Genomic DNA, 72,089 nt, shown 5'->3' with positions numbered 1-72,089 from the left:
TTAATAATTCCAAAATATGTTTAATTTATAACTTTGAGACTATAAGGGTTTGCTATAGGAAAGGAAGATTTTTAAAATAATTTCTGTAGAAAGGGTATATGTTTAGAAAGGGTATAGTTTACGTCATTAAAGACGTAAACTATATTTGTCAGACATTGTCAGACATTATTCCTGACAATCAGGGCATTATGTGCTAGTCAACAAAATTGTTTAAAATAATTGTAAAGATTCTCTTAACATTCAGAACATAGATGAGACACTCATCCTTGTAAAGCCAATTTTACAATTAAAAAATAAAGTGATGGCAGTTTTTGAGGCTTAAAATACAATGCAGAATTTTCATTTACCTTAACAAAGCTTACCTCATTAATTCCAGCCTTTCTCCCTTTGGAATTTAGGCATCTAAGGCTATAAATATCCCTCCAAGACAATCTAGATGCATCCCTCAAGATTTGATATATAATATTTTCATTATAGTCATTCCATTAAATATTTTCTAATTTCTATGATGATATTATTACCGATTCATTATATATATATTCGTTATATATTTTACTTTATTTTATTATATATATATAATAAATATATATATTTGTTTTTTAAACATGAACTTTTCAAAGTTATTTTTGTTACTTTCTAACTTCACGGAATGGTGATTGGAAAACATGGTCTGTCTGATACCTATTCTTAAAGCTGAAGTTTACCTTATAACCTAGTGTGTAAGGAATTTGTTTATGTTCTATATGCACTTGAAATGAGCATGCAAGATTCTATATGCGCTCATTATACCAAGCTTATCGACTGTATTATTAAAATCATCTACTACTTTAATGTGTTTTTATTTGCTTGATCTATCAAGGACTGTGTATGTATGTTAAAATATCTCACAATAATTATGGCTTTATCAATTCTTCCCAGCAATTTTATAAATATTTGTTTTAGTATTTGTATACTATATTATAATACACCCAAACAAGTTCAGTATCCCTAAAATCATTATTTGCCTTAAAGATCATTTTGTCTGATATTAATTTGCCATACTGGCTTTAATAATTGCCTGGAGTATATTTTACAATTCTTTTACTGTTCAACCTTTCTGTATTCTTGGGTTTTCTGTCTCTTTTGTAAACATAATATAGCTAAAATTTTTTTACTGAATCTGAGAATGTATCAGTTAAATCATAGCTTCCTAGCACCTTCAGTCTTGCTTACCCTATTCTATTTTTCTTCTTTTTTCATAGTACTTTTTATATTTTAACATACTATACTATATAACATACTTATCCAGTATATTGTATTGTCTCTTTCCCTTAGCTAGAATGTTAGTTTCTGAGAATGGGAATCCTTGTCTGTTTTACTCACTGATGTCCCAAGTGTTTACAATAGGGCCTGGCATAAAGTATACACTTCATGAGTATTTGTTGAATAGTAAGTGACTATTTCTCTTTTAATTGCTAAGTTTAATGCATTTACATTTCTTGTGATTACTATTATATTCAGATTTATTTCTACAATGTTATTTTTAATGCATATTAAAAATAGTAGAGCATCTAAGGAACAAAAGGTAAATTTCTGAAAAATTACAGCTTTTTCTTGCTAGCCAACCAGTTCTATCTTGACCAGGAAATTCAAGAATTGATGGAATCCTTCATTGAAATGTTCTTTGGTCAATATATTTGCCTTGATGAAGTAAATGGGCTCTCTCATTCACCATAATTGGGGATCTTTTGTCTTATATGTAAAACTGAGTGAACTCACTTTTTAAAATAATAGCTTTATTGATATAAAATTTACATACCAGAAAATTAATGTTTAACATGTACGACTGAGTAGTTTTTAGAATAGTCACAGAATTGTACATTACCACTAATTGCAGAGCATTTTCATTTCCCCATAAAGAAACGCTATACTCATTAGAAGTCACTCCCCAATGTCCTTCCCCCACCCCCCCAGCCCTAGGCAACCCCTAATCTAACACCCGTATCTATGTATTTGCCTACTCTAAACATTTCATATAAATGGAATCATATAATATGTGGCTTTTTATGTCTGGTTGACTTCTCCAGGCAATCTTCCAGGATACCTATTCTTTCTTTAGCTGGCCTAATCTGCTATGAAACCACACAATTAAATCAAAGAGAACTCACTACAGGGAATGAAAAGACAGAAAAGGAACACTGAAATAACACAGTGATAGTAACTGCAGAAGCTGCTCCCATCCCTACAGCTAGGGGAACAAGGGAAGAGGCATAAGGAGGACCATGGTTTAAACCTAGGGACCCTGCAGAGCTATAACACAGATTTCTGAAGAGGATGATGCTGTCTGACTATTTCTAGAGTGCAGAGGGGGGCACCAAAGGTCTGAGACTCAAGCCTTTTAAGAAAGAGCACTGACTTCATGAAACTGCTATCTATGAACACAAAATAAGACTGCTTCTAGGAGACTGGGAAAAAACTGGGAACACCTTCCAATGCTGAAGTTTACGACTATTCATGGATTGACATTCACAGGAACAGCAAGCAAAAAGGAAGAGTACAGGTCATTTCTTCTTCTTACTGCATTTCATTCTACCTTTAGTGCCTTCCAGTTGGCAGAAACTGACAGGAAGCCAATTAATAAAGGAGAAATGTAGTTTGCCAAGTCCTAGCTCCAGGACCAAAGCAGAATATAGAAGGGTAAGGTTGGATACAAAATGTCTCTTGGATAGCTTAATAACCAGTACATGTCATTTAACCCATCCGGTGAGCTTTCAATTTCAAGAACTGCTTTTTACTTTTAGAATATATATTTGGGGACATCCTTGGTGGCACAGTGGGTAAGAATCCTCCTGCCAATGCAGAGGACACAGGTTCAAGCCCTGGTTCGGGAAGATCCCACGTGCTGCGGAGCAACTAAGCCCATGCCCCACAACTACCGAGCCTGCGCTCTAGAGCCTGTGAACCACTACTACTGAAGCCCACGCACCTAGAGCCTGAATTTGAGCACAACAAGAGAAGCCACTGCAATGAGAAGCCCACGCACCGCAACAGAGAGTAGTCCCCACTCGCTGCAACTAGAGAAAGCCCACGCACAGCAACGAACACCCAACGCAGCCAAAAATAAACAAATAAATTTATTTTTAAAAAAATAAATTATATTTGGTTCTTTTCAAATCTGTATGGCCTTCTGATGAATTTTGTTGCTTTCTAACGTTTTCTATTTCATTTTTTGTATGTTTAATTATTTTAAATATAGTTATCTTACAAGCCTCTATTATCTCAAAAGTTCTTGGGGGTCTAATTTTAATTTTGTTTTCTATTGTTTCTGCTGACACTTATAGTGAATGAGTTTTGGAATTTAAAATTGTGAACCCATGTTCAACAGGGCCTGTGTGACCTGGATTTAAAGTGGTGTGTCCCTTCAGAGAAGATTTCCATTTACTAGGAATGGCACACTAGAGGATCATATTCATGTAAATTTCTATGTCTGGAGAGTGAGAAAAGGGCAAGTAGAGTCCTGAGTGCAAGAAAAAAACCTTTGGGCTATGTGAGGTCCAGTCCCTTAATGGCCTCCAAAATGAAAAGTATTAATTTCTGGAAACTCCTTTCTCACTGTCCCCTAGTTATAACTAAAAACATGTGGTGAGACTTTTCCACCCTGATAGAGAACAAGTGGGCCACACCTGATGCTGGAAACTAAGAATCATTTGTGGAGAATACTATCTTGCCTGGCCCATACCAAGATGTGAAGATGTCAACCCATGTGCAGCCCAGAAAACCAAACAAGGCCATCACTAGCATGGAGGTTTGGAGCTTCTTGATTCCAGAGGTCAGCATCTGCAAGGCATTTAATAACATTCATGAGACCACTATGTTAAAAAAAGAGTGACTAATGTGAGGAGACTAATACAAATGCATGCACATGTGCAAATACACACAACACAAACCACAGTAACTGACTTACACTGTGAAAGCTAAAAGGAAACTATCTGATTATATGCTCTTCAGGAAACCAAGCACTAGAGGGAAGCAACCAGTTGGGAAGTAACTAAATGTAAGTCAAGGAGTTTTTAAATGCCAGGATGATCGATATAAGCTGGCTGCTGGGAACCATAAGTTAAGCATGCTATGATACTTGAAACTAAACAGTTCAGTCTAGAAATAAAATGATCAAAGCTGAGCACACAATTCATTAAAAAGCCAAGTCCAAACTATTAGCTGGTTAAAAGCCTATGGTCTTCAAAACTGGCAGAGCTCAACAAGAAAAATAAGCTCAAACAGACAAGGTATAATTCTAGATTCACAGATTACTCAGCTGTCTTTATTTAAATTTGGTCCTTAAGGTCAAAAGGAGAGGAGCATGTCCTGGAAAGTTTCAGATCCCACTGGGAGAATAAACAAGAACATAAGTGAGCACATAACAAAAAAGCTGAACATTTAGACTCAGGAAACACAGATCATTTATTCACTTTTCAAAGGACAAATTTCTTCATCAGTAAAATGGTATATCTGGATATCATGATCTTTAAGGCCACCTCTAGTTTCAAAGAGGGTCTATGATATTTATCAAATCCTGCCTCAAAGAAGAAATACAATATAGGTATATATTGTGGTAACTCTGGTGTATGATAGTTTATCCATTTACTAGCTGCGATGTCTTGGGCAAGTTTATTTATGTTTAAAGTTCTGATTTTACTCTGTATGTGGTTAGTGTAATGAGGATTAAATAATAGATTTAATGTGACTGGCACACAGCCATCATTCCATTAAAAATAACTACAGCCATCACTGTTTCATAAACATAAAACATAAAAAGTGTCTGCTTTTTTTATGTTGCTATGTTTGCCCAAACTCTGCCCTTAGTCTACTTCTCCCTCTCTATCTTTTTAATAATAATAGTAGCTAACATTTATTGAGTGGTTACCACTCTTCTACATATCATCATGTGTAAACTCATTTAACCCTCACAACAATTCTATGAGGGTAGGAACTCTTTTCACCATTTAATATTTGTGGAAATTGAGCATAGTGAGATTAAATAACCTGCCCAAGGTCACATAGCTAATAAAGTGTCAAAATCAAGCATTCAAGCTTTAAAGTTCATGTTTCTTTTTCTTTTATAGCTTTTTTTTTTGATGTGAACCATTTTTAAAGTCTTTATTGAATTTGTTGCAATAATGTTTCTGTTTTGTTTTGGTTTTTTGGCTGCGAGGCATGTGGGATCTTAGCTCCCTGACCAGGGATCAAACCCACACCCGCTGCATTGGAAGGCGAAGTCAACCACTGGACCACCATGGAAGTCCCTAAAGTTCATGTTCTCAACCACCATGCCATAGCTACCTCAAATAACACACCTAAGCAGACAATTTCCAAATCTAGTATCCCGTGCTTTGGATCAAAATTTTAAAACAAGGCTGAAGCCAGGAGGGTGTCAGAACCAGCCAATGGAATTTCTGTCCCTGTGGGTTGGGTCCTATGGGTTGGGTCCCTATGGTCAAATTTGTAAAGACAATTTACAACATAGCGTTTTTATAAAATCAGTTGAGAAATTGAGTTATTTGTAGTGAGGTGGATGGACCTAGAGTCTCTCATACAGAGTGAAGTAAGTCAGAAAGAGAAAAACAAATACCATATGCTAACACATATATATGGAGTCTAAAATAAAGGTTCTGAAGAACCTAGGGGCAGGACAGGAATAAAGATGCAGACATAGAGGATGTACTTGAGGACACGGGGAGGGGGAAGCGTAAGCTGGGACGAAGTGAGAGAGTGGCATGGACATATATACGCTACCATAGGTAAAGTAGCTAGTAGGAGGCAGCCACATAGCACAGGGAGATCAGCTCGGGGCTTTGTGACCACCTAGAGGGGTGGGATAGGGAGGGTGGGAGGGAGACGCAAGAGGGAGGGGATATGGGGATATACGTATGCATATAGCTGATTCACTTTGTTAAACAGTAGAAACTAACACACCATTGTAAAGCAATTATACTCCAATAAAGATGTTTAAAAAAAAAATCAGTCGATAGTAAAAAAAATAAATAAATAAATCAGTTGATAGTGATATAGTAAGGATCCAGCTAAGCAGCACTCAAAGGAGAATCCTACAACACACTGATGGCACAGCTCAAATACCAATGCTGTACATCCTTCCTATGGCAGAAGACTTCTTCTATAACTGCTTAGCCTTGTTCCCATTCTCTGATGGATAGCTAACATTTATTGAATCGTTACCACTGTTTGAAATTGAGTCTAGGAAAAGATAATTACCTCACCAAGGTAACAAAGCATTCAGAATATAGGGCACAGTCTAATGTTTTTAAAGTCTGCTTTTTACTGAGTACTTTGTACCTGGTATCAGAATATATGCTTTATAAATATTATTTCATTCACTCCCCATCTCAGTAATTGGCACATCACTCAACCCATTCAACCGAAAAGCCATGGAATCATCTTTGACTTCCTTTTTGCTTTCATAACAAACACGAGATGCATTACCGTACCCTGTCATCTCTACCTTCAAAATGTATATCAAATGCAATCATTTCTCATTACTTTCATCACAACCACTCTCATCCAAGCTACTATAACCTCTTTCCTGAATGAATGCAGTAGTCTCTTAGCAGGGCTTTCTTCTATCTTGCCACCTCTACAGCCTATTCTTCACAGAGCAACCAGAAGTGATTGATCCTCTATGGTCTCACTCACAGTAAAATCCTGACGTCCTTGCCCCAGCCTGCAAGGTCCTCCATGCTCTGGTATCTGCCTACTTCATCTGCTAAACCTCCCCACCCTTGCTTGTCCACTCCAGCCACAGTGGCCTGACCTTTACTGTTCCTCAAAAGCACCAATCATTCTCCATCTCCAGGTAATTTATATTTATTATTCCTTCTGACTTAAATGCTCTTCTTCTTTATTGCACTCAGGACTCTACTAAGAGAGGACTCGCCCTTATCTCCATAAATATCAGACTCCATTCCTCTCTATCCCCTTAGGCTGTTTTATTTTTCTTCATAAAAGAAGATAATCAGAAATAACCGTTGCTCCTGTCTTGTAAAAATCTAAGTGAGACCATGCTCAGAGCTTTTAACGAGAACAAGAGAAACTGAGCAACTTCTCAGAACAGAAAAAAAGGTCAGTAGAGAGTGGAAAAAGACAAAAGTCTAGTTAAGAGAACTGAATACTACATTCACATGCAGCATCTCTAAGAAAGAATTAGGCCTCAGAAATGATGGTTCTATGGTACACCAAAAGGAGTACCAGGATTCTCAGCCTCCACAGATTCCTGAACCCCAATGTGGCACACAAGCAGAAAACCTTAAAACTTCTTTTAAGGAAACACTGTGGATGTCAACAAACATCCATATACTATCAGCAATGACCAGGACAAAGTCAAAGTTGGAAGGCTTCCTTCTATTTTCTGTGGACCTTGTTAGGCTGCTACACTTTGATGGGAACTTTGCAAAGAACAGAACTCCCATAGTGACTGAGAGTAAATTTCTCACCAGCACAGGAAAGAGGCTGTAAATCATATTTAATTTGAATTAATGAAAATTTTCAGCATATGCTATTTCTTGCTTACCAGGCTTTAGATTCAGACTTACTACACATAATTTGGATCAAGTTTCTTCTCTTGTTCAAATATTTAAATATTTTGGATAAAATACAAATTCCTGATCATAGTCTTCAAGACTCTATATGAGCTTGCTCTTTTTTAGCACTCTAACCTCATCTGCCCCCACAGTCTTCTCTGGCTCCCTATGTACCAGCCTTCTTTTTCAGTTATTCAAAACGTCAAGCTCTCTTACAACTCAGAATCTGTTCCCTTTACCTACAATGCTATTTCCCCTCCTTTCTTTACACTCTGATTCCTTCCAATCTTTAGGTCTCAGTTTATATATCACCTTCACAAAGAGGTCTTCCCTGAACATCCTATCTGAAATCCTCCTGCCTGAAGATTCTCCATCACTTTTGATTTCCCTTAGCAAAAGACAGGGTTTTCCAGTTTGAGTAAATAAAACAAGATCTAAATACATACTACATACAAAAACACACTTTAAATTAAAATAATCTAAGAAAATTGGAAAGTAAAGGGAGGTAAAAGATATACCATGCAAACAGCAACCATATTGATAGAACAACTACACAAAAAATCAGTAGGAAGACTTGAATAATATTATTGGAGTGGCAGAATATGGCACCCTAATATGGCACCCTTATGTTATTTTGGCATAAGAATTATTTTGAGCTAAAGACACTAGAAAAACAGCAAGTGCAAGTAGGGCACTCTGACCTCCTCTTTTCTCCTGGAAAGCAGGAGATAAAACTTATGTGAAAGATGTCCTCTGAATACCAGGATGAAAGCAACATTCTAATCCCCAGAGATTGGGAGTAGAGGCCAAGAGAAATCTGTACAAACAGACCTTGTTAAAATAACTCAACTTCTTTTAGTATCCCCATGTATTTTAGTCAGTTTTCCACATTTGCTACTCTTTGTTCAACCTAGTATATAAGCACTTTGGCCTATCCATTTTGGGAATTTTCATTTTCCTATGGGGACTCTCATGTACATTTTAAATTCTACATGTTTTTCTCCTGTTAATCTGTCATATCAATTTTGTTATCAGGCCCGGACCTAGGCCCTAAGAGAGTAGATATAAAGTTTTGCTTCCCCTGCAATATCAACCAACTTGACCTGACATCTATAGAATACTCCACCAAATAACATCAGATACACCTACCTTTTAAGTTCACACAAAACATTCTCCGGGACACATCATATGCTAGGTCATAAAATAAGTTTCAATGAATTTTTAAAGATTTAAATCATACATTCTCCAATCACATGGAATAAAAATAAAAAAACTGCAAGAAATCCTAGACATCCTCAAATATTTGGAAATTGAACAACATACTTCTCAACCCATAGGTCAAAGAAAAATTTGCAGTGGAAATTAGAAAACATTTTGAACTGAGTAAAAACAAAACTACAATATGTAAAAATCTATGGGCGCAGCTTAAAGCAATATTTAGAAGGAAATGTATAGCTTTAAATGCCTATATCAGAAAACAAAGGTCTCAAATCAATAACCTAAGTTTCCACCTTAAGAAACTTGCTTTGATTAAACTAATCAAAGCAAGTAGAGGAATGAAATAATAAGGATAAGAACAGAAATGAATGAAATAAAAAACATAAAAACAATAGAGAAAATAAAGGAAGTCAAATACTGTTTATTTGAAAAGATGAACAAAATTAACAAACTTTTAGTTCAAGTGACAAGGAAAAAAGAGAAAATAAACAAATAAATAAAGGAATAAAGTAATGAAACAGAGAACAGCAGTATCAACCCTACAGAAACTTAAGAAATTATAAGGGAATATTATAAACATCTTTATGCTAACAAAGCAAACAACTTAGATGAAAGAGAAAAATTCCCAGAAAGGTACAATTACCAAGACAAACTCAAGAAGGTACAGAAAATCTAAATAGATCTATAGCAACTAAAGATATTGAATTAGTAATTTAAAATATTACAGGCTTCCCTGGTGGCGCGGTGGTTGAGAGTGCGCCTGCTGATGCAGGGAACACGGGTTCGTGCCCTGCTTGGGGAAGATCCCACATGCCGGGGAGCGGCTGGGCCTGTGAGCCATGGCCGCTGAGCCTGCGCGTCCGGAGCCTCTGCTCCGCAACAGGAGAGGCCACACCAGTGAGAGACCCACGTACCGAAAAAAAAAAAAAAAAAAAAAAATTACCACAGAGAAAATATCCAGGCCCAGATGGTGAATGCTGGTGAATTCTATCAAACACTTAACTAAAAAATAATACTAATCCTTCACAAGCCCTCTCAGAAAACAGAGAGCACTTCCCAGCTAAATATATAATGCCAATATTACCTAGATACCAAAGCCAAACAAAGACACCATATGAAAAGAAAACTACAGAAGCCTCATGGAAATCCTAAACCATTAGCAAACCAAATCCAGCAATATGTAGAAAGGATTTAAACACCATGATTAAGTGAGATTTATCTTACTTAATATAAGAATATAATATATAAGAATATAAGGTTGGTTTAACATTCAATTAATGTACGATACTATCGAAAATAAAGGACAAAAAACATGATCACCTCAACAGATGCAGAAAGAGCATTTGACATAATTTAACACTCATTCATGACTTAAAAAAAAAAACCCTCACCAAAACATAAATAGAAAAGAACTTCCTTAACCTGATAAAGACATGTGTGAAACTCTCATAGCTAACATCATATTTAATGGTGAAAGACCAAATGCTTTCCTGCTAAGAACAGGGACAAAGTAAGGTTGTCTACTCTTGCCACTTCTGTTCGACACTGTACTAGAAGTTCTAGCCAGAGCAATAAGATAATTTTTTAAAATTAGAAAAGAAGAAATGAAACCATCATTTACAGACTACAGGTAGAAAATCCAAGGAATTCACAAGAAAACTACTAGAACTAATGGAAAAATTCAGCAAGATGACAGGGTATAAAATCAACATATCAAAATCAATTACATTTATATATCTTAACAAGGAACATAAAAAAATGGAATTAAGAAAATTCCATTAACAACAGCTTCAAGAATAATATACTATATAGAATTACATTTGTTTGTAAATTTTGTCAAATTTAACAAAAAGTATGAGACTTATACATTGCAAACTACAAAACACTGCTGAGAGAAATTTTTAAAACTTTAAATATATGAAAAAAATTCCATGCTGGCGGACTGGAAGACTTAACATTCAGTTGGCAAAATACTCCCCAAATTGATTCAAAGAGTCAATACAATCCCTACTGAAATCTCAGCTGGCATTTTTGCAGAAATTGCCAAGCTGATTCTAAAATTCATATGGAAATGCAAGGCACCCAGTGTCAACCCAAACAAACCTAGGAGGCAATAATCAAGCAAAAAGCATTTATTTGGGATCAAAGAATTGAAATATGGGGCACACAGATTTGGGTAGCAACCCAGTGCCCCACTAGGGAGTAAAAGTCAGGGGCTTTTAAAGGCAGAGAAAGAAGGTTTGCATTACAAACAAATGTAATTGGAGTTGGAGGCAGAAGTTAGTCTTGGCTACATATGATTGAGTGCTAAGGCTATCACTAGAAGCAAGTAAAAGTTCGTTACTGTGACAAGCTGCAGGTGTTCTTGCAGAGTCCTTGGAATATTTGTGGTTTGGCCCAGTTCAAAAGTTCGGTTCCACCTGGTTTACCTCCTTAATGACCTCCTTTCTCCATTAAAAATTTCTTTGACATAAGTGACTCCAGTTTATTTCACATTTCACACCAGAATAACCAAAAATTAGAAAAATTTTGAGAAATCTTGAAAAAGAATGAAGTTGAAAGGCTTATATTACCTGAAGGACAAGGGACGTCTCCCCTAAAGGACATTTATGCTTAGCCCCCTGAAATAAATGCGAAGACCACTCATTTTCCTATTAGTAACTTGAGGTCAGGCTCATGACTGCATCCTCACCTGCCCCCATCCCCAAGAAATACTTCAGGAAGAACATCTAACCAGGGGGTAAGTGGCTGTCTCTTTGAGGTATGCTATAATTTCATCTAGAACCCTATAATCCTTATAACTCTCCCCCTTAAGCTGACCAATTAGGAAAACTAAATCATCTGTTTAGTCCTTTTGTTCATAAATTCTCTCAATTGTTCTACCTAAACAATAGACTACTTGCTGTAACAACAAAGTTATGGAATTGATATGTTATCCAACTTTCATAGCTAAGGAAATTAATGCACAGCATCATTAAGTTAACTTGCCTTAGGTCACGGAGTTAAGGGGTGGTGGACTCAGGTATCTTACTGTCTAACCAGGATATGAAGAGCTTAAAAAGTGAATAATCATGTTCTAAGTATTAGTTAGTACTGATATACCATCCCACAAACTCTATAAAGTAGATAAGACAAGATCTTTCCTACTGTTTGGAAGAACCCAATGCTCTAAACATTTAAATGGTATGTCCATGTATTGACACTTGTTGACGATTTACTGGTGGCTATCTCCAAACTTGGAACACAATATAAGAGAACAGAGAAGGTTTAACTAATTTTTACACTGACTATGATTTATAGAAATATTTTTCTTTTTTCTTTTTAGATTATATTACAGTGATTATAAACTGTAGAACTGAGGAACTAAACTCAAACTGAAAGCAGTTTCTCATTGTCATTTTACTGTTGCTGAATGATTTTAGGAAGAAACATTGGTATTTCTCTTCCAAAAAAACAAAAAGGTCACCATTGAGAGAGAGAGAAAAAGCAAGCCACTAAAGCCAAAGAATATTTTTGCAACATAGACTACCAATAAGAGCCTTGTATCCAGAATATATAAAGTATTCCTACAAATGAGTAAGAAAAACTACTTAATGTTAAGTCGGGCTAGAGACTCAAAAAGAACTCATAAAAGGAGATATCCATATGGCCAATAAAAATATGAAAAGTGTTCAGTACCATTCATAATCAGAGAAATGCAAAATAAAACTACACGATACAACTACACACCACCAGAAGGGCTGAAATTTAAGAGTCTTACAAATACAAAATATTGGTAAGGATTGCAGTGCAATCACATGGCTGGTGAAGTGAAAATACAACTGTTCTGAGAAAGTGGCATAATCTAACAAATTTCAATGACCCAGTAATTCCATTTCCATGAATAAATAGTAATTTCATTCCCATGAACTGAATAGGAATATGTGTACAAGAAACAAGTACAAGAATATTCACCAGAGTCAAAGCAATCCTGAGAAAGAAAAATGCAGCTGGAGGAATCAGGCTCCCTGACTTCAGACTATACTACAAAGCTACAGTCGTCAAAACAGTATGGTACTGGCACAGAGACAGAAATACAGATCAATGGAACAGGATAGAAAGCCCAGAAATAAACCCACACACATACGGTCACCTAATTTATGACAAAGGAGGCAAGACTATACAATGGAGAAAAGACAGTCTCTTCAATAAGTGGTGCTTGGAAAACCAAACAGCTACATGTAAAAGAATGAAATTAGAACATTCTCTAACACCATACACAAAAATAAACTCAAAACGGATCAAGGACCTAAATGTAAGGCCGGATACTATAAAACTCCTAGAGGAAAATATAGGCAGAACACTCGCTGACCTAAATCGCAGCAATATCTTTTCTGATCCACCTCCTAGAGTAATGAAAACAAAAACAAAAATAAACAAATGGGACCTAATTAAACTTAAAAGCTTTTACACAGCAAAGGAAACCATAAACAAAAGGGAAGACAACCTACAGAATGGGAGAAAATATTTGCAAATGAAGTGACTGACAAGGGATTAATCTCCAAAATATAGAGACAGCTCATACAGCTCAATATCAATAAAACAAACAACCCAATCAAAAAATGGGCAGAAGACCTAAAGAGACATTTCTCCAAAGAAGACATACAGGTGGCCAAAAAGCACATGAGAAGATGCTCAATATCGCTAATTATTAGAGAAATGCAAATCAAAACTACAATGAGGTATCACCTCACACTGGTTAGAATGGCCATCATTAAAAAGTCTATAAACAGCTACCAAATGTAAAATGGATGGCTAGTGGGAACCTGCTGCATAGCACAAGGAGATCAGTTTGATGCTTTGTGATGACCTAGAGGGATGGAACAGGGAGGTTGGGAGGGAGGCTCAACAGGGAGGGGATGTGGGGATATATGTATATATATAACTGATTTCACTTTGTTGTACACCAGAAACTAACACAACATTATAAAGCATTTATACTCCAATAAAGATGTGAAAAAAAAAACCTACAATCAATAAATGCTGGACAGGGTGTGGAGAAAAGGGAACCCTCCTACAATGTTGGTGGGAATATAAATTGGTACAGCCACTATGGAGAACAGCATGGAGGTTCCTTAAAAAACTAAAAATAGAGGGACTTCCCTGCGGTCCAGTGGTTAATACTCCACGCTTCCACTGCCGGGGGCACTGGTCCAATCCCTGGTCAGCGAACTAGGATTCTGCATGCCATGCAGTGCAGCCATAAATAAATAAATAATAAATAAATAAATAAAGTGTTCCCATATGATCCAGCAATCCCACTCCTGGGCATCTACCCAGGAAAAAAAATATAATTCAAAAAGATACATGCAGGACTTCCCAGGTGTCCCAGTGGATAAGACTCCACGCTCCCAATGCAGGGGGCGCAGGTTCAATCCCTGGTCAGGAAACTAGATCCTACATATATGCCGCGACTAACAGTTTGCATGCCACAACTAAGGAGCCCACATGCCACAACTAAGGAGCCCGCCTGCCTCAACTAAGACCTGGCGCAATCAAATAAATAAATTTAAGACAAAACAAAAAAAAACAGACACGCACCCCAATGTTCACTGCAGCACTATGTACAACAGCCAAGACATGGAAGCAACCTAAATGTCCATTGACAGAGAAATGGATAAAGAGGATGTGGCATATATATATGTAGAGAGAGACAGAGAGAGAATGGAATATTGCTCACCCATAAAAATAAACAATAAAATAATGCTATTTGCAACAACATGGACAGACCTAGAGACTATCATACTAAGTGAAGTCAGACAATGACAAATAACACATGATATCACTTATATGTGGAATCTGAAAAATGATATAAATGAACTTCTTTACAAAACAGAAACAGACTCACAGACGTCGAAAACAAACTTATGGTTACCAAAGGGGAAAGGTGGGGGGGGAGGGATAAATTAGGAGTTTGGGATTAACATATATGCGCTACTATATATAAAAGAGATAATCAACAAGGACATACTGTTTAGCAAAGGAAACTCTACTCAGTATTCTGTAATAACCTATATGGGAAATGAATCTGAGAAAGAATGGGTATATGTACAGAATCACTTTGCTGTACACCTGAAACTAACACAACACTGTAAATCAAATATACTCCAATATAAAGTAAAAATTAAATTAAAAATAAAAAAGAACTTCATTTTTAAAAAAAAGAACATTCATACCAGAGTTCATCATATCCCTAAAGTGGAAGAAACTCAAATGTCCATCAATAGTAGCACAGATAAAGAAAGTATGGTATACCACAGTTTCTATCCAATTGAATACCACAGAGTACTTAAAAGGAATGAACTACACATATTACACAAGATACACAAAAATAACATGGATATATCTTAAAAATATAACACTGAATAAAATAAACTAGACCTAACAGAACAGTGTATTAGTTCATGAACATAAACTTTTAAAAAGGTAAAATTATATTGCTAAATTATAAAATTGAATTATCTCACAAGACCATTACATTTAAATATTTAGTTGTATATACAAAGAACAGAAAAATCTTGGATTTCCCCGGTGGTGCAGTGGTTAAGAATCCGCCTGCCAATGCAGGGGACACGGGTTCGAGCCCTGGTCTGGGAAGATCCCACAAGCCGTGGAGCAACTAAGCCTGTGTGCCACAACTACTGAGCCTGTGCTCTAGAGCCCACGAGCCACAACTACTGAGCCCACGGGCCACAACTGCTGAAGTCCACACGCCTAGAGCCTATGCTCCGCAACAAGAGAAGCCACCGCAATGAGAAGCCCACACACCACAATGAAAAGTAGCCCCCACTTGCTGCAACTAGAAGAAGCCCATGCGCAGCAACAAAGACCCAACGCAGCCATCAATAAATAGATAAATAAAAACCTTCAAGACATATTACTAACAAAAGTAAACTGCAGAACAATATGTTTAATATGATTCTATTTATGTAAAACATAATTTATTCGCATGATATATACCTGAGGCATTGTTCAATAAAACTTACTGCAATAATGGAAATGTTCTATAATCTACTGTTCAATTCAGTAGCCACATGTGGCTGTTGAACACTTAAAATGTAGCTAATACAACTGAGGAACTGAATTTCTAATTTAATTTGAACTACTTTCAATTTAAACAGCCTCATGTGGCTAGTGTCTACAGTTTGGACAGTGTAGTTATAGATAAATATATAATGATTACCTCTAGAACAGTGTCTCTCAACCTTGGCACCATTGACATTTGGGTCCCAATAATTCTTTATTGTTGGGGTTACACACTGCAGATATTTAGAAGCATCCCTAGCTTTTATCCTCTAGATGCCGATAGTATCCTCTCAGTAATGATAATCAAAATTATCTTCAGACCTTGCCAAATGTTCCCTGTGGGGCAAATAGTGTCCAACTGAAAGAGAACCCTTTTGCATTGTTAGTGGGAACGTAAATTGATACAGCCACTATGGAGAACAGTATGGAGGTTCCTTAAAAAACTAAAAACAGAACTACCATATGACCCAGCAATCCCACTATTGGGCAAATACCCTGAGAAAACCATAATTCAAAATGACACATGTACCCCAATGTTCATTGCAGCACTATTTACAATAGCCAGGACATGGAAACAACCTAAATGTCCAACAGATGAATGGATAAAAAAGATGTGGTATATATATACAATGGAATATTACTCAACCATAAAAAGGAATGAAATTGGGTCATTTGTAGAGATGTGGATGGACCTAGAGTCTACCATACAGAATGAAGTAAGCCAGAAAGAGAAAAACAAATATCATATATTAATGCATATACGTGGAATCTAGAAAAATGGTACAGATGAACGTATTTGCAGGACAGGAATAGAGATGTAGATGTAGAGAAAGGATATGTGGACACAGGGGGGAAGGGGAGGGTAGGATGAATTGGGAGATTAGATTTGACATAAATACACTACCATGTGTAAAATAGAAAGCTACTGAGAACCTGCTTTATAGCACAGGGAGCTCAGCTCGGTGCTCTGTGCCAACCAAGATGGGTGGGATGGGGGTGGAGGTGGGACGGAGGTCCAAGTGGGAGGGGATATAGGTATACATATAGCTGATTCACTTCATTGTACAGCAGAAACTAACACAACATTGTAAGGCAATTACACTCCAATAAAATAAAAAAATAAAATAACTGTAAAAAAAAAAAAAGAAAAAGAAAAACAAGTTACTGTGGACCACAGTGTAAGAACCCTGGGAGAGACTTCAGAGTGATCAATAGAATAAGCCAATAAATACTAAAAAAGAAACCAAAAAAAAAGCCCACTGCATTAAAGATAGGAGGAAAATGGGGGGAGGAAACATTGTAACATTTTGCTCTATTTCTGTTTTGCCTAAATTGTTTAGCAGTAATATGTACATACATGTTCTTTATGTAATTAATAATCTAAAAACTAAGGCTATTTTCCCATAGGTAAAAATGGAAAGTACATACCTAAACTCCAAGGTTACTGTAAATACTAAAAACAAAATGGAAACAAATCACCAATTTCCTGGTGCAGTAAAAAAAAAAAAAAAAAAAAATGAAAGTTAGAAAGTTCACATGATTAGTTATGAAGGGCAGTGGAGAAAGAAGATGGAATCTGGGATCTCACAGGAGTCTGTAGCTAGAGAAGTGATCAGTTATTTTTGCCATTCACAGAGACAGGCAAAACAGAAATAGGAACCACTTAAGGGAAGTATAATGAATCTGGTTTGGGATATATTAACATGGAAGAACTTGTGGGCCCTTTAAGCAGAGCTATAGCTGCTAGCTGGAAAGCGATAAAAGCTAGAATTAAAGATTCAAGAGTTGTCAATACATAAGCAGTATCTGGATATCACGAGCCTTCAGGGGAAAGCAAAAGGGGCATAAAGAAAATCTGGGCCATAACTAAGGATTGACAAGGGCCAGGGGAGAGTCGAGTAGTTGTAGTCAAAGAGATAGAAGAAAAAGCAGAAGACAACTGGTTTGGCTTCCCATGGAAGCCAAGAGAACGTTTTTGTTTTTGTTTTAAAGTGGCTAATGTTTCCTTAGATCTCATCTCTATTAAAAAAAAAACATATTCAGTAGACTATTGGCACAAGAACAAAAGAGATGAAATAGATTTAATTCAGGAGAGTGGGGTCAGTCTCAAAGTAGCACTCACTGACCATCAAGGGAATAACTCTGGAACTGAGAAACCACTTACCACTGGCCCTATGAATCATCAAAGGAAGGTTCTGCTAAAACAACAACAACAAACCTGAACTCTCATGCACCTCTATCATTCTTGCCTCCTTACTCAGGGGCTTTTGCCAAGCACCAGGCCTCAGACCTGTACTCAGAGGAGAGGAGCAGGCTACACTCTCACTAGCAAGCACTTTCTGAAAGGTCTGCAGCAGACCCTGATCTCTGACCAGGCTAAGGTAGATCCCATTTGGACTGTGATACACAATATCTACATAATTAATCAGAAATGCTCTTCTTTGGGCTCCTGGCTTTTCATTCTTGATTCTACTTCTAAAGACCAAGTTTCTATAAATAAGTGTTGGGAGCCAAGAAGTTTTCGCCATTAGAAGATGGCCGACATCCTGCTTCTCTTCCTGCTTAATGAGATAAAAGGCCGCGCCTAAAAACGAAAGCCCGCGCTTCCAACGAAAGCCCGCGCACGCAGCACCAATGATAATTTGCCAAGTACTTCCCTTATTCTGGATCCCGCCCCCCTTTCTCTGTACTGTATAAATACAGCTACTGCAGCAATAAAGGTTTGAGGCTTGATCAGGATTTTGTCTTGCCTCCATTCTTTCGCGTCTCCTGCCCCTTCTTCTCTTTTCAACCCCTACAGGTTCCTCCTCGGACTCACAAGGATTTGTCCTGCTGGTCGGGACTCCCGGGGACGCCCGGGGCCGAGCACAAATAAGTCTGATGGATTAATTTGAGTTATTGGTCAATGGAGAATGGAATACAATGTATTCTCATGGAAAAGCTCTAAATCCGATGTATATCTATGAAAACACACTTTCTCATTTTATCATCACTTGAGGAAACCCTAACTCAAAATCTGAGTTCTGGAACTGTAGCAGGTCTGGCAAGTTCTGAAACCACAGGCAAAAATTAGTGTGCACCTTTTTAGGGAGAAAGTTCTCAATTTCATAATATTTGCAAGAGGGTCTGTCACCCCAAAAGTTAATAGTCACTATAACTGTATTTTTTTTCCACCTTAGGCCCTATTTATGATGATTCACTGCATAATTTGTGACATCCATTCCAGACTATGTGCGAGGTCCAGGTAGATATGTCCACTAGGAAGCTGGACATAAGGGTCTAGAACAGAATTCAAGAGAAAGATTTGAGAGCAGTTTAATAAATCATAAGCACATAAACGACTGTTACAGCACTGAGAGTAAATAAGATCCCTTCTCCTACAGAATAGTATTGCGAAAAGGAAACATGGACTGGGGAACATACACAGGAGAAATGTGGCCCAATGAAGAGAAGCGAGCAAGGGAGGCTGGGAGAGAAAGAAAAATCAAGAATCATGAAGCTATTTTTCCTTCACTTAAAAAAAGTCAAAAGTGTCTACTGAGTTTGGCCACTAGGAGGACCCTGAATACTTCAACAGACAATTTCAGGGAATTAGTTGTGGTAGATTTACTATGCCAAAAAATAAACAATGGGAGGTGAAAAGACAGTATAGTATATAGTTTTAAGTAGCTTGCCAATGAATCAAGAAGACAGACAAGAGGACATCTGTGATCCCATCAGAGGTTTTGGTTATGACTTCAGCGAGGCTCAGTAGCTGCAAATTCATGAAGCAAGGGAAAGAAAGAGGCTGACTTTTCAGAGAAGAGAGTATTGTCAGGGACAAGGGACCACCTGGGGGTTTGCTGATCCCCTATATTATAAAAGCACTTTCAGAAACACACCGAAAAGTTACTTTAAAACACGAAGCTTCGGGTTTGCCAAATACCCGTGGCCTTTTCCTTCCACTTATTCTCTTAACCCCCAAACACTTCACACACAAAAAAATTTCCCCGAGCTTAGAGGAATAAAAAAATCTTCACAAAAGTTTAAAAAACCTCTTCAAAGTGGCCTCAGCCTCGTAAATGATGTCTCATACAGCGCTGGGCACTCCCCAGACCTCCCTCAGGGCGCGTACTCCACGCCACCTGCACTGTGAGCGCCCCCTCACAGGGACACTGCCCCACAGGCCCACTCAGGACCAACCTGGCCCTGAGAGCCTGCTCCGACAGGACGGGCCTGAACAGACGGGCGGGTCAGAAGTCCTAAATCAGAGTGGCTACACAGGATACCTTACCCTCGAGGTCCGCAGAACCAGCTCGCACCGCCTCACCTCTGGGATCACGCGCCACACGCCCAAAGCCTCTCGGGAAACCCCTAGCCCCGCCCTTCCTGCAGACTGCCACAACAAGCCCCACCCCTTCCCAAGGCTGCTCACAGGCCCCTCCCCATCCAGGTACTTAGCCTCATCCGGGTACTTATTTCCCTCTGGGTGGCCGCGCTTTATCGACTCTTGAGGGAGGGCTGCAGGTAGTCAAGCGCCGTTTTGGGCGCTGGCGATAGAGAAGTGGGAAGACAAATCTCCTTCCCTTAGGGGGTTCCTATTCGAGTTGGGTTAAAACCTAATACACAAATAAGTTTGTCATTTAACGGTGGCGGTGTGTGCTATGAAGAAAGCAGAGCGGGGTAGGGAAATGACGCAGATCTTCACGGAAGTCTTGAAAGGCCTCTCTGATGAGATGCCTGAGAAGGTGGGACTTGGTCAGTCGAAAGGGAATGAGAACAGAAACTCTCTGACTACCTGCGGGAAGAACATTCCAGGCAGAGGGACCAGCAAGCACAAAGGCCTGAGGAGGCCAGTGTGCTGGAGCGCAGGAATAGGGGAGGGAGGGTGGTGGGAACAGAAGGTGCTCTCCGTCTTCGCCAGCCGCTCGCCCTCCGTGAGGGTGAGGGCGCGGGGGTCCCCCTACCTGGAAGGATTGGACGTGCCTACAGGCCGCTCAGCGTGACTCGAAGCCAGGCGACTGCCCCTACGAGCCCCAGTCACCTCTGCATAACCAGCGGTCAGGGTGAGGAGGCGTCCATGGTGGACCCAGAAACAGGCAGGCAGCTTTCTCGCCCATGTAAAATAATGATGTTTAGGGTGGGAAAATAATATACAGGATGCCCAATTAAATTTGAAGTCCGGATACACAACTAATAATTTTTTAATACCTCTCATGCAAAATTATTCGTTGTTTTTCTGAAATTAAAGTTTAACTGGGTGCCCTGTATTTTTGTTTGTTAAATCTGGCAATCCTAATGTTGGAGTTCAGATGCTAGGTTTGGAAACTTAAGCACGGTGCTATGCCAAGCCATATTAGAACCTGAGACAGAAGAAATCGCGTGCCCCTCATATACATGTTTTTGTGTAGTTTTGTTAGTGTTCCCAACGTAGTAAATTAGTTGAAAATATTGCAAAATTGAAAAGATTGGTATATTAAAATTCACATTATTTTTAAGTATTTTATTTATACCAAAAATAAAAATTACTATGTTCTATTTTCCTGGTTTTAGTGGAGGCAGACTCGTCAGTAAAAATTTCAAAATTTACCTCTCTTGACCAAATGCAATCTTAAATTAGCTTCAGTTTACTGAAACTTTTTTTTTAGAAACATATATCTTTTAATGCTTTTCTCTTTTTTCAATTTATTTAATTTTTTTTTTTTTTTTTTTTTTTTTGTGGCTGCATTGGGTCTTTGAAGCTGTGTGCGCGCTTTCTCCAGTTGGGGAGAGCAGGGGACCACTCCTCCCTGCGGTGCGTGGGCCTCCCACCACGGTGGCCTCTCTTTTTGCGGAGCACGGGCTCCAGAGCGCAGGCTCAGCAGCTGTGGCACACAGGCTCAGTCGCTCCGCGGCATGTGGGATCCCCCCGGAACGAGGCTCGAACCCACGTCCCCTGCACTGGCAGGCGGACTCCCAACCACTGCGCCTCCAGGGAAGCCCTGAAACTTCTTTTGTAGGATGCCACTGTGACTGGTATTTAGAACAAAATTCCCTAGACCACTTCCAAGTTTGTATAAGATTGCGCTAAGAAAAATTTGTGAATCAGTTTTAGAGGATCCAAACACAATGCTGATTTGATATTACAAATCATTAAAACTACTTCTGGTGAAATGTCCATAGTATTTAAATTATCAGACTATTTAACAGGCTGCTTTTTGTAAATCAGATGTATTCATAGAAAGTAACTTTTCTCCAGGTAAAAATTCAGAATATCTGAAGACACTTCACTTGGTAAGTCCACATCTAGGATATCTATAATCTCTTTAATTTCTATTTGATAAACACTTTTTAATAATAATTGATAGACTCATTCAATAATTTTTACATTCCTAATTTCTTTTCATTTTCAAATTCAGGAAGTATATTCATACCTCTTGCTAAAGTTTAACATTAATCAAACATACTTTCAGTTACTTGCTCTCATTTGTTATAAGCAAAGGGATAGGACTTCTATTAAGCATGCAGCTTTGTATATAGTCGTGATTTTTTAAAAACTTTTTTAGTTCAAAATATCATCCCCAACATATAAGTTGCATAAAAATTTATAATCTATTTGCACAATGATGCTTTATGTTTCAGCATGTTGTATTTTGTCATTTGATGTTATATCTTTTAACATTTGACAAACATCTTTAATTTGTGTGAAGTGCCTTGATTGCATTTGATCTTGATGCCCCTCAGGATTAGCATTTGTATTTTAATGTAGTTTTTAGAACAGTCATAATATTCTAACTGCTCAATGAATTTTATATACATCTATCTATATCTATCAGGATATCTATATCTTCTGTACAGTACTGAAAAGGTTATATTTGAAGTCACTGAAAGCAGTCTTTTTGCACATTAAATTATGAACTGAGCAAGGCACAAATTTGGCATAATCATTTTGGGGGGAAATAGTGGCTTGTATACCCTATATACACACCTGCAATATATGTTCCATTAACATAACTCTGGCCTCAAAGATATTTTATTAAAAGTTTCATTTCATAAGATAGCTCATATACCTTAATCTCTTCATCTCTTCAGTAAAATCAAAATTTCTTCTGTTATATTTTTATTAATATTTATTTATTTGGCTGCGTCGGGTCTTAATTGTGGCACGCAGGATCATCGTTGTGGCATGTGGCATCTTTCGTTGCGATATACGGGCTTCTCTCTAGTTGTGGCGCACGGGCTCCAGAGCACGTGCGGGCTTAGTAGTTGCAGCACACAGGCTTTCTAGTTGTGGTGCATGGGCTCTAGAGTGTGCGGGCTTGGTTGCCCTGGGGCATGTGGGATCTTAGTTCCCCGACCAGGGATCAAACCTGCATCCCCTGCATTGGAAGTCAGATTCCTAACCACTGGACCACCAGGGAAGTCCCTGTTATGATATTCTTAATGCAGACATACTGAAAAATCTGACACACTTGTTCATGATGGGCTACATCTGATATACAAAAAGTAAGGGAAAGTATTTTGCCTCTTTTATTCCCAATAATGTTGCAGATCTAATATGATTTCCTAGCAGCATTATGTACCTCCCCGAAATTCATACGTTCAAGTCCTGACACCTAGTACCTTGAAATGCAACTGTATATGGAATTAGGGCCTTAAAGAGGTAATTAAGGTAAGATGAGGTCATATGGGTGGGCCCTAATCCAATATAACTGGTGTCCTTATAAGAGGAGATTTGGACACAGACACATCGAGGGGTGACCATGTGAAGACACAGTGAGAAAGTGACTATCTGCAAGCCAAGGAGAAAAGCCTCAGAAGAAACCAAACTTCCTGACACCTTCATCTTGGACTTCTAGCCTCCAGAACTGTGAGAAAATAAATTTGTTTTAAACAACCCAGTCTGTGATATTTTGTTTCGACAGCCCTAGCAAACTAACACACATTGTAAATTTGTTTTGAATTTTATTAGACAAATAAGGCACAGATTCCTTTTTACGATAGCTACATCAACATCATAATGACTTAAACTAAGATACATACGTAGTTTTTGTTTTCCAACTTTTAAACTCAACTTATCCTGGATATTAAAAGTGTCCAAAGTATAACTGACACAAGTTGGGAGGTAAAAAGGCATGTGAAAGCTAATTTTATATGTTAACTTGGCTAGACTATGGTGACCAGTTGTTTGGTCAAACACTAGTCTAAATCTTCAGCTCACATACTAAAATGTCAGAGATGTTACCTTAGGCTTACAGAACAAAAAAGACGTTTGTGTTACCAGGCAAAGAAGAAAGGACTATAGCTATCAAAAAGTGACAAAGGGAGGGGAAAGATGTAATGTAGGATAGTGAATAAGGCTAGATGATCATCTCTCAAATTTCTAAAGTGGAAAAATCAAGAGACAGCACTTTGTAAATATATGCTTTAGAGTCAGAACAATTAAAGACAATTGAAAAAGTTCCTCTAAGAAGGGGGACCAGAGGAGGAGAGAGTAGGGTGGGAAAGCATTATTCATGGTAAGCTCTTCTGTTGCTTACTTATTAAGCCATGTGCATGTATTTCAAACTGGGATAGCAGAGGAAAAAAATTTCTATTTATACTTCAAGACCCAGATCTAATGTGGTGCCAACTCCCTCGTTAAATGAGACCTCACTCTCCTATGCTACTCAAGCATTAGGTTCTCTGTTATCAAACCTCTCAAACTTTACACATCTATTTATGAATCTGTTCCATTACCCAAAATTATTTAAAGGTAAAGGCAGTATTTATCTTTGCTACCACATCAAATCTTTAATAACTGTTGAATGAATAAAAATATAAATTACTTTTTTTAGGTCAAAGGCTTTGGGAAGCTGCCAGATCAGGGTCTGATTTCCAAGCCTTTCACTAACCAGCAATGAGACCTCATGTGACCTCAGATACATTATCTAACCTTTCTGACCTTCAGCTTCTTCTGTATCTGTTCTAAAGAGTTGTGAGTTTGAAATAACAGACTGCAACATTCCTAGCACACTACCTCACGCACACTGAAATGTTCAACTCTTTGGTGCCATAGTGAACATGTTAATACTTAGCTAAGTAGGTTAATAAAGATTACTGAAAACAATGCCATATCTCTAAGGTTATCTTCTGTTTGTTTCCAGGACCATACAGGGGTTGACAGGAAGGCAACAACACTTAACAGATTCCTTAATAGCTGATTCCATGCTTAATGCAGGAAATGTTTAAGATGAATGTGGAACATCTTATTATACCAGGTAACAAAGGAAGATATCAAAGGCAAATGATATCTGTATTTCATTTCACATGAATATTAATGTCAAAAACTCAAATGAATAAGAGAGTTCTACTCCTAGCTAAGATGGAATAGCTTGTGGTAGATCAACTTTCATGTCAAAAACCACCATGAAAGCTGGATAAATCTCTTAAAAATCTGAAGACATCAACAGACTGCTGAAGCAAAAATGGCTTAAGCATCAAGATCCTGGGGAAGGATCCAGATAAAGGACCCAAGCAATGGACAACTGCTAAGAGACAGAGAAACCAGCAGAGGTCTTGGTGGTCTCAAAGGGCACTGTAAGACAAAAATAAGACTAATTTTTTTAGCATATTGAATACGAGGGAGGGGTCTGGAACTTAGTAAACCACTCAGACTGTTTACCCATTAGGACATTTTCTGAAATCTGAAGCCATGCACAATGGAAGATTAAGAAGCTAAGCAGAAAACATCTGGGAAAAAAATGGATTTGGGGGGCAATGTCTAGATACTGAGGATACAAGGATTAGAAGTGTAGAACTGCCAGTGAGACAGATCCAGGGAACACTCTAGGCTGTCAACTAAAAAATCCCTGGTGGACTATATCCTGTAAGGGGGTATTGGGGCCCAGGGTAGGCCACCCCAAAATGTACCTCAATGGCATATTATTTTGAATCAAAGTTACTTAAGAAATAGACATCACAAGGGGGACACTCTGACCCTCCTTTCTGTCTCCCTGAAAGCAGGAAATAGATCTCTTGTTTGAAAGTTGCCCTCCTTGCATCTGGAGGTAGAAGGACACCCTTATCACCAGAGTTAAGTGATATCATTATCATTCAGACTGAGGAGCCTGCATAAATCTTGTTACTTATTTAATTTACCACCCTAAGTCCAAATTCTGTTTTGATTTTTTATTAATTGAGCACCCAAAACCTAAGTTTCTTTGTCCTGCCAATGCTTCACAACTTTATTGTTTCTTTGTCTAAAAGGTATAAAAGCTGCCTGCTTTGGCCACTTCTTAGATCCCATTTCTATGAGACCTCTGTATGCATGATTTAAAATGTTTTTTTCTCCTGTTAATCTGTCTTATATCAATTTTATTATTATACCAGCCACAAGAACTCAAGAGGAGAAGAAGGGGAAATTTTCTCCTCCCTGACAGGGGATAACAAGGGTAACCCAGAGGTAGTGTCTGAAGAAAACTGCAACCCAGCCTTAATTAAGTCAGCCCAGGCCCTGACTGGATTAAGGTGATCAGTCCTCACTCTGCCTAGTAGGAGAGTGGTGTAGGAGGTTATCACCATCCAGAGCCTCTATAATTTGTCATACACAGTGCCCAGCATTCAATCAAAAATTATCAGGCATACCAACAGAATGGACCAAATGACCAGAAACCACAGGAAAAAAAGACAATAGAAAGAGATACATAGAAAATCTAAATCATGGAGTTCAGACAAGAACTTTAAAATAACTGATTTATTAGTTAAAGAAAAACATGGAGAAAACAAAAGGTAAATTCCCCAGAGAATTAGAATCTATTAAAAAAACTGAAAAGACATTCTAGAACTGAAAAATAGATGAATGAATTAGAAGACAGATTAATAGAAAATATCTAGTCTGAAGTGCAAGGGGGAAAAAGAATGGAAGATACAGAAAAGGAGACATAATGAAACACAATGAAAATCCAGATTACTGGGACCCCAGAAAGAGAGGAGAGACAGAAAATGAGACAGAAACAATATTTGAATAATGTCTGAGAAACTTTCAAAACTGATCAAAGACATCAACCCACAAATTCCAGAAGCTCTGTAAATGCCAGGCCAGAAAATAAAAAGAGAAACTCACACTAGGTACATCATAGTAAAACTACTGAAAACCAAAACAAAGAAAAATTTTAAAATTCAGATAGTAGGGAGGGGATGGGGGGGAAATTACTTTCAAAAGAGCAACAAAATGACAAGATCGCTGAATTTTCAACAGAAATAGTATAGACAGAAAAGAATGGAATTACATCTTTAAAGTGGTTTAAAAAAACTCCTAGATATATTTAATAGAAATGAATTAGTATATAAGAAGACAGTTGTAAAAATTACCCCAAAACATAGCATAGATATTAAAAATATGAAAGACAGTTTAAGAGATAAGAATAGTACAATATACTCTAATTTACATTTAACCAGAGTTCCAGAAGGAATGCAGAAAACATTGAAAGAGAAAAGGATTGAATAATTATCCCAAACTGATTAAAGATACTACTGCACAGATTCAAAAAGCCCAAAGAATCTCAAACAGGACCAAAAACAAACAAACCCACCTAGCTTGCCAGTAATTTTTGTTGTTTCTCAGCTCTAAACTCATTTTTCTATACTCTGCTGTTATACTGGAGTTGCAACTCTCTATATTTCTCAGATTCCCTTACTAGCTGGCTTCCTGTTGGGTTCTGATGGTGGAAGGCACTAGAGGGAGATTGCATGGCAGAAGATAGGTAACAGTTGCCCTAGAGCCAGTGATTTTTTGCATGAGAGTTTTATACATTAAGCCACTGATATTTCGGGATTATTTTATTACTCTAGCATTAGCCTAGCCTAGCCTAATAAAATATGTAAAAAGAATCTTTTTAAGTAGACCCTTGCACCTCATATACAAAAATAAAACCTAGGTATATTAAAGATACAAATGTAAAAGATATGACTATAATGATTTTAGAAAAGAATATAAGAGGGCTTCCCTGGTGGCGCAGTGGTTGAGAGTCCGCCTGCCGATGCAGGGGACACGGGTTCATGCCCCAGTCCAGGAAGATCCCACATGCCGCGGAGCGGCTAGGTCTATGAGCCATGGCCGCTGAGCCTGCGCGTCCGGAGCCTGTGCTCCGCAACGGGAGAGGCCACAACAGTGAGAGGCCCGCGTACCGCGAAAAAAAAAAAAGAATATAAGAAATATCTTCATAATCTTGGGATACAGAAGAATTTCTTAAGACATAAAAACCATAAATCAAAAAGAAAAAGCTTGATAAATTTGACATAGAAATTAAGAACTTTTGTTCATCAAAAGACAGAACTAGGAGTGAAAAGACAAACTAGAAAAAAGATATTTGCAAAACATGTAACCAACAAAGAGCCTGTGTCCCTAATATATTAAAAATTCCTGTGAATTAGTAAGAAAAAGACTTTAATAGACAAAGATGAAACCTAAAGACTAATAAACATACAAAAAGGTGTTCAATGTCAATAATCATGTTAAAATAGATAACACTATGCACATAACAAGCTAGCTAAAATGCAAAAGTATGATAATACCAGATATTGGAGAAGGCTGGGATAACAAGAACTCTTATTTACTCCTGGTGACAATGTGCATAACCACTCTGGAATACATTATATGGTAAAGTTGAAGACACACCTACTTAGAATTTTCACTTCTAGAAATACATTCTACAGAAATGTGTTTATTTGTACCAGAAATCACATATAAAATGCAATGGCAGCCTTATTCATAATATAAAAGACTGAAACCAACTCAAATGTCTATCAACAGTATATCAGCTATAATATGGTGCTGTCCTACCAAATACACTAACAGAACTGAACTACACGAGTTAACATAAACTACAGCTGCACAGTAACATGAATGAATCCTAGAAACTGTAAAATAAACAAAGCCAAACACCCCCCAAAATATACTGATTCCATTACAGAAAGTTCAAAATAAGGGAAAACAAATTTTTTATTTATTTTTTATTACTATTTATTTAGTAATAAAATTTTTATTTTAAAATAAATTTTATCTAAAATAAAATTATTTTTTATTACTATTTATTTAGGGATATAGACACATATAGTAAAACTACAAAGAAAAGCAGAAGCATGACTACCACAAATCACTAGACAATGGTTACCACTGAGGTATGGGGGAGAAGGTCAGAAATGTGATCATGGAGGGACTCACAGCAGGTCCTGAGGTATAAATTTGAAAATAATCTCTTCTCTAACCCAGGTGATGGTGACACGGGTGCTCGTGCTCACCTGCATATTCTTTAAACTGTACGTCTATGTATCACAAACAATTGTGTGTATATCTCAAATTTTTAAAGTTAGAAATTTCAAATTATAACAGCATCACAATCATGGACATACATGATCTCTATGTTCTCTGAGATGCAAGGAGGGACTGTGTCCCTTACTTTGCAGAAAGGACACTGAAGCTTAGAGAAAGAATAAGTGTTGAAACCTGGTCTAGAACCTAACTTCAGGTTTGCCACTCAAGTATTCATTACCTAGATTCTGCCTGTACAGAGAAGATGCATAGGAAATGGTGAACTTGGTAAAAGCTCCCCGTCTTAAAAAAATACTCCAAATAAGGCTCTTTAAGGCTTCTAGCAGGGACATTTTATTTTTTGGTTAAAGCCACATTAATAGAAATTCCATAAAAACAAGCATGTAAACAAGGTATCAGAACTTTGGTTCACTGAAACATCTCACACCTAAAGCACCTGAGGTACAAAAACACCTTGCTAGGTACTAGACCACCTGACTCTGCTCCAACCCTACCCTTGCGGCCAGAGATAGCTGACAGGTGAGGCTGGGACCCAGGTCACCCAAATCACCCAGGACCTTCCCCAGGACCATCTCTGCTCCAGACAAACATTCACGCCTCCAAAGAGCCGCCTGACAAAGGCTGGAAAGTAGAGGGGGGTCTGTCACGTTGAACTTGAAGACAACATGGGCTGTGGGGCCAGGGAGGTGAAGGGCAGAAAAGGATGTCATTCAACTTCTGTTGATCCACATGGCCTCAAGAACTCCTGTCCTCGTTCATGGAACCACTTATTGGAGACTGTGAACAGATAGAAAGTATGTTACAATCCTGTTGGTTCAGCAGCCAAAATTAATGATTCCTTCTTGATGACTCCTACACTGGGCCTGGGAATCAGACATGAGTAAGACTTGGTTTCGGGCATCAAGTTACTTATGAGCTGGTGAGAGAGATAATCGTACAAAACTCTGTCAGTGACACACGATACATGTGTGTAGGTTGCTATGGAAACAGAGCCAAAGGGCATCTAACCATGTGGGGGAAGAGGAAACCCCAGGGCTGGGACTCCCTGAATAGGAGTTATCCAGGGAAGAAGATGGACAGAACAGGTGGTTCCTATACCAAGGGGGTCTAGGAAGTGGGAACAGGATGAGAAAGACATCAAGGCATGATCCACACTGGTATGTGTCGAAGACCCCAACAAGTTTGATATTACTGGGATGTGGTGGGTGGGAACTCAAAGGTAAGAGACGAGGAAGTCTGTCAGGATTGTGGAGGGCCTGGATGTCAACCTCAGGAGCTCTGGGCCGGCAGATCAATCTTGTGTTCTGTGGGTAGCAGAGAAGCAGAGCTGATGCTAGCACTATCACCTAAAGTTGTGTCTTACATGTTCACAAACCACAATTTCACTTCTCAATATAGACTCTTTCATAATGAATGAAAAAACAAATTGCTTTTAATGTACTAATGAAGTCATAGTACTTTTAAAATACAATTAATAATAACTAATTTTTGTAAGTAATACATGAACTTAGTTGAAAAAAATCAAATTGTTCTACAAGGCTTATAATGATAAATAGCAATCTCCTACCTACTCCTTCCCACCACCAATCCCCACTTCCTCTAACATTCAACTCTTGTTTCTTCTGATATTTATCCTCATTTTTCTAAAACATAATGTTATTTCTTGACTTCCAACTTTAGATCTTATATGTTGACAGTCTACCACAGAATATGGAGATTTGGAATTTTTTACACCACTCTTAAAATACATAGATGCCCCTCCCATCCCCCAATATAGTTAAATCACAAGTTCTAGTTAACTTAATATTCAGTATTTACATTATTATGTCATGTAAATATTACTCACACTTGAACTACCAAATAGATGATACAGCTCACCCTTGAACAACACGTTTGAACTGAGCAAGTCCACTTATATGCGGATTTTTTTCATTAGTAAATACTACAGTACTACATGATCCGCAATTGGCTGAATTTGAAAATGCAGAACCTTGGATATGGAGGAACCGTGCATATGGAGGGTCAACTATAAATGAGACACGGGGGCTTCCCTGGTGGCACAGTCGTTGAGAGTCCGCCTGCCGATGCAGGGGATATGGGCTCCGGCCCCGGTCCGGGAAGATCCCACATGCCGCGGAGCGGCTGGGCCCGTGAGCCATGGCCGCTGAGCCTGCGCGTCCAGAGTCTGTGCTCCGCAACGGGAGAGGCCACAACAGTGAGAGTACCGCGTACCGCCAAAAAAAAAAAAAAAAGAGACACGGAATTTCAGCTGTGCAGAGGATCAGCACCCCTAACCCCTGCTTTGTTTTTTGGAGGGTTTTTTCAACATCTTTATTGGAGTATAACTGCTTTACAATGGTGTGTTAGTTTCTGCTTTATACCAAAGTGAATCAGCTATACATATATGTATATCCCCATACCTCTTCCCTCTTGTGTCTCCCTCCCTATCCCACACCCTAGGTGGTCACAAAGCACCGAGCTGATCTCCCTGTGCAATGTGGCTGCTTCCTACCAGCTATCAGTTTTACATTTGGTAGTGTATGTATATCCATGCCACTCTCTCACTTTGTCCCAGCTTACCATTCCCCCTCGCCATGGTCTCAAGTCCATTCTCCAGTAAGTAGGTCTGCATCTTTATTCCCATCCTGCCCCTAGGTTCCTCATGACCTTTTTTTTTTTTTAATTCCATATATATGTGTTAGCATACATTACTTGTTTTTCTCTTTCTGATTTACTTCACTCTGTATGACAGACTCTAGGTCCATCCACCTCACTACAAATAACTCAATTTCGTTTCTTTTTCTGGCAGACTAATATTCCATTGTATATATGTGCCACATTTTCTTTATCCATTCATCAATGGACACTGAGGTTGCTTCCATGTCCTTGCTATTGTAAATAAAGCTGCAATGAACATTGTGTTACATGACTCTTTTTGAATTATGGCTTTCTCGGGTATATGCCCAGTAGTGGGATTGCTGTGTCGTATGGTAGTTCTATTTTTAGTTTTTTTTTTTTTTTTTTTTTTTTTGGGGTACGCGGGCCTCTCACTGTTGTGGCTTCTCCCGTTGCGGAGCACAGGCTCAGCGGCCATGGCTCACGGGCGCAACCGCTTCGCGGCACGTGGGATCTTCCTGGACCGGGGCACGAACCTGTGTCCCCTGCATCGGCAGGCGGGCTCTCAACCATTGCGCCACCAGGGAAGCCCTTATTTTTAGTTTTTTAAGGAACCTCCACACTGTTCTCCATAGTGGCTGTATCAATTTACATTCCCACTAACAGTGCAAGAGGGTTCCCTTTAGAGGGTTCCCTTTTCTCCAGCATTTATTGTTTGTAGATTTTCTGATGATGGCCATTCTGACTGTATGACGTGATATCTCATTGTAGTTTGGATTTCCATTTCTCTAATGATTAATGATGTTGAGCATTCTTTCATGTGTTTGTTGGCAATCTGTATATCTTCTTTGGAGAAATGTCTATTTAGGTCTTCTGCCCATTTTTGGATTGGGTTGTTCGTTTCTTTAGATATTGAGCTGCATGCACTGCTTGAAAATTTTGGAGATTAATCCTTTGTCAGTTGCTTCATTTGCAAATATTTTCTCCCATGCTGAAGGTTGTGTTTTCATCTTGTTTATGGTTTCCTTTGCTGTACAAAAGCTTTTAAGTTTCATTAGGTCTCATTTATTTTTGTTTTTATTTCCATTTCTCTAGGAGGTGGGTCAAAAAGGATCTTGCTGTGATTTATGTCATAGAGTGTTCTGCCTGTTTTCCTCTAAGAGTTTGATAGTTTCTGGCCTTACATTTAGGTCTTTAATCCATTTTGAGCTTATTTTTGTGTATGGTATTAGGGAGTGTTCTAATCTCATACATTTACATGTACCTGTCCAGATTTCCCAGCACCACTTATTGAAGAGGCTGTCTTTAATCTGTTGTATATTCTTGCCTCCTTTATCAAAAATAAGGTGACCATATGTGCGTGGGTTTATTTCGGGGCTTTCTATCCTGTTCCATTGATCTATATTTCTGTTTTTGTGCAAGTACCATAATGTCTTGATTACTGTAGCTTGGTAGTATAGTCTGAAGTCCAACAGCCTGATTCCTCCAGCTCCGTTTTTCTTTCTCAAGATTGCTTGGGCAATTTGGGGTCTTTTGTGTTTCCATACAAATTGTGAATTTTTTTGTTCTAGTTCTGTGAAAAATGCCAGTGGCAGTTTGACAGGGATTGCATTGGATCTGTAGATTGATTTGGGTAGTATAGTCATTTTCACAATGTTCATTCTTCCAATCCAAGAAGATGGTATATCTCTCCATCTGTTGGTATCATCTTTAACTTCTTTCATCAGTATCTTATAGTTTTCTGCATACAGGTCTTTTGTCTCCTTAGGTAGGTTTATTTCTAGGTATTTTATTCTTTTTGTTGCAATGGTAAATGGGAGTGTTTCCTTAATTTCACTTTCAGATTTTTCATCATTAGTGTATAGGAATGCAAGAGATTCTGTGCATTAATTTTGTATCCTGCTACTTTACCAAATTCATTGATTATCTCTAGTAGTTTTCTGGTAGCATCTTTAGGATTCTCTATGTATAGTATCAAGTCATCTGCAAACAGTGACAGCTTTACTTCTTCTTTTCTGATTTGGATTTCTTTTACTTCTTTTTTTTCTCTGATTGCCGTGGCTAAAACTCCACAACAATTTTGAATAATAGTGGTGAGTGTGGGCAGCGTTGTATTGTTCCTGATCTTAGTGGAAATGCTTTGTTTTTCAACACTGAGGACAATGTTGGCTGTGGGTTTGTCATATATGGCCTCTATTATTTGAGGTAAGCTCCCTCTATGCCTACTTTCTGGAGGGTTTTTATCATAAATGTGAGTTGAATTTTGTCAAAAGCTTTTTCTGCATCTATTGAGGTGTTCATATGGTTTTTATTCTTCAATTTGTTAATATGGTGTATCCCATTGATTGATTCATGTATACTGAAGAATCCTTACATTCTTGGGATAAACCCCACTTGATCATGGTGTATGATCCTTTTAATGTGCTGTTGGATTCTGTTTGGTAGTATTTTGTTGAGGATTTTTTCATCTATGTTCATCAGTGATATTAGCCTGTAGTTTTCTTTGTGACATCTTTGGTTTTGGTATCAGGGTGATGGTGGCCTCGCAGAATGAGTTTGGGAGTGTTCCTCCCTCTGCTATATCTTGGAAGAGTTTGAGAAGGATAGGTGTTAGTTCTTCTTTAAATGTTTGAGAGAATTCACCTTTGAAGCCATCTGGTCCTGGGCTTTTGTTTGTTGGAAGATTTTTAATCACAGTCTCAATTTCAGTGCTTGTGATCAGTCTGTTTATATTTCTTCCTGGTTCAGTCTTGGAAGGTTGTGCATTTCTAAGAATTTGTCCATTTCTTCAAGGTTGTCCATTTTATTGGCATAGAGTTGCTTGTAGTAATCTCTCATGACACTTTGTATTTCTGCAGTATCAGTTGTTACTTCTCCTTTTTAATTTCTATTGATTTGAATCTTCTCCCTTTTTTTCTGGATGAGTCTACCTAACAGTTTATCAATTTTGTTTATCTTCTCAAAGAATCAGCTTTTAGTTTTATTGATCTTTGCTATCGTTTCCTTCATTTCTTTTTCATTTATTTCTGATCTGATCTTTATGATTTCTTTCCTTATGCTAACTTTGGGGGGGTTTTGTTCTTCTTTCTCTACTTGCTTTAGGTGTAAGGTTAGGTTGTTTATTTGAGCTGTTTCCTATTTCTTAAGGTAGGATTGTATTGCTATAAACTTCCCTCTTAGAACTGCTTTTGCTGCATCCTACAGGATTTGGGTCGTCATGTTTTTATTGTCATTTGTTTCTAGGTAATTTTTGATTTCCCCTTTGATCTCTTCAGTGATCTCTTGGTTATTAAGTAGTGTACTGTTCAGCCTCCATGTGTTTGTAATTTTGACAGATTTTTTCCTGTAAATGATATCTAGTCTCAGAGTGTGGTGGTTGGAAAAGATACTTGATACGATTTCAATTTTCTTAAATTTACCAAAGCTTGATTTGTGACCCAAGATATGATCTATACTGTAGAATGTTCCATGAGCACTTGAGGAGAAAGTGTATTCTGTTGTTTTTGGATGGAAGGTCCTATAAATATCAATTAAGTCCATCTTGTTTAATGTATCATTTGAAGCTTGTGTTTCCTTATTTATTTTCATTTTGGATGATCTGTTCATTGGTGAAAGTGGGTTGTTAAAGTCCCCTATGATGACTGTGTTACTGTCGATTTCCCCTTTTATGGCTGTTAGTATTTGCCTTATTTATTGAGGTGCTCCTATGTTGAGTGCATAAATATTTACAATTGTTATATCTTCTTCTTGGATTGATCCCTTGATCATTATGTAGTGTCCTTCTTTGTCTCCTTGTTTTAAAGTCTATTTTGTCTGATATGAGTATTGCTACTCCAGCTTTCTTTTGATTTCCATTTGCATGGAATATCTTTTTCCATCCCCTCACTTTCAGTCTGTATGTGTCCCTAGGTCTGAAGTGGGTCTCTTGTAGACAGCAGATACATGGGTCTTGTCTTTGTATCTATTCAGCCAGTCTATGTCTTTTGGTTGGGGCATTTAACCCATTTACATTTATGGTAATTATTGATATGTATGTTCCTATTCCCATTTTTCTTAATTGTTTTGGGTTTGTTATTGTAGGTCTTTTCCTTCTCTTGTGTTTCTTGCCTAGAGAAGTTCCTTTAGCATTTGTTGTAGAGCTGGTTTGGTGGTGCTGAATTCTCTTAGCTTTTGCTTGTCTGTAAAGGTTTTAATTTCTCCATCAAATATGATGAGATCCTTGCTGGGTAATCTTGGTTGTAGGTTTTTCCCTTTCATCACTTTAAATATGTCCTGCCACTCCCTTCTGGCTTGCAGAGTTTCTGCTGAAATATCAGCTGTTAACCATATGGGGATTCCCTTGTATGTTATTTGTTGTTTTTCCCTTGCTGCTTTTAATATGTTTTCTTTGCATTTAATTTTTTTTTTTTTTTTGAGGTATGCGGGCCTCTCACTGTTGTGGCCTCTCCAGCTGCGGAGCACAGGCTCCAGACACGCAGGCTCAGCGGCCATGGCTCACGGGCCCAGCCTCTCCGCAGCATGTGGGATCTTCCTGGACCGGGGCATGAACCCGTGTCCCCTGCATCGGCAGGCAGACTCTCAACCACTGCGCCACCGGGGAAGCCCTGTATTTAATTTTTGACAGTTTGATTAATATGTGTCTTAACGTGTTTCTCCTTGGATTTATCCTGTATGGGACTCTCTGTGCTTCCTGGACTTGATTAACTATTTTCTTTCCCATATTAGGGAAGTTTTTCAACTATAATCTCTTCAGATATTTTCTCAGTGCCTTTCTTTTTCTCTATTTCTTCTGGGACCCCTGTAATTTGAATGTTGGTGCAGTTAATGTTGTCCCAGATGTATCAGAGGTCTCTGAGACTGTCCTCAATTGTTTTCATTCTTTTTTTTAATTCTGCTCTGCAGTAGCTATTTCCACTATTTTATCTTCCAGGTCACTTATCCATTCTTCTGCCTCAGTTATTCTGCTATTGGTTCCTTCTAGATAGTTTTTAGTTTCATTTAATGTGTCATTCATCATTTGTTTACTCTTTAGTTCTTCTAGGTCCTTGTTAAACGTTTCTTGTATTTTCTCCATTCTACTTCCAAGATTTTGGGTCATCTTTACTATCATTAGTCTGAATTCTTTTTCAGGTAGACTGCCAATTTCCTCTTCATTTGTTTGGTCTGGTAGGTTTTTACCTTGCTCCTTCATCTGCTGTGTGTTTCTCTGTCTTCTCATTTTGCTTAACTTACTGTGTTTAGGGTCTCCTTTTCTCAGGCTGCAGGTTTGTAGTTCCCATTGTTTTTGGTGTTTGTCCCCAGTGGCTAACGTAGGTTCAGTGGGCTGTGTAGGCTTCCTGGTGGAGGGGACTAGTGCCTGTGTTCTGATGGATGAGGCTGGATCTTGTCTTTCTGGTGGGCAGGTCCGCGTCTGGTGGTGTGTTTTGCGGTGTCTGTGACCTTATTATGACTTTAGGCAGTGTCTCTGCTAATGGGTGGGGTTGTGTTCCTGTCTTGCTGGCTGTTTTGCATAGGGTGTCCAGCACTGTAGCTTGCTGGTTGTTGTGTGGAGCTGGGTCTTGGCGTTGAGATGGAGATTTCTGGGAGATTTTCACCATTTGATATTACATGGAGCTGGGAGATCTCTGATGGACCAATGTCCTGAACTCGGCTCTCCCACCTCAGAGGCACAGGCCTGACACCCAGCCGGAGCACGAAGACCCTGTCATCCACATGGCTCAGAAAAAAGGGGAGAAAAAAAGAAAGAAAGGAAATAATAATAATAATAAAATAGAATAAAGTTATTAAAATAAAAAATAGGTATTAAAAATTTTTTAAAAATTTAAAAATAAAAAAGAGAGCAACCAAACCAAAAAACGAATCCACCAATGATAACAAGCACTAAAATCTATACTAAAAAGAAAAAAAAAACAGACAGAACCCTAGGACAAATGGTAAAAGCAAAGCTATACAGACAAAATCACACACAGAAGCATACACATACACACTCAGAAAAAGAGAAAAAGGAAAAATGTATCGTTGCTCCCAAAGTCCACTGCCTCAATTTGGGATGATTTGTTGTCTATTCAGGTATTCCATAGATGCAGGGTACATCAAGTTGATTGTGGAGATTTAATCCACTGCTCCTGAGGCTGCTGGGAGAGATTTCCCTTTCTCTTCATTGTTCACACAGCTCCTGGGGTTCAGCTTTGGATTGGGCGCTGCCTTTGCGTGTAGGTGGCCTGAGGCCATCTGTTCCCCACTCAGACAGGATGGGATTGAAGTATCAGCTGATAAGGGCGCTCTGGCTCACCCAGGCCGGGGGGGAGGGAGGGGTACAGAATGCTGGGCAAGCCTGCGGTGGCAGATGCCAGCATGACGTTGCACCAGCATGAGGCACGCCGTGTGTTCTCCCAGGGATGCTGTCCCTGGATCATGGGACCCTGGCAGTGGTGTGCTGCACAGGCTCCCAGGAAGGGAGGTGTGGATAGTGACCTGTGCTTGCACACAGGCTTCTTGGTGGCTGCAGCAGCAGGCTTAGTGTCTCATGCCCGTCTCTGGGGTCCGCACTGATAGCCACTGCTCACGCCCGTCTCTGGAGCTCCTTTAAGCAGCACTCTTAATCCCCTCTCCTTGTGTACCACGAAACAAAGAGGCAAGAAAAAGTCTCTTGCCTCTTCAGCACCTCCAGACCTTTTCCCAGACTCCCTCCCGGCTAGCTGTGGCACACTAACCCCCTTCAGGCTGTGTTCACGCAGCCAACCCCAGTCCTCTCCCTGGGGTCTGACCCCCGAAGCCCGAGCCTCAGCTCCTAGCTCCCACACCCCCACCCCCTGGTGGGTGAGCAGACACGCCTCTCGGGCTGTTGAGTGCTGGCTGGCATCAATCCTCCGTGCAGGAATCTCTCTGCTTTGCCCTCTGCACCCCTGTTGCTGCGCTCTCCTCCGTGGCTCTGAAGCTTCCCCCCTCCACCACCCATGAAGGGGCTTCCTACTGTGTGGAAACCTTTCCTCCTTCACAGCTCCCTCCCACTAGTGCAGGTCCCATCTCTCTTGTTTTGTCTCTGTTTTTTCTTTTTTCTTTTGCCCTACCCAGGTATGTAGGGAGTTTCTTGCCTTTTGGGAGGTCTGAGTTCTTCTGCCAGCGTTCAGTAGGTGTTCTATAGGGGTTGTTCCACATGTAGATGTATTTCTGATGTATTTGTGGGGAGGAAGGTGATCTCCACATCTTACTCTTCTGCCATCTTTTTTTCTTTTTGCTGGCTGCGTTGGGTCTTCATTGCTCCGCACGGGCTTTTCTCTACTTGCGGCGAGCAGGGGCTCCTCTTCGTTGTAGTGTGTGGGTTTCTCATTGCGGTGGCTTCTCTTGTTGCAGAGCACAGGCTCTAAGCACATGGGCTTCTGTAGTTGTGGCTCATGGGCTCTAGAGCGCAAGCTCAGTAGTCGTGGTGCACGGGCTTAGGTGCTCCGCGGCATGTGGGATCTTCCCAGACCAGGGCCCAAACCCGTGTTCCCTGCATTGGCAGGCGGATTCTTAACCACTGCGTCACCATGGAAGCCCTCTTCTGCCATCTTGAAGCTCCTCCCCTGCTTTGTTCAAGGGTCAACTGTACTTATATTTGCTTTCTTGTACAACTTTTTCTTTTCTCGTTTTCTTTTTCATTTGCTTAATTTTCTCTGAACCTATCACTCTTTATCCCCATAACTCTCCAAGAGGACTATAAACTTATCTCTTTGTGATCCCTTCCTGTCACATCCTGCTTCAAGCCTCTCTATGACTCACCACAGCTGCTTCCAGAATAAAGCTCAACTTCAGCCTCCAAAGTTTGGTCCCAGACTTGAGCCTCATCTCTTGGCCCCTGTGCCACGAGCCTCCCCTTGCACAACAGACAAAGGCAGCCAGCCCCCACACCTATGATGCTGGTTTTAGCCTGTGCCTTGTTCCACGTGGGTTTTGCTTGCCTGGGACACCCTCTCCTCTCTGTTTCCAGTTCTCCCCCACTGCAACCTCAGAACCCTTGCCAGAGTCCACTTTTCTGGGGAGCCCTCCTGGACCTACGATGCTTATGTAGCTATTCTTCCTTGGGGCTTCCTTAGCTCTCTACGCATCTCTGGGAGTGTTCCCAACCAGCTGTCTTGGCACATAACTAGCTGAGTGGACAGCAACATGGCTGGGTGGGACTACCTGTTAGCAAGAAAAAACAAAAACAAAAAACCAAATCTCAAAAAGGGAGACAGTCTTGGCTTTGTGAAAATTTAGCAGCAACTGTCTCCCAGCTCAGAGTCTCAGGCTGACCACTAGAGCCCAGAGGCCAACACCACACTTAAGCCACTCACCCCACTTGCAGCCCACAAGCACGGGGCAGGCAGCATGTCTCGTTCGGTAGTCACCTTCCCCGCTCCGCAGGAGGTTGTACCAGAATACAGCCGTACCCTGGAAAGAGAAGCCCTGTCATACAACACCCTTAGATATTGGGCTCAAGGATCTGACCCCGAGTACCAAAGAGCCCTCCCTGAGTAGAAACACCCTCACTTTCCCATGTCCAGGGGCACAGGGCTTTGGGACTCCAGTACAGAGAAGCTCCCCAGAAAGCACCTACCCTTCACGGTAGCGTGGATGTTTGGAATCCCACCTGGCCCTGAAGGGACTTCCCTCTCCATCCCATCTCGCCAGATGGAAGCTGAGACCACAGGTCAGGGTTCAGGCAGGAAGGGGCTAAGGCCCCTCAAAGTGATATTCAAGCAGGCCAGAGAATGGGACTAGGAGATATGGATGAGGTCTGAGTTCTGCACTTCAACTTTTGACCCACAAGAACCAGAACTTACCTTCTTAGGCCAAAGTGCAGCCCCCAGATCAGGAAAGACAGTGGCACCACCAGCTTCCACATCGCTCATCTGGGAATACAAGGCATAGAGCTTGGCCCTTCTACCCAATGCTCTCAGAGCAACTGAGCCACCAAGGACATGACAAAGTATGCAGATCACCCTCCTCTGAGCATGAACAACTCCACCACCAGCCCTTTGGCCAAGAAAGGCTCTTCCCACACCCTGCCCCTCCCTAAACCCTGTTTAATCTGTGTGGTTCATCAGGACAGTCTCCATGCCATGGAGAGATGTAGGCCTGCAGGATACCCATATCTTGGCTGTCCTCAAGTGGGAAAAATCTGAGTCTGTACTGGGAAAATGCCTGACTGACCCCACCCCCTTTATCCTTATCCAGGCTGGCCTGCCTAAGCCACTGTGCTCTGTGAGCTTCCCTGACCAGGAGCTCCCTGCAGCTTCTAACACCATCTGTGGTCCCAACTATGGATTCTGTTTCTCTGGCTTGAGTAACGTGCAGCTCTAGTCAGACCCTTACCTTCCCAGAACAGCTACCGTCCCCAGGGCCAGCTAGGGCACTGTGTCTCCAGAAGGACTGCTTTCTCCCACAGTAAAACCTCAAACTAAATGGAACACAATATCCACAGTAGCAAGGCTGCACTCATGCCCACAGAGCGTGCCTCAGCTCATGCCCAAAGCGCCACTTCTTTCTCATCTGTCTCTTACTTCAAATTTTTTGCCTGTAATGTAATCAAACGTGGAGCTAAAATATTTCCACAGGACACATACCAGACAGACTGAAAGGCACCCAACAGACATATGGTAAATGAATAAGATGAAAACCCCTGATGGCTTCCCACCAGAGTGGGCTGAAGGTCCTGGCAGTCTCACCAGCCTCTCCCTCTAGCCACCCCAGATTAATGCACTATCTCTGAGACCCACAACCCTTTTTTTCTTTTTCCAACATCCCAATCTCCTTCCCTCTTCCAGGTCTCCACACATTCTCTTCTCTACCAGAAATCACGTTCCACCAACTAATTTCCACTCAATCTTCAAGTCTCAACCGACATGTTACTTCCCAAGGTAGGCCCTCTCTGAACCCCAGCTCTGCACTACTTCTTCAAAGCACTTATCACTATGGTAACTAAACAATTAACTCTCCTATGTTTAAAAGTAAGTCTTTCATATTAGGACCGTAAGCCTAAGAGAGACCACAAATGTCCTGCTCACCAGCATGTTCACGGCAGTCCCCAGCACATAATAACCACATGATAAAAACTTAAACGAGACACCAAAGGGAAAAGTGGACACAGGTTTCTGTCTCTAAGTTACTTGACAGCTTCTATGCCTCTCTAGACCTGGCTGTCTCAGCAGAGGGGAGAGGAAACTGTTCCTTGTGTGAGAGGTAAACCCAACAGCCTGTGGCTGGAGTACAGGCAGCAGGTGGCAGGCAGGCCACTGAGCTCTGGGGAAACGAAGGCAGCTTCATCTAAGAGCACTTCCAAGCTACCTCCTCACTCTGCTGCCAAGCAGGGAACCCTCCAGGACACCCATCCCAAAAGTCCAGACTAGCTGTGGGCCATCTAATAGGAGCCAGGGATGTAAAAGTCACAGGGGTTGGGGGAAGCACACAAATGGGAACAAAGGGCAACTCTCTACTCCAGCCAAGAAGGGTGCTGAGGGCCAGAAGGGCCCAGCCATCAAGCAACAGCTGGTGGTATCAGCTCTGACAGGAGTGGATATAAGAGAGCACTCTGGACCCAGGCTCCCCTTAAGGCCCATACACTGCACGCGTCATACTCACGTAGTTTAAGAACGTGGCCACACGATTCCCCGTCCCTAAACGCTTGAAAGCATCTTGCTCATCCTTCTATAAAATTAAGTGAGAGTAAACAGTGGGCCTGTACCCAATACTTACATAGTTAAGAAACGTCGCTAACCTATTTCCCTCCGTTTTGAGGCCGCTGTCAAAAGGTCGCTGCAATAGACAACAACTTTCACCCGAGTTTGCAACTGACTTCACCCACCACCCACAGGACTGGGGCCAAAAAGGTCAAGGGAAGGTACTAAGTATGTGTTCCATATATTGGCCTGGACCAGGGGCCAAGGCTGCAAAGGAAACCCTGGCCAGGCATGGGGGAGAGGGGGCAGGAACAGCTTTCACAGAGACCTAGTGAGGTCCTCTGCTTTAGAGTCAGGGCAAAGAATGGCAGGCTTGGGCCAGGGGGACTACTCCTGACCTCACAGGGGAAACAGCTGGGCTGCACTTGGCTCTGGACTTGGGCTTCTCCAGCAACTAAGAGGGGGCCCTGGTGAGGCAGGGGGGGCCTGATGTGAAGGCAACAGTGCTCCTAAAAGCTCCAGCCTTCTCAAACCAGCTACAGCAGAGCCCTTGAAAGCACCTGTGATTTGGGCCTTACCCTAGAGAAGTCAAAGTGTGGTTCGTATTGTCCTCCCATTCCATAATTAGCAACCTGATGGGAAATAACAGCATTGGACTGTTAGCAGCATGAACCACCCTGAAGCAGCCCATCTCCCTAGGTAACAACCAGATCCCCAAGAGCAACCTCTCTAAGGAGGGTAACTATCCCCTGCCAGTACGGGCAGAACAAATGTTGCAAAAAGGTCTACAGCTGTGTTCAAGAGGAAGGGTGCAGCACAAATGTGGTTTCCCAAAAAGGAAAAGATGGGCAAGCTGCAGATGACCACTGTGGAGAAGCTCCAGCCCTTCAGGGCAGCAGCAGAGGGAGCCCTCCTTGAGGCAGGCCCTGGCCTGGGCCCTGATTATTTGGAAGATAATGAGATGGTAATCCAGAAGAATGCCAACAACAAACTCAGGATTGGGGTTTTTTTTAATACTAGTTTGGAAGCTACTCAGTGCCTGGCAGTGCTCCTGCCACCTGTGTCACCATGCCCCAGAAGCTCTTCTTGGTCAGTCTGAATAGGACAAACAAATCCCACTCCATCTCACAGTGGTACACTGCACAGAGTAATTCTGCATCCAAGTGAAGCAGCAGGGAATGGGCGGCTGGCTGCAGGGGGACCAAAACTGCTGCTCTACCTCAGTGCCCCCAGTGGAAGCCTGGACCTGGAATAGGGCCTGAGCCACCTCAGGTGCCACTAATTGGATTAGAAATCATAAATGCTTTTATGAACAGTTTATCAGCACAATATAAGTCCTAAATCACAATGGTTATTTTAGCTTCAGTAGCTAGATGAGAGATGAAGTTCAAGACAAAATACAGAATCTGACATGAAAGCTGATGTACCAAATGGTACCACCAATGTCCATCTGGGAACACTTGGCTACTGTATCTTAATGAAACCATACACACCTTTGGAGTTCAAATATTAGTCCTCAGAAAATTGATTTTGTATATCCATTTTGGCAATTCTAACAGGTGAAAGATGCTGCAAAACTGGCAATAATGGCGACCCATGGACATGAGGGAGAGAGAGGAAGGGTGAGCTTTACAAGAGAGAAAATCCTCCTCTTGGAGTGAAAAACAGTATTTATCAAATGTGATGAAATGTGGATTTTTGGCAGCATGATTTTTCCGTGTCCAAAAAAATTAAAATGTTGATATGAAGAATCAGAATCAGTGAGAAAATATGCTGTCATATACTGCTTTAACCTTCAAGTTTCCCACACCAGGGGCTTCCCTGGTGGTGCAGTGGTTAAGAATCCACCTGCCAATGCAGGGGACACAGGTTTGAGCCCTGGTCAGGGAAGATCCCACATGCTGTGGAGCAACTAAGCCCACGCGCCACAACTACTGAGCCTGTGCGCCTAGACCCCGTGCTCCGCAACAAGAGAAGCCACCGCAATGAGAAGCCCGTGCACCGCAACCAAGAGTAGCCCCTGCTTGCAGCAACTAGAGAAAAAGCCCGCACCCAGCAACGAAGACCCAACGAGGCCAAAAATACATAAATTTATTTTTTTAACAATTAAAAAAAAAAAAAGATTCCCACACCAAAAATAGCTAGAAATCCTATCAACATTGCAAGGAGGCCTAGTGCAAGGAGGTCAGCAGGTGACCCTAAGCCTGGAGGTTCATCTAAGCAGGGAAGTTCTAGAGCAGTTGATGAAGTGACATTACAAATGCTTTTTCTTTGGATCCACTATAGTCAAGAACTTGAAGAAAATTGTAAACATGACTGTGATCAATTTGCCAGTGCACTCAGGAAAATTCAGTTGCTGCCTGTTGTTGGAGCAGCAGGGTATGACTGCATTTTCCAACACTCCCACTTGTTGGATGGAGTGCTTAAACTTTCACTACCTGGGGATAATGAAAGAAGCTGTATTGTTAACAGCTGGCTCATCTTTTAACAGTTTTGGGAATCACATTTGATCATGGTGCTAAAGCTATTATACCTATACTATTTTAATACTGTCCCCAAATAGTACAAGTGTCACGGGAACTTCTGGATGTGCAGCCTTCAGAATCACCACCTGGGAAAACTCCGGGCCACAGACCCATACCTTTAATAACAATCAAAACTGATTCCTGGGAGGAGGTATTCATTTGTTACAAAAGTAGAAGAATCAGTCCTTTGAAAAATGTGGGTATTCATGATACTGAGGTCAGAATGAAGGGGAAAAAATGGTTAGAAATCACTTATTTGGTGAGGCTGACACATCTAGTCAGAAGTGTCTTCAATCTTCAAGAATTCTGGCAATGTAGCATCTCTTCCACTCTTAGGCCCTCATCCAATTCAAAAGAAAGCCTCTTTTACCCTTTCTTCCAAATAATCTATAGCAAACACATCAACTTCAGATGAAAGAGTGTCAATAGATAGCATAAAAACCAGTTCATTTCCAGAAGCCTGTAGGGACCCTGGTGAGAAGGCTGTTGCTGGTGCCTAGGCATGTATCACACTGCGTGGAATGTGGAATGAGCACAGACAGGTACTGAAACCCAGGTTCCTATCCTCAGACCATGTAGGATCAAATGTTTCAACAATGCTGGCTGGCAAAGAAAATGCCAAGACAGTTCCTAGAGAATGAAAGCAAACAAAAATGGTGTCTCAACCTCCTGGCAGCTGTGGTCTTCTTCCAGAAGAGCCCTGACCACAAAAGCCCCTCCACTGGAGTTGCGGCATTCAGATCCCATTCATCAATTGAGTTACAACATGACAAGATATCAGTTAAGATGAAGCCAGGGTTGTGGCAGAGAAGCCAGTCCAAGCACGAAGCTGCTGTCTTCTGGGGTTGCGTGTGAGATAGGGTTCAGAGGGTGCAGCCAGGAGAGCAACAGGGGCACAGGTCCTGTATACTCTTTTCAGCCTCTTGGTCCAGGGTACAGAATCAGCAACCAAGAAGAACATCATGCTCAGTAAGGGCCACAGCAGTCCTAACACTGGCTCTGATATGCAGTGGTAGATGTCTTAACAACAACAAAGCTGCTCCAGGAAGATATGAATCACAACTACACCAACAGGGATGCACCCAGGGCATGGAGAGCCCCTATCGCTCTTGAAATGGTGGTGTTCTCACACGTAAGAGGAAAGTGGGAGATGTGGCAGAAGTCTTCTCTTGATGTGCTTGTCTGCAGAACTTACCCAAAAATTAGGCTTACAAACTCAACACTAAGTTGAGTTGAAATGAAAAAATTATATTAAAATTTCACAGGACTGTAAGATAATCAGCATGTTTTTAAAAACTCTGGTGGACTTCACATAAATTCATAAGGATGACCTTCAAAATTGGTTCTGATTGCTGACACAGCTATGGGGGAGGGGGGCCGGAAATGAGTGCTGATTTGCTTGTATGTGTCCAGGCAAAAGTTCAGAGAATCTTTTCCAAGTGATCTCAGTTCAGTAGTCTACTGAAGAGCCATGGTTGATCAGGTAAAGTGTGATATTCTTAAATACACGGGAACTCTGGCCAAACAGACAGATCCAGGGGGCTCAAGAAAAATGCCATTGAAACTTCTCTGGCAGTGTCTCAGATCGTCATTTTACAGCAGAACCCAGAAGTTGGGATGTTCAGAAGGGAGTGTGGCCAGTACTGATTTGAACTCAACAGAACAGACAACACATTAGTAGCAGCTTTACCCAAAATTTTCAGCATGGTGCTACCATGTTTCTTCACAATCACCTCTGAAACAAAAAACAGGAGGCCAGGGTCCCAAGGGGGTACTTAGAAAGGAGCATTCCACCTTCACCAGCCAACCAGTCCAGGCCTCTCAATGCTACCAATGTATTACAGAACACTTTACCTCCAAGTGCATTTGACTATGACTCAGAACCATGACCTATGAAGATATTTATAGCTCTTAGAGGTGTCCCTGAAACAACTCAGGATTTCAGCTTCTGTAGTCAAGAAGACATAAATGGGGCTGCCATGCCCACCAATGATCCCTAGCTCTGAGTATGATACTTGGGCACACAAAAGACATTCAGTTGACATTTGTTCAATGCTAATTGTTGAATGCCAGTGGGCATACTTAATTCTGGCTTCCCAACACGAGGCCACTCCATACTCATAGCATTCTGCAGCCCTACAGTTTACTGGGCAAGCCTCCCTATGTCTGGCCCTGAGCACCCTGGAAGAACATCTAGCTAGAAATACTCCCTTCCCAACTCCAGGGCTGCCAGAAACAAGCCATACCTGCAACAATTCTGCAGTCTTTACTGTTAGGCCTGTGATGTGCTGCATCCGAAGATTCACCCGAGCCACAACAGGGTCATCCTCCTCCTCCAGCCAGGAGCTAAGCCAAAACAAGAGGGAGAGAAAGGAAGGTGGGGAAGGCAGGTTTCGATGAGGTTCTGCACTCTCTCCCCAGCATCAGGGCCAGCACTAACAGGCAGCACGGGGTGAGTGCTCCATGTAGGGGAAGTGCCAGCAGGGAGGACAAGCCAAGCCATCCTCCCTTCAATAGGAACTGGGAGGCCCAGGAGTTGGGGCTTGAGCAGCCACCCCGCCACCACCATCACATTTGCTAACCTTTTGGAAACTCTGTAGCTGGCAACAGTGAGAACACCTGTCTTGGGATCACGAACAGTGGCTCGTGCAAGCTGGAAGGCAGGAAGGAAGGGCAGACTTATCATTCTTTGCCTTGAGTATTTTTTTCTTGGGGAGACTGGGACCTGATCTGTCAATCAGGCCAGTGCGGGAAGGAGCTCTGCAGTCAGTGGCTCTAGCCAAGGCCCCATGATCCTGCAAGCCAGGCCAGGGCAGTGGTCTGGGGAATCCAAATTCCTGCTCTATCAGACCCTGGCCACTACCCTGCTTGGCTGCTGCCTGCCCCTGCTCCCTCCCAGGTCCATGCTGTCTGCAGAATTATGCCTATGGAGTCTGCTTTGTCCATCTGACCATCTGCCTGGACAGCCCCTTTCTCACCAGGCCCACCCACCACACCTTCCTGCACCTGGCTGCTCCTACCACACTCAGACTGTGTTGCCATCCCTGAGCCTCAATCTTGCATGCTCCTCTCAACGTGGTCAACTACACTGTCCTTGGGAACCTCAGCGGCCTTCTCTGCCCGGAAACCTACCCAAACACTCTCCTACTGCACCAGCCCACGCTGGCCTCCCACTGCTGCAAGGAACAAAAAAAGAAGGCACAGTTTTCACTACCTTGGGAGGCCTGCAAGGTCAGATGATAGAATAGGAAAGGAATCTACAAGGTGCAATAAGTAAACTGCTGCCTGGAAGCCACCTCCACATACTCACTCATACACACACACACACACACACACACACACACACACACACGCACACACAGCCCACCTCACCTACCTCATATCCCCCCAGTCTCCACAGACTGGTGCAGTGATACTCCCAGGAAGGACCTGCTGCCTGGAGCCAGACCCCAGTGCTTCGGCTGTGGACTGTCCTAATGAGTGCTTACTATGTGCCTGGCACTGCTGGGTGACTAAGACATGGCCCCTGCCCTCATACAACTCAGTCAAGTGGGGAAGGCAGAAAACTAGCTGGGTAATCACAGCACAGCATGGTAGGTGCTGGGAGAGGGGAAGCTCAATGTCTGTGGGAGCTCAGTCTACAGGGTCAAGAATGGTTTCCTACAGGGGGGACCACCTAGCTGAGATCTGAAGGGTAAGTAGGAGTTAGCCAGGTGGGAGAACATTACAGGAACAGGGAAAGAACAGCGATGCAGACGTCCAGAGGTGAAAATGGATGTGGCACTATGACTGTGGGTTAGAACTCAGAGCAAAGAGATGAGAATAGGCTGAGGAGGCAAGTGGGGGTTGGGCTGGATGCAACCTATGACCAATGAGAAGCAGGGAAGGCTTTATGCAGGGGAGGGACACCACAATCTGAATGTAAGAAGGATCACTGTGGAGACATCATGGAGGGCTGGCTAAGGAGGCGTCAAAGCAGGAAGAAGGAGGCCAGTGAGGATGTAAGGGAGAGGTCAGGGCAAGAGGTGGCAGAACGGATGGAGGGGGTGGATGGACTAGAAGACTGGCCAGGAGGTGAGATCAACCAACCTGGACACGAGCTGCTGCAGCACATTCTGGTAAGATGGCACTGCACCCAGAGCAGAGAGCTTCCCTGAGATCGTATCTACGGTTCTTTCCTGATGACAACTGCAGCTGCAGCTAGACCCCATCCAAACATGTGAGCCGCAGCACTGGCCTGACACCCACAGGGAGGCTCTGGGCAGCTGGGGCTCTGCTCCCAGGGATAGACAGGGCTATTTTGAAAGCAGACCAGAGACTCACAGGCAGCTGCCAGGCATTCCCCACAGGACAAGTTAAGCTCATGGGCCCTACTTCAAAGCCAGCATAGCATCTGTCCCTCACAGGCTCCGGAAAGGAGAGGTCAGCTTGTAATAGCCAACATGTTTGGCTCTTCACATGGCTTCTGTTCAAAGACAAATTTTCCCAACACGCTCCTCCCTGCCCACACTGCCCAGCCACACCCATGTGCACACATGCACCCAACATCAACGCACACACACACAGAGATGTTTTAGTGCTTTGGTCGGAGAGACAAGGGAGAACTCTCTCAGGAGGTTATGGCACAACAGTGCCTCTCTCACCTGACAGCCAAGAAAGCAGCTTTCTTTCCTGGAGGAATCTGGAGCTGGTCCAGGGAATGGAAGCTGGGGGGCAGGGGGCGAGGTGTCTCTGGTCCCCATTCCCCACACACACTGGCTAGACCCTCCCTCAGTGACATCAATGACACTAAGAACTGACTCTGAGCCGTAGATGTCCTAGTATCTCAAGCCAACGCTGTTCCAAGATACAGTCCAGGGCCTAGGATAGGAACCTATTTTAGATCTCTCCAGGAGTGCTGGGCCTCCTGGCCTCTACAATTCTATTAGGAGCAGAGCAATAGAGGATCTCCAGCTAAATCCTCCCTTCTAATCACCAGTGATAGGAGAAAGATGGGGATATGGCAGAAAGTAGTTCTCTTTGAAAGATGTCAAAAAGGAAAAATCTTTTATGAACTAGAAATAGAAGAATAATTTTATAACATGATGAATATATACAAAACCAACAGCCAACTGCATACTTAGCAATGAAATACCAAAAGAATTTCCATGGAATTCAGGAACAAGACAAAGATTCCTATTGTAAAAATGCTCTAGAAGCTCTGGGCAGTTCAAGAAGACAACAAAAACAAAAGAACTATAACTATTAGGATGGAGAAAACAAAATTTTTCTTATTTGCAGATGCTAATACTATCTGGACAACCCAAGATAATTAGCTAAAATCCAAATGAAGAATAAAGTGAGTTCAACAAGTAGCTGTGATCTGCACCATGTCTGTTTCCTTGCAGGTAAAATGAAGATGATGACAGAGCCTGCTAAATAGACATAGCAGTTAACATATGTTAAGGACTTAGAAGAGGGCCTGCCAGGACTTCCCTGGTGGTGCAGTGCTTAAGAATCCGCCTGCCAATGCAGGGGACACGGGTTTGAGCCCTGGTCCGGGAAGATCCCACATGCCGCGGAGCAACTAAGCCCGTGTGCCACAACTACTGAGCCCACGTGCCTAGAGCCCATGCTCCACAGCAAGAGAAGCCACTGCAATGAGAAGACCGTGCACCTCAAAAGAGTAGACCCCGCTCACCACAACTAGAGAAAGCCCGCACACAGCAACGAAGACCCAACGCAGCCAAAAATAAAATAAAATAAATAAATTTACCAAAAAAAAACCAAAAAAAAAACCAGGGCCTGCCACACTTCTCAACTCAGTAAACATTAGCTATTACTATGAAATATATTTTTACAATCAATAGTTTAGTATATAATAGTAAACTAATTTAATAATGTAACCAGTAAAAACATAATGACGAAAGAAACAGTTTTTTATGAAGTTACAATAACAAAAAAAAAAAAACACTGCCTAGGAATAAATTTAACAAGAAAAGTGCAGGGCTTAGGTGAAGAACAATTTTAAAGATATGAATAAATAGAGAGACCCAGAGTGCTCTTGGATGAGAAGACTCAATACTGTAGAGATGTTCGTGCTCCTCCAAGTCAATCACTTCTTTGCAATCCTAATCAGGAGACCCACAGGACCCAGCTTGGCAGTGCCCCAAGGCATAACTTCCTAAAAACTAGCCCACACACCAGCCCCCAACACAGTGAGGTGAGGTGACACTTCTCACTGTGGGCCTGCCCTGCTTCCAGTGTGCCCTTCTATCACAGCCCTTGTCTGTCCATACTCGTTCCCTCAATTTTCTTCCCCCACTGGACTAGGAACGCTCAAGGTCAAATTGAGTCTGTAGTACCTTAGTACCCAACAGTGGACTCATGCAAGACATAAGCAAAGGCCAGCCGGGTAAGCAACTAAACTGCCCCATGGTACCAGGAGTGAGTGGCCCAAGAAGGAACTGCAGAGACACCTACTTTGGGTTTTGCAATTTCCTTGATCCTCTCGATTTCCTCGTCAGACATGACATCGTAGTACCTGACGATGTGTGGACTGTCCCACTCATCCTCCTCTTTGAAAGGGGCGATGAGCAGCTGTGGCGTCCCGTTGCCATGGTGGTACCTACAGAAAAGCCTCTTCTGCCTTCGGGGTGTCTGGGGAGCACAAAGCAACAAGCCCTGAACTGAGTGAGTCCTAACCCTCAGTCCCAGGCTAGCTGGCTGCAGACCACACACCCCATGTCCAGCAGCCGCTCCCTCCCGCCTCACCAGAGAAGAAAACAAAAGCCCCTCAGTTTGACTGGCATGAAATGATACCCCACAAATCATGCAATGTTTCTTCCCTCCCAAGAATACCTCATGTTGACAAGTCCTGTAGCAGGGTGTAATCCCTGGTCCCTCTCACAGAGATGTGAGTAGGTCAGGAGGGCTAGGGCCAGGGAGAAGTCTTTCTAGACAGAGGAGCCAGTGGGAGCCAAGCAGACATGGGCATGGAGAAGACCGAGAGATTGTCTCACACCTGAGCCTCCTTGAGGAAGCACTGGGGTCCAAGGGCTCTCAAAGGCCAGTGATACCCCACACCAAACTCTAGCAACTGCCTGGTCTTTGCTAGAGATCATGACTTCAGTGGAGGCCCAAGGCACATCCACACTCATGGCTTTCTTCAGAATAGTGAGTCAAGTAGAAGCTGCCCTGTTGGGGTGGGGAGGGGAGCTCAGTAATAACTTAGAGGATTGAAACTCTGCCTGGGACATCAGGGAAGACAAGTCTCCTGTCCTATACCTCAGAGCACACCCACGTGTCAGCCTCAGCAGATGCTACCAAGAATTGAGAAAACTACCTACAGACAGAGGAACATCTTCCTCAGATCTGCGTGTCCAGAGCCAAAGTCTAGGTCCACAGCCTGGGCCCTGACCCATCCACGTGTCTCACCAGTTTGACACCCTCCCCACGACAGAGGCTCTCGTAGATATCCCTCTCGGGCAGGTAGTCCACAGGCCTCTCATATATGCCTTCCTGGGGTGCTAGCTCAGCTTCTGTGTGATTCAATAACATTTTTTCTCTTTCTTCCTCCAACAACCGTTCAAAGTAGCGCAGATTCCCTCCAGCTCGTTCATGGCTTGGGTCTAGAAAAAGCAAAGAAGAAGCAAAAGGAAACCACAAACATCTGTTAGATCATTTAGAGAAATTATTCTGTAAGTGGTTTTCTCTCCCAGCAGCTCACTCGCACGCAGCATTCTGCCTTCCACAGCACCTAAGCACAGTTCACTGGTCATAGAGGAAAGGCCAACAGAGGTTCTCCCTACTCTGGTCAGAGATGAGAAAGGAGCAACAAGAGCGGGGCACAGGGGACGCTTAGCCACCAACGCGGCTCTCCGCCGGAACTCCCTGGAAGTCCCAAGGACACAGGTCCAGAGAAGCAGGTCAGAGTTCTGCCTCCTCCTCCCCACTTGGCTGTGTGCTAGTTACAGCCGTCCCCTAGAGTACATCCACTACTGGTGACATCACATGCTGGCCACAGCTAGAAGGCAGGCTGAAACACCGGCGGCAAGAAAGGCCACATGACACTCCCACAGCTTTGTCCTGTGGGCCTCACAACAAGAAGGAGCAAGCTTGGCAGTATTCTGTGCTACCCCTCAGATGAGGAAACTGCGGCCCAAAGATGTTAGAGATTAAGGTTAGGTTATTCAGAAGAGGAATCCAGGTGTCCTGACTCCCTGTACAAGGCTCTTACTAACACGACAGAGTCCAAAGAAGCTCTCTTCCCACATCCGTCTTACAGACATTCACACTAGCTGGTCTCAGACCCAAAGCCCATGAAAAGGAGCAGTGAAAGGAAGTCTTTGCTGGTCTGTGAAATCTCAGACTATGATATCCCATATATTAGTAAGAGGTGGAACAAATGGGTTCTTAAGACACAGTGCTTTTGATCCCCTTCAGTCTAACCCCACAGGACAACTGAAATCACCAAAGCCATGGCAAGTCCACCAGTTAGACCTCAGGGCTCTAACAGGTCAGGTCACTGTCACTGCAGCAACCCTGAAATACAGCTTGCCTCTCAAGCTATTCCGGACGCAGTATAGGCTCCACCCTACATAGCAGCAGATGCACTGAAGCACTGGATTTCTATTTAGAAATGGACTAGGAATCCATGTGTAGGGCCACGGGTGCCATAGGCCTGAGTGTATCCATCAGTGATTGGGCAAGGGCTAAGCCAGAACTACAGTGGGTAAAGAGCTAGCTGGCAGCTGAACTGGGCCTGAAAGCAGCAAAGCATTAGTCAGTGGCTAGGCGGCAGGTCAGACTGGCTCAGTTCCTGGAGAGCAGTCAGGTAGTGGCCAGCAGGGTGAACAGTTCCCCTGCTACCTCCCCCTCTGCATCCGACCTTCCCCTAGAACCTCCTTACCAAGGGAGAGCAGTCTGCGGGTGAGCTCCAGGGCACGGTGCAGGTCACCCAACTGGAAGACGGCATAGCTCAGATAGTCCAGCACCTGGGCCTTGGATGTGGTGGCCTCCTCCCCTGCATCAAGCTGCTTCAGCACCTGTTCCATCCACAGCACTGTGTGGTAATAGTCTCCTTCATTGTAGGCCGAGCGGCCCATCCCAAAGCAGTCGTCCACACTCAGCACTGCCTGATACTTGGTTCCTGCAGCAGGAGAGGCAAATAGTCAGGCTCAAAGAGCCTCTGGGTTAGGGAGAAAGATTCCCCCATTGAGGGAGCCCGGGTCCCTGGGTGGGGGGCATCAGCCCAGCAGAGCCCCACCAGAATTTCAGACCACACACCTCCAAGGGCCATTAGTACGGAAAGCACAGCCAGGCTGGCCCTGCCTCGGGCTGGGGTGCACAGCCTACCTCCCAACTTCAGACTCCCCAAGTGGGAAGGGTCCTTTGTTACGGAAGAGCCAAGGAAGCCCAAGGAATAGTGTTCAGGAAAGTATAAAGGTCCTGTGAGCCACATGGCAGATGTCTATGCGGCAGCTGGCCATTTGAGACTGGAAGTCAGAAAAATAAGTTAAATATAAAAAAACAGAACTTAGGTGGCAGGTAAAGCCATGGATGAAGATAATCGCTTCCAGAAATAGTGTCAGGAAAGAGTAGAGAAGGTGGCTGAGGCCAGGGCCCCAGAGACCACCTATACAGAAAGGACAGAGTGAATTACACTGAGAAGGAAACAGAAGCAGGAGTGATGTGGCAGATGCCAAGGGAGACCAAGAGATAAGACTGCAGTGCCAGATTTGACCACTAGGTGGTGGGGCCCTTGGTGAAGATCAATTCAGCAGGTCCTGTGACCACAGGTCATCTGCTGTTGGCTCAGCGCTGGAAAGTGACCATGAAGAGAGTTTCAAGTCAAAAAGGAGATGTGGTGTGTAAGCTATGGGGAGATGCAGGGTTTAGGCTGTGACCCTCCCTGGAAAGCAAGGGAGTTTCCCTACAACCCCATCAAGAGCAGCCTAGGCATGGCTGACATGGAAGAGTTGCCTCAAAGCAGGCTCTTGCTGCCTGATGTCCAAGATGTCCAGGATGAAACCCCTGATGCAATGTGTTGGCTGCTTCAGAGACCAAGGGTTGCTCGCCATGATGGCTCAGGAACAGACAATGTGGGACAGGAAAACGGGGAGAGTAAACACAAGACAGAGTTAGTAGGCAGACCACAGATTGGGGTGGGGAGGTCCTTGAGTCCCTGTTCACTCTCCACGTACCTCCACAGATCTCTGGCTCTGTAGGCCGAGGGACTGAACACTGATGGAGGCAGTATAACACAGCTGAGTGAGCTGGACAAAACAGGGTCTGTGTGGGCCTAACTATGGCACCCCACAACGGTGTGACTATGGACAAGTTACGTAGCCCCTCTGATTCTTAGTCCCTTACCTCTAAATAGAGATAATACCATCAGTTTTAGAGGACTTGCGCCAAGAATTCAACAAGACGACATATGAAAGTGTCTCCTATGATTCCCCAGAGTGGTAATAATCAGTAGCTATTATCAACATGTCTCACAGATACCAAGAATGTCAAGAATGGCTCCCAGACACTCAGCATCCTTCCCAGAAGCCAACTGGAAAGTCTGCTCCCTAGAGAGTGCTCCCTGGAGAATGCCAGCAGAGCTGATAGCTGAAGGGCAATCCCACGTGATGAAACCCAGTTGAAGGGGGTAAAGGTATTCCTGCAGAGGTTGTGGGATGAACAAAGAAGCTGAGCAGTGGCAAAGCTTAGTACAACAGACAAGGAAGCCAGGGAGATAGTACCACACAGGACCACAAAAACCACACATTAAGAGGAATTTGGTTTAGCCCTAAAAGTTAAGCATTGTGATCAGGAACTCATGTAAAAAGATATGTGCTTAAGACCACATGGACGATGATTTTAAGGAGTGAGCTGGAGGTATACAATAAATTAGAATAATATTTCAATAATCCAGTTGAGAAAGAAGTGACCATGAGGCTGGAGTCAGGGCCTCCAAGTACAAAAGACATTGTAGGGAGGTAGAATCCAGAGCAGCCAGTGGATGGAGTGCTTTTTGCTGATGTAAGGAGGAAAGACAGTAGACAGTTCAAAAAGGGATGAGGATTTCAGTTTGGGACACGTGAATTTTAAGGAGCCCAAGGAACATCCAAGTAGAGATGTCCCACAGCCATTTGCCTGCACTGGTTGAAAGCTCAGAAGACAAGCCCTTACAGGGAACACAGATCTGGATGTCATCCATGTACAGGTGATACCTCAAGTGATGGAAATGGCTGGGCTCACTTGGAGAAGGTGCTTAGGGAGACACCAGGTAGGGGTCGCATCCTGGGGAACAACTCCCATCCACCCCTCATTTCCCCTCCAGGATATGCACGGGTCTGTTAACTGAATGTAAAAGGTCAATGCCTGGCTCTCTCTTCCCACCAACCATCCTCACAGCTACAGGGTGAAAATATCCTGCAGGTGCCCCAAGCCACCTTCTCTCTCTGGCCTCATGGCCTGGCTTGGTCCAAAATCTGACTGAGTGAGGATAAAGGAGAAGTCTACACTCCTTCCTGTTGGCTCACCGGACTCCTCAGTACCAAGGCTCCAGGCCCTGACCAGCCGGCAACACAGTGCATCCCTCCCCCTCACCGTGATTCCCTCTGCTGTGCCTCCTACAGGGTCCCCACGGGTGAGATGGCATCCAAGGTCTAATGGAGTCTAACTGAATCCCTGGGTTTATTGGCCTTTAATAGCCCCCAAACCCCAACACGTCTTCTTATAAACATACTGAGGCAGACAACCGAATTGAAAAGGGGCCTATAAAAAAATGAGAGGAGCCAAAAGAGAAACAGCCAAGATCAGTGCCCCAGCATTCAAAGAAGGGGAAACTATCAGGAAGAATGGGGCAATCAGTGTGCCAAATGCTGCTGAAAAGCTAAAGAACATTCTGCCTGAAACCTGTCTACTGGCTTTACCAGCCAAGTGGCCACTGGTGACCTTGCAGGGGCAGGATTGGCCAATGGGGGGGGAAAGATGCCAGACTTTGCGTGTTCAAGAGGACATAGGAACCAAGGAAGTAGAGAAAGAGTGTGGATGACTCTCCACCTGCCTAGCCAGGAGGGAGAAGAGATCAGTCAGCAGCAGAGACTCAAAAGGGCCTTGGATCCTGAGGGAGTGGTTTGTTAGATAAGCAAGAACAGAGCATGTGGAGAAGAGTCCAGAGAGTTGGACACAGAATAAACAGGGGCAGAGACTGTAACTGAGGGCACACAGGACATGGGGCAATGAATCCAGAGATCAGTCTTAGGCAAGATGAAATCGGAGGGTGGGGAATAGAAGTGGGTGTGGATGCAGACCTGAGTGGTGCCCTGGGGACGGAGACCAAGGAGGTCCTGAGCAGCAACCTCGGCATTCTCTGAGCTGAGAGAGGACAGGCCTGGGCTAATACTGGAGGGAGGTGGTGGGGCAGGGGCTGAGGGGAGGCAGTTGTCATGGGAATAGAGGACTGACACCAACTGGAAACCCAAGAAAGAACTACAGCCAGAGGTCATGGTGAGCCTGAGCGTAGAGACCATGAGTCAGCAGTGGCTCCATCCTTGTCCATACACCACAGCAGACACACAGGCTGGACAGGCTTTGCATGGAGTGGTGAGTTACCTGGAAGCTCGCCTTTGGATATTGTGTCTGGGTCCAGTTTGTATGTGTCCTGAAGTCTCATCAAGGCCTTGGCGGCTCCTGTTTCATCTTCATCAGTGGGAAAGAACTGTCGCTGCACTGACAGGTTGGCAATAAAGCCTTCCAAAGGAGAGAGTGAGAACAAAAGGTTACCCTGATCCAGGGATAGAATTCCACCTGGAACCAGACAGGCACCCACGGGAGGGTCTCTGGCTAATGCAATCTCCCTGCCCCTTCCCTCAAAGGCTGTTTCCCCTTCCTCCAGGAAGCCCTCCTTGACGGCTCCAGTCCAGGGAGACCTCCCCTTTCTCACTCCTCACTGTACCGACTGCCTGTGCTGCTCATTTGGAACTGAAGAGAAAGGCCCCCTAACGCTAATTAACACGTGGGAATCTGAGAGTCTTGGCGTGGAGATAGAAGGAAAAGAGGACAGTGAGGGTAACTGACAGGGACACAGGAAAGGACTCAGGGAGGACTTGCTGACCACTCAGTGGAAAACAAATCACATGGAAAACGTTGATCCAGGATTATTAGCCTGGCCAGGTAATCACAGATTCCTAGCCTACATCTCAGGTTGAACAGCCCAAGGGACAGAAGTGGTCAACTCAGAGAGCCCAGCTGGCCACTCATTACTGACCACTGGCCCTTATCATCCAGAAAGGTGATGATGACAGTCCTGGAGGTGTTTGGTGCTGTCCCCACGCCAAGATTAGGGACTGGAGAATCATCTGACCAAGGTCAGTATTAGGTGGGGCTGCATAAGCCCGGCATGGTTCCCCTGAGAGACCACACTGGGCCTTGCTCTGCTTACTAGGGCACTCCCACCACTCAGACCCACAATGAGCTCAGGGCATGAGTTGCCCAGTTGTGGTGCTCAAGACCACAGCCTGGAGCCTGGGAGAGCCCCTGAGCACAGAAGCACCCAAGGAAGCTGTTTGGGGACTCCAAGCCCTAGTTGTAAAGCAAGATATACACCTCCTGCAATCTCAGGACTCCAGGTGGAGGCCAGGCCCTCCCATGCTGATTCGGAGGCTTCAGTTGTGCTCATAAGCTGAGAATTAGTAGGGGAAGTCCAAGGCCATTTCTTCTCTGGCCTCTTCCCCAGAGCAGCAGGACCCATAGCCACCTACTCTCACAACCTCCGGCTCAAACACCCACTTCTAGCCCTGCCTGGGGACCCAGGGACCAAGATGCTGCAACCCTGTCTTCCTCAAGGCTGCATGGTCAGGGACTCTATGAGTTTACAATCCAGGGGAAGAAAATGCTTCCAGAAAAAGCCACATTGTTAGCATGTCTCCCTGCCTCCCCCTCTCCCCATTTCAGGGGAAAGAACTCTGAAAGAAAGAGGTGAAAACAACATATTGCTGTCTGGGGCTGTCCTGTCTCCCTCTGGGTAATTATAAGGTTTTCCAGAGGAACCAGATGTTGATGGTGGGGGATGGGTATGAAGAACAAGACTTGAGAACAGAAGATCATATGGGCAGGCTTATTCTCCCACACTGCAGGCAGGACAGCCAGTTCTGAGCTACAGGCTCAGGCTGGGAGGCAGGGTCCGGGAAAGGCAGCCGTGGCTTCTGGAGGCAGTGAGCTCACTGGGCACAGCTCCGCCCGGCTGAGCTCACCAATCCCTGCCCAGAGGCCACCCTGCTCCCAGCCAAGCCCAGCCCAGTCTGGCCATAAGGGCTAAAACGCCTCAGTCCCCGAGAGACAACTATGAGTCTGAAGTTAATCAGCACTTCCAACTCAGGGAGAAGAGACAGTGAGTCCAGGGGGGCTGGGCTCAAGGCTGGAATCAGAAGGGCCCGCCTCCAGGCCTGCCCCACCATCTCCTGCTAAGAGGAAAATATCAGAGCATAGAAAGTACTACCATAGTAAAAGACTAAGCACAGTTAAAGCTTTAAATAAGTTCATACTCTAACCTGCAAATCCCACTTATAGGAATTTATCATAAGAAAATAATCAGAGATAGGCATAAAGATATGTGTAAGATTGCTGATAATCTGGAAACAATTCCACATCCACTGACTTGACCAGTTTTACACTATACCAGTATGACATATTACTGTCCAGCCATTAAAACCATGCTGCAGAAGGACATTTAAAGGACATAGAGAGAAGCTGAAAAATTCAGGAAAACAGTATATGCTTATGTCACAAATCTGCCAACAGATAATGTTTTCTTTCTAAAAGATATGAATGGTGGGCTTCCCTGGTGGCGCAGTGGTTGAGAGTCCGCCGGTCGATGCAGGGGACACGGGTTCGTGCCCTGGTCCGGGAAGATCCCACAGGCTGCGGAGCAGCTGGGCCCGTGAGCCATGGCCACTGAGCCTGCGTGTCCAGAGCCTGTGCTCCGCAGTGGGAGAGGCCACAACAGTGAGAGGCTCGCGTACCGCAAGAGAAATAAAAGATATGAATGAGAATGAATTTAGGTGAGGCCCGTGCTCCCCAGCTTGCACTGCTCCCACCACTTAGCCCACTTATCTTACTTTTGTTAATTCATTTGGTCCCTCGAAGCAAATAAGTTTGCATTCCACGATATATACGTATGATTCCATTTTTTTAAATGTATATACATGTGTAAAAAGACTAGAATTTTAACAGTGATTATCACTAGGCAATTGGATTAAGAACTGTAATTTTCTTATGTGATTGTTTTTGTGTTTTCCAACGTTTCTATAAATATGTATTACTAAAGCGTAATTAGAAAAAAGTCACTACCAAAAAAAAAAGGGACCCAAAAACACTAGGAAAAGGCAAGAACTGATTTTTTTTTTTTTTTTTTTTTGACCACGTAGCACGGCATGAAGGATCTTAGCTCCCGACCAGGGATCAAACCCGTGCCCCCTGCAGTGGAAGCTCGGAGTCCTAACCACTGGACCACTAGGGAATCCCAAAGAACTGATTATTATAACATATTAAAAGCAAGGACAGACAACTGCCAGGTCCCCACAGAGATGACAGCCACTGGACTGGCAGGCTGCATGTTCACACACTGCACGTGCACACCCCGACCCAGGACAGTTTCAGACCCACACCGCCCAGGTGCCAGCACACAGACATACTGGCTCAACCAACCACCTGCTCACTGCCCCTCACCTGCAGCTGAGTTCTGCAGGACAAGGTCCTCCAGCGCAGGCCAGTCTGTGTTTAGTCGCTTCACCAGTTTATAGGCATTCACAGGGTGGGACAGGTAGCCTTCAGGGTCAGCAGCTGACTTGCTGGTCAGGGCTTCCATTTTGTTGGCCCAGCTGTGGAACCAGAGAAAAAGGAAGGTTAACACACGGATCTTGACCTATGGTAATTTTCCTGGTGAGATTCAGGGGGTCTCTATTTAAAAAGGAAAAAGCAGTGAGTCCTTAGCCCACATACTTAGCTACTCTGGGAGACTGGCATGAAGTAACCTCCAGGCCAGCCCCACATTGCCCCCTCAAGGGCTTCCTCTTATGGGCACCCAGGATGGGTTCTGGGGGTGGGGGGTGGGGCAGGGGAGGAGGGCTGGCTCAGGGTGGGTGTGGGGATTTAGGACACTAGACACCTCTTAATCTTAGAGAGCTTGGCTTCCTCCACCAAGATGTACTCCTTCAGGGACAGCACCAGGTCCTTCTCTGCATAAATCAGGTCTGTCATGTGCCCTGCAAGGGAGAGAAAAAAGGGCCAGTAAGAAATGGATGAGGGACATCCAGCTCCCAAACTTGAGGCACAAAACGTCAGCACAGAGGCCAGCCCCCTGGGCCAAGGGCATATCAACTCTCTTGGGATCATGGGGACCTAGAGTTAAAGGAGGCCTAGATATTCGTATGGTCCTGGCCCCCAGCTTCAGGAAGAGAGAGGCAGAGGCTCCAAGGGAATGTTAAGTGCACTGAGGACACCTTAAGGAAGAAACCCCAAATCTCATTCTCCCACTGCCACCCAGTTGGGTCATGTTATGGGACACAGACATCCTGGGGGCTTCTCTGCTCAGAACTACTCTCTAGTCCAGGAGAAAGTTGGTCAGAAATGCCAGGCAGCCCAGGAGCAGCCTGCACTACCCAGGGTGGAGGCTCAGCTGAGACAGCTGGCTCCCAGGAAGGACATCCAGGTCATCAGGGCTCAGAGGGGGAAACAGCAGCTCTCCCCAGATCTGGTCAAAACCAGTGGATGAGGCCATCCCACCCTGAATGAGAACAGGCCTCAGGCAGTGACATCCCCTGGCACATGAGCCAAGGATTGCTCAGGTAGACAACAGTCCTGTTGGCACATACCAATAGAAGTAAAGAATTCAGCCTGCACACAGCCCAGGACACCAAACCAGGACACCAGCAACATGGATACCCAGAGTTTCATGGTCACAGAGGGCAGTGTCTGCAAGGCATTCAGTGATAGTAGTCATTAGATCAACAATGGTAAAAAGCAACTTAAGTAAGGATACACATACACATGTACACATATTACACACATTCAAACACGCCAAAATCCTGACCTAACACACAGAAGCCAGGGAAAATATTCAGGACCACCAGTGGAAAGATGCCAGGGTATAGAACCAGAGATGTATGCTTAATTCTGTCCCCTGCTCTGGGAGGCCAAGTGCCCTTGGGAGAGACTCTGCCTTTCGACTTCTGGTAACCACTGACAACACGGGAAGGCTGAATGGAGGTGGAGGCCATGGACGACAGTCACCTCTGGGTCTAATAGTCTGTCAGTTCAAGATTCTGGCCCAGACCTCTTCTCTGTGTCTGTCTTTCCTTCCAGCACAGGTGTGAGGACAGTGCCAGGTGCTGAGGACCCAGATGTAACACACAGTCCCTGCCCACAAGAAGACAAAGTACAGGAGAGACAATGACAGAAAGAGAACTTGACACAATATGCCCCAGGGGACCCACACCCAAAATAAGGTGCACAGCAGATGGTGAGCCAGAAGAGAAATCAGACTGCTCCCTGCTGGTCTGCACCTGGCCACAGTTAGAGCAGACTGGGCAGACACTGCTCTTCCTGTAGTGTGCTCCTTGGAAGACACTGTCCTCATGGAGAATCACCATTCGCAAATATTTACTAAAGACCCACATATGCCAGGCACTGAGCTACGCACTCGGGATACAAAAATGAATTGGCCACACAGGGCCAGGCTGGGTTGCTGACATGAGTAAGAGGCCAGCTGCTGTCTTCTCATCAGCCTAGAAATAGCGAGACCCAGCTCTGAAGGCAGCAGGCACACCATGGGGCAAGCCCCACTGGCAGTGGACCCAAGTACACAATGGAAGCTTTGGACATCATCTCCAAGCTCAGCCATGCAGCCTGGAGCACGCTGAAGGAACAGCACCCACGTAAGCCCCAGTTCTGTCAGTCCCTCCTCTTCCTGCTCTACTTCAGCCAAGCCCCACTGGAAATTTACTGAGAGAAAACAAGGAATATAAAGGAAATACAAATGCTTTCTCTCCAAAATGTAAGCCTTATCTCACAGAATTCTAAGTCTGAGCTAACGCCAGCTCAGCAGTTTTTTGCCTGCGATGATTAGATGCACAGTCACGCCCACCATTCCTCACCTCACCCTTTCAGAAGAAATTCCAATCCACTGTGGTTCCAGGTTAGGCTCAGAGAAGCCCAACCACGACCCCCACCCTCAAACAGGTTCCTATATGAGGAAGAGGAGAGAATAAGTGAGTGTCCCCATTTGTTCATCCCTTGCCAAATGTCTGCAGAGCTGACATCATGCCCATCAATACCCTAGGTGTCAGGGGCCCAGAGATACGCAGAACAAGATCCTTCAGCCCACAGCCTACTGCAGGGTAGGGAGTATGGGCTAAGGGATCCATTATAAAGTTAGGGCAGCAGATGAAAGCAAGTCACCGAGAAGAGGTGAGACGGCCCAGCCTAGCCCCAAGGTAAAGCCCAGATCCCCCTTTTGCCAGCCACAAATCTGCTCCCAGGTCTCAGCATACCACATCTCCACCCTGGGATTCCAGAAGGCCTCTCTTCTTGCTTACATAAGACCCATTCACAGGGTTAGGGTCTGCTCCTTGTACTTCAAGAGGCTTCATCAGCTCAGGAGAACACCTTCTGTATGTGTGTAGGGAGGGAACAGTAAAAACCCAGAGCCAGGAGGCTGTATCTGCGGACAATGAGGCATCAGCCAGCTACCCATCAGGCTGGGGTGATGGGAGAGCAGTGCCCAGGCAGAAGACCAGACCAAACACGGTTGGAAGTTGGGGGGCACCAGCGTTTGTCCCCTGTTCCGTCACCAGTTGCAGTGTCATGCCCATTCAGAGATCAGGTAACAAATTTAAGGGAGGGAGAAGACTCTCTGTTCCTTTCAAGTCACCCTGGTGATACTGCCCATGGTTCATGCCTTACAGCACTCAGGAAAAAGCAGCCAAGTTCCTTCATTACATGAATACCAGCTGTCATTTCTCTGGAATGTGCTATCTGGCTTAGACTGAGCCTATCGACGAATCCCAGCCTGGAGGCAGAGCCCAAAGAATCACAGATGGGATTCTGGGCTGACCAAGAGCCTACGAAGTCCTGCTCTGATGGAGGAGGGGGATGACAACCCTGCTGGTCCAGAGAGCTAGGCGCTCCCACGCAGCCCCCAGACCACCACAATCAACACTGCCACAGGCAAAGGTACACTAGAGTTCCAGCCTATTTCTCCTGATCCTGAGCCCCCGAACACTAATTTGTATTAGGTGTACAAAAGGCCATCTAATCAGGGTCAGGCTGGGAGGAGGCAGTCTCCAAGAAAGACTGTGTGCCACAGAATGGGAAAAGTCAACCACCTACATGCCCCCCATCCCATCTCATACCTATACCCAGAGCTTGCTTATGACAGAATAAGTGGGAGCATGTATGCCTGCCCAGTGCCCCCACCAGTGTCCAGTGCTGTCAAAAGCCCTCCAGGAACCCTCAGAAATCCATGCTGAATAGGCCTAGAAATGGGCAACACTGAGGCCCCTTTTATGAAAATAAAGTATCACCAAGTCTGAACAGAAAACCAATACTGAGTTTTTTCTGAGCTGCATCCCAAGTTCAGAACAAAGTCTGGCCCAACAACAACAGCAAAAAAAAAAAAAAAAAAAAAACCCTCACCACAGACTTGTTCATTCCAGGAAACTGTAACAACAGAAGATGTTACATTTCTTCCAAACAGTGGATTGTTATAGATTGTGTAAAAATGGACACTGTGTGCACATTGAGAGAAGATCAAAGCATCCTGTTAAGTGAGAAAAGCAGGCTCCCAAACAAGATATACTCTATGATTTCATTTTTATAAGGAAAAATGTTTATATATGGAAATTTACGTACTTGCATATATATGCAAGCGGAGAGTTAGAAATCTAGTTGTATATTGGTGAAATCATTTTATTTTTCTCTTTATGTTTACTTGTATTTCCTAATCTTTCCACAAGGAGTTCTATGGGAAATTTAAAATATATTTCATATTTAAAATGAAAAGAAAACAAAGCAGGCCCTCTCAAACGGACTCCAAAGCGGCCCAGCAGCCTGAGTTTGGACCCCCACAGGGAGGTCCTCCAAAGCCTGCCAACACCCCAGTGACAATAAATCACCCACCAGGCGACCGGCACTATTTCTAAGCACAGGACAATTCCAAGACATACAATCACAGGCCTTAGCACGCCCGCTCTTTGGAAAGGACGTTTACAACCTGGCCAAATAACCATGAAAAGATGTTTCCAACTGCAAACCAGCAGTGTCCTTAGCTTCTCCCCTTACCTCATCAGGCAGGAACCTCTGCCAAGCTCCCAGATGCAACCCAAATGCAACAGCTTGAGTTTTAACAATGTATTTGTCTGGCTTAGCTCTGAACAAGAGGCTGCCTGCCTTCTGTGAAGGGGCAAAATGAGCCTGAACAGGGCTCCCTGCAGCGGTCTTACCTCCCAGTAGTGTGGCCAACTCTGAATGGCAGAGCCAAGAAGACCTGCGTGCTCAACCTAGGAAGAGTTCAACAGAGGCTCCAGGAGGCCCTACCTACCTATGCACATGGATGTCCATTTGGGCCCATAAGCTGCTCTCACTGGCACCACAGGGAAGCATGGGAGGCACCCTACTCTCCCTACCTGATGTCATGCCTCAATCATCACCCTGATTTGAGCCACCCCTAAGTCCCTCTTGCAGCTATACTGGCCCCTACCTGCACTGGTCTCTCATCTTACGTGGCCTCCCTCCCACCTCTGCTCTACAAAATAGCCATCACAGCTTACTACAGCTCCTCATTTGGTCTCTTTCTCCCTAAAAACCCTCCAAAGGCTCTCCACTACTCTCAGGACAAAGTCCAAATTACTTAGCCCTAAGGGCCTTTTTGACTCTGTGTGACCTGGCCCTACTGCCCTCTCCAGCCCCATCTCATGACTCCAGGTTTCATACCTTCAACTACCACATCACATTAAAAACATTCTCCTTCACTGAGAACCTAACAAAGCCTAGATGTTCATGCATACCAATCCTTATACAGTTGTCCCTCAGTATCCACAAGGGATTGGTTCCAGGAGGCCCCGCAGATACCAACATCCACAGATGCTCAAGTCCCTTATGTAACAGGTGTAGTACAGCCAGCCTTCCGTATACACAGGTTTTGCATCTGCGGATATGGAGGGCCGACCGTAATTTCTCTATCCAGTACCTGGACATGTTGACTTGTACTTCCCACATGGGTACCATCAAAACTCCAGTCTCCTGCTTCAGTAACTAGACAATTAAGTAGCAGCAAACGCTGTATAAACCAACATGCAAAAGCCAGCTGGGTTTTCAATCAGTCTTGGCAAAGACTTGGCAGTCCAGGTAAGACTACCTTATAAGGAACTACAGGAAAGAATAAAATCCACACACCACTATACTGGATGCATCTGATATACCACCTTGTACTCTCTTGGCCTCACCTGCCTCCTGGGCCCTGAGGCCACTTGCTCTGCCTCAGACCCAGTGAAGGAGACTGTGCAGTCCCCGAATCTCTGACTCCTCCTGCTACTTCCAGACTCCAGCGAAACACCACGCTGACCTCCCCAGGGGCTGCTGGAGGACCCTGGGAGTGCAACTGAGGAGCGAGCGTGGGGGAATTAACTCCTCCTGGGGCAACTGTGACCAATGAAGGACAGAAACAAGAGGACGTCAGCAGATAAATTCCCTCTCCAGGCCTTCACTGAGAAACTGTTCTGCAGCACGGGGCTTCTGAAGAGCTCACCCAGAGATGTCCTTCATGGCTGAGCAACTAGTGTATCTCTGTGCAGACTGGACAGCTTGCTAATGCACCACCTTGTATATGCTTCGCCTCCTTCTCGACCTCACTTTTATTTTCCCTTACCCTTGCTACTCCACAACTGTACCTTCTAACAAAGCGTTAAGTACTTAAGCTCTGCCTTGGGCTCTGTTTTCTAGGCTAAGATAACCACTATTCATACTTCCAAAAATCTTTCATTTCTACCATCTAATCCTCACCAACACCTTGTAAACTAGATAATCATCTCCATTTCAGATATAGATATATAAGATACATAACTGAGGCTGAGAGTTTCCTGCACACCTCACATGCTACAGGAAATTAATGGCAGAGCCCAGACTCAAATCCAAAACATACTTTCTACTATATATTGCTGCCTTCAATCCTACTCAGTAACATCTGTTGTCTTATAGCACAAGGACTTCCCAAAAGGAGGAGCCACACTTTGGCCTAGCAGAACAGGCCTGCCCAGGTCAAGGACTTTATTGTGGTTCACAAAGCAGCCTCATGACGTCCGTGGCTGGATCCCACCAGAGGGCAGACAGCAACATGGACCCAGAAGACAAAAACATGGTGCTTCAAGTCCAAGTGAGCAGTCACTCCTGCCCAGACATCACAGCACTCACAAATGACCGAATGGCCCAGATCAGGGCAAGACAGTACAGTCTAGTAGGCAGGCACACCCACCCTGGGGTCAGAGACCCCCAGAATTAAAGCTTAGCTCCACAATCACTTCCAGGCTTTGGGGCCTTAGACAAGTTACAGGGTCTCTTTGAGCCTCAGTTTTCCCATCTATTTAACAGTTAAAATAATAGAATCTGCATATCATAGGGCTGTTTTCAAGACTGAATAAGATGACAGATGTCAATGGGCAGCCTAGCACCAGGCACAACTTATACCAGTCAAGAGCACCAAGGGTACTAGAGGAACGGCAATAGACCTGAAGCAGCCAGCTTCCTAGCTGATCCCTGGAGAGAAAGAAGGTCCAGTCTAGGGGACAGTGAAGATGAAAACAAGACAGAAATTGAATCTCTTAACACTCCATGTCCCAGGAGTGTTAAGAGATTCAGCAGAGGGTGGAGTCAGGCGTAATGCAACATACTGACCATCAGGGAATAACTCTGGAAACTGGTCTATCACTGGCTCTAACTCTCAGCAAGGAAGGAAAGTTCTCTGGCAAAAACAGGTGACTGGACCAATACTCTAGAATCTCACGTATTTCTACGTCTCTGACCTGCTAACTCCGAGTTCCTACAAGTACCAGGCCTCAGGATCGCGGCCACACCCTGGGCCCTCAGGAATGCCGGGTACAGAGCAGGCTACGTTTTAGCAAGCACTTCATGAAAGGTCTAGAGCAGATGCTGGTCTGTGATCAGGCTCACATTCTATTTGAGCTGGGGAACTCACTACCCAAACATTTAATCCTCTGCCCTGCAATGACACCACTTGAACAAACACTCTCTCCTAGGTCTCTAAGACCTAGGTCTCCTCGGTCTCTAATCCAGACTTTTCATGCTCCTCTGCTCCTTCTGAGAATAAAAACTATATCCCTCATTCCACATCTCCAGCTAAAACCCCAGAGACCACAGGAGCCACCAGCCCTCTCTGCTCAAGAACAGACTGATGTCCCATCCTGGTACCCTCCAAAAGTTCAAACTGCTAGATTTGAGCAACATTTTCAAAGCTTAACTCTCACTCCAGCACCCTGTCTGGGCTTGCACGTGCCTGCATCACAGCATCTCCTGCCAACTTCCATCTGCATAGAATTAAACTCTTGAGAGATCCCAGGAGCCAGGGACACACCGGCCAGCCCAATGCACACTACAGCCAGCGTGGCCACACACTGGCCAAGGTCTTCCATCCAGTCTCAGACCCTCCCAAGGATGTGGGAGGGCAGAGTCAAAAAGGGAGGTTCTCTCAGGAAATGAGCAGACCCCCGATTCTCTCACCCCACTCATTCCTCAGGGCTGTACCCATGCGGTCTCTCCTTCTCACGAGCACTCACACTCTGAGCTCCTCCCTGGCACATGACCACCTGCCAGCGTGAAGCAGCAATATCAGAGAGACTGTGAGCCACCCATGGGCCAGGACAGTGCCACTGCCACTGCCTCCTTTCCCTCCTCCCTCATTCCAGCCCCAGGTACACTTAAAGCAGAAGCACAGCACACAGGAGGTACTCCAGGAATGAACAGAGATTGGCTGTGGCCAGGCTAAACCAGTGACAAAGTAGGCACTCTCCTGGGCACACCCATTTCAGAGCATTGGACAGGGTAGAAGGGCCTATCACAAGCCACAGACAATACTCAGTCGCCACCATGTCTGCCTGCTGACCTCTCAGAGAACTAGGGTGGCCTACTATGACAGCATCTCTGGGATGAGGCCCCCAGCCAACACACTCCAACTCTGCTACGTGGCTTCCTTGGCTGCGCCACAGTGCGTGGGCTTGGCCGTCTACAAATGAGACCCAAGGATAAAAGGATTCAAAGCCCAAACATTTTATGAGTAGGGAGAACTGAACAGAGAGGCTGGCCCTTGAGGCCCAGAATAAAATGAGAGACTGCACCCTGGAAGCTTCAGGGGCTGTTTAAGCACAAGCCAAAGGAAACCATGGTTCATTTAACGGAGAACTAAATCATGGAACCTGCTATCCCAGATGTGATACGGGCAGCAGCTTGCAAAACCATTCTATAAATTCTTAGGTGGACAGTGGATCTCTGCAAAATCAGGGACATTTGAGAATGACCTAAGGTACAAAGCAATGTTCCCCAACTCCTGCTCTCAGGGCCAGGATCTCTTGCAAAAGCACTGAGGTTGCTAAGCTTCAGATGGTTTACATCAAGCAGCACAAGCCTTAGGTGTCACTCTACAGCAGAAGACACCAGTCTCAGCCTTGGGAGGGGCTTTGATGTTCTTCTACACCACCTTAAAGGTGTCAGATTAGAAAACAGAGGCCAGGGGCCTCTGCCCTGAAGAAGGAGGGTTTATGCTGATCCATGTTTATGGTGCAAGGGTTCACTGAGCATCCTCCACATACAGGGCACAATACCAGGCACTGTCCTCTCACTTGAAGCTCTTTGGACAGGGTCCATGGGCAACTATTCCCTAAAGTGTCCCTTCCCCCATCACCTTGCTTCCACTAAAGTGCCCAGGTCTGCTTCCACTCACACACGCTGTTCCTCTGTCCGGCTTACCCTTTCTTCTGCCTTCATCTGACCACTCCAGCTCATGGGTCACCTCCTCCAGGAAGCCCTCTGGCTTGAAGCATCCTGTCCTCTACCAAGTACCCACAGTCCGGTGCTCCTTCCCAGCACAGCACTCACCACACTGCCCGGGGCCTGGCCTTTCCTGGTCTTCCAGTCTGCCTGCCCCACTGGGCTAGCAACTCCTCGCAGTTTCTGATACGCAGAAGGGTCCGTTTGTTGAATTAATTAACTAGTTACAAGTCTCCGCGCCTGCTGAGGCAAAACCATGCAGGTTAGAAAAGGATGTCTGGAGGGGGAAAAAACAAAAACAAAACTTTCTCATCCAACAGCCTGTCTCAATGGGCAGCAAGCGGGGCCAAGGCCGCAGACTCCCAGCCCTTTGGAGGCAGGATGGTGGACCTCCCTAACACTAAGCGGCCCCTCAGGGCCTGCCCGGCGCCCCTGCCTCCGCCTCCAACCTCGGGCAGCCTTCGGGCCAGGCCGCCCCTTCCCGGGAGGCTGACAGGCGGGGCGGCCACGCTGCCCGCCAGGTCCGGCCGCCCCGAGGGGACTGGAAGGAAGGGTGCGGCTGACCTCACCACCTTGAGCTCGGGGAGGCGACGCGGCGGCGGGACAGGAAGCCACACGGGTGTAGAAACAGAGCGGAGGTCGCGGGGCTGCGGCCCGGACGGCGCGACGCCCGGTCCCCAGCTCCCAGCCCCGCGCGGGCAGAAGGCTCGAACCGGCGACCCCGGCCCGCGCCCGAGCTCCGCTGTGGACCCAGGGGGCGGGCGCGCGGGACGCTCACCCGGACACGCGCCGCTCCCGGCTTTTCCAGAACCTCCCGCGGCGGCACCCAGCTCGCTCGGGCCCTCCTCCCTCGGCGGCTCCACCTCCCGCCGTCGCCGGGCTCCGCCCGCTTGACCGGCAGCCACGTCCCCACCTCCCGCCCCGCCCCCCGCTCCCCCGCCGGCCGGCCCCTGGCTCCGCGCCCAGACAGCCTCGGCCAGGGGTCACCACCACAGACAGCGACCCCCGGGAAGGCCGAGGCCGCCCGGCCGCGCGGAAGCCGGGAGCGGGCCTGGGGCCGCCGCTCGCGCCCTTCATGCCGCCCGCCGCTCGCCGCACGTACACGGCGCCCGCCTCTCCTTGGCGCTCGCACCTGTGGGACTCGGCCCGCTCTCCTCCCCTGCCCCTGGGCGGCTGGAGAGGGGCCCACGACCCGATCCTGAAGCCGGTGCTGTCGGAGGGAGCATCCCTGATTGCTGGCTAGCTACCCTGGCCCCAGCTCATGCCCATTTCCTCGGTGGTCCTGCTGTATACACGGCTCCTACTGCTGCCTCCCCATCATCACCACCATCAGGTTACAGGGGGTGGGGTCACCCGGCCCAGGAGCTGGATTCTCAGGGATGGGGACAGTGGAGAAGGACCTTAAGAAGACTGGAGACCTGGCATCCACCCCCAGGGCCAAGTTCCCAAAGGGATTCAGACTGTCCCCAGCTCCTGGATCCGACACTCCTCCTGGGGGCGTTGGGGGCGGGGGAAGGGGGGCACCCTGGATCTAACCTTCGTTTTCCCCAAGCCCTTACATACAACATGGGCCAAAAACAGTGGACACTTCTTTCAGCCAATCCAGGCTGGGAGGGAGTGAAGGTAGGGATGCTGCAAATCTCGGCCTGGGCTAGAGGAGTCCCTGGCCGCCAAGCAGGTTCCCACGCCTGCTCTGTGAACCTTCCTAGTCATGAATGAGGGGAAATAGTGTCTGAGAATCTCATCAGAGAGCTAGGCCAGAATGGGAGGTGCTCAGCCTCTGCCCAGTCCAGTGTGGGGATATTCCCTGTGGCACACCATCCAGGCTGGCAGCCCAGACCTGGGGAAGGCCTGAACACACAGAAAAATACACACAAGACACATAAAACACGGAATGAGCCACTGTTCTGCCCTTCCTCAGCCACCAGCTGACCTCCCCAGAGCTCAACTAAAACCAGACAGAAATCTTCCTGCCTCTGCTACATCCTGTTATGCCACAGGAGTCTTTCTGTCTGCTCAGGTTCTCCCATCCTCTCCCCCTTCTTAGGAGCTTGTCCTGTGAATCATCCCTTCTCTCGCTTGAATGTTCAACCTCCTCTCCTCAAATGGATACATCCCTTGACCTGTAAATATTTTCAGGTCTCTAGTATGGAAACAA

The 72,089-nt window shown here is 44.2% G+C and overlaps 1 protein-coding gene across 44 annotated transcripts; it reads right to left on the bottom strand.

Annotated features, from left to right (window-relative positions):
* Positions 1-29,433: 29,433 nt before the first annotated feature.
* Positions 29,434-70,826, bottom strand: P4HA2 (prolyl 4-hydroxylase subunit alpha 2). 44 transcript variants are annotated; one of them, XR_004349039.1, is made up of 17 exons: positions 70,504-70,768; positions 70,040-70,171; positions 61,753-61,852; positions 61,047-61,143; positions 60,608-60,759; positions 57,494-57,631; positions 53,796-54,035; positions 52,322-52,515; positions 51,368-51,544; positions 47,488-47,558; positions 47,152-47,251; positions 42,959-43,012; positions 42,457-42,516; positions 40,545-40,613; positions 40,319-40,399; positions 40,056-40,152; positions 29,434-29,901 (listed from the first exon to the last, which is right to left on the bottom strand). XR_004349039.1 is itself a non-coding variant. In XM_032625327.1 (17 exons), exons 4-17 carry the CDS (start codon positions 61,832-61,834, stop codon positions 29,831-29,833), a joined length of 1,602 nt encoding a protein of 533 aa, XP_032481218.1. In that variant the 5' UTR covers positions 61,835-61,852; positions 63,034-63,122; positions 70,040-70,171; positions 70,710-70,819; the 3' UTR covers positions 29,434-29,830. The 44 variants fall into 44 exon arrangements, 39 of the variants coding, with proteins under 39 accessions (XP_032481218.1, XP_032481197.1, XP_032481221.1 ...); XM_032625327.1 differs by lacking the exon at positions 40,319-40,399 and adding an exon at positions 63,034-63,122 and having other exon boundaries at positions 70,710-70,819; XM_032625306.1 differs by lacking the exon at positions 40,319-40,399 and adding an exon at positions 63,034-63,122 and having other exon boundaries at positions 29,434-31,309; positions 70,710-70,810.
* Between the last annotated feature and the right edge of the window lie 1,263 nt (positions 70,827-72,089).

This window comes from Phocoena sinus, chromosome 3 (genome assembly GCF_008692025.1).
Source record: "Phocoena sinus isolate mPhoSin1 chromosome 3, mPhoSin1.pri, whole genome shotgun sequence".
NCBI lineage: Eukaryota > Metazoa > Chordata > Mammalia > Artiodactyla > Phocoenidae > Phocoena > Phocoena sinus.
The sequence above is the reverse complement of the archived record's forward strand: the minus strand, read 5'-3'. Positions and strand labels throughout refer to the sequence as shown.

Bases quoted from the DNA above. Each gene is read 5' to 3' on its own strand.
- P4HA2 (XM_032625305.1), bottom strand. From the start codon at position 61,834: ATGAAACTCTGGGTATCCATGTTGCTGGTGTCCTGGTTTGGTGTCCTG. The intron at 57,632-60,607 runs GTGAGGGGCAGT...CTCCTTTGGAAG, and splicing joins CCTGCAGAACTCAGCTGCAG to GCTTTATTGCCAACCTGTCA. The intron at 51,545-52,321 runs GTGAGACACGTG...TGTGCTCCCCAG, and splicing joins GTGGGGAGGGTGTCAAACTG to ACACCCCGAAGGCAGAAGAG.